Source organism: Silene latifolia, chromosome Y (assembly GCF_048544455.1).
Source record: "Silene latifolia isolate original U9 population chromosome Y, ASM4854445v1, whole genome shotgun sequence".
Lineage (NCBI taxonomy): Eukaryota > Viridiplantae > Streptophyta > Magnoliopsida > Caryophyllales > Caryophyllaceae > Silene > Silene latifolia.
Genome location: NC_133538.1, coordinates 83,531,892 through 83,595,443, shown reverse-complemented (window position 1 = coordinate 83,595,443; position 63,552 = coordinate 83,531,892). Strand labels below are relative to the sequence as shown.

Here is a 63,552-nt window from a genome sequence, read left to right as displayed (position 1 = left end):
ACAATATTGCCTTATTCTATTATTATGAGATAAATAAACTTCCTTATTCTAAACTTAGGAAATAAACTAATAAGCTGAAATATTAAACTTGCTTATTCTAAATAATAATATTCTAGTAATAATAAAATTAGCTAAACTCGAGTTATTACGTTTCCATGAGCTGCAATGTCCCAATTTTAGCTTGGCAAGCTACTCCGTCTACTACCTCATTTAAGCTTTTTATTTTTGGATCATATATAAGTTGACAAGAACATGGGACAATAATGGATACAAATACCAAAGCAAATGGAAGTGCATGCAACTGGAATGCTGCATCTGCATGCCTGCAAATGCTCATCTATTGTTACTAGATTGCGTCTGCTGGTTTCTGATAGTTAGAGCTTAGAAGACAGTTGCTCAGCTGTGAATTAGCTTATTTTCGCACTTTCGATTAAATACTCATTTTACTCTTTGATTCTGGATCATGATAGAATAAATTAAAATGGTTTTACTAAGTCGTTGCACTTTTTTTTTTTTCTAATGTACGGTCTTTTGATGCAATACTCGACACAATTTTCATCTTGGATTCTTGGATCATTCGGAAGCAGACTATTTATTTTGCTAACACAAGGGTAAGACTGCATATATCTGACTCCCCTTAGCCAGCAATTTGCGGGATCATTGAGGTATTTGGAAAATGTTCCAGGCACTTGAAACAATTTGATAAAACTAAATTATAACTTCAACTTGCCCACCAATTTAAAATGAAGAAGGTATATCTATAATGGTACCTAAAAAATGTACCAAAAGGGTACTTAGCAATATGTGTAGGGAAAGAACAACTCAAGAGATATGTCATCCCAACACATTACTTAAGTCATCAATCATTTCAGATTTTACTGAATGAAGCTGAGGAAGAATTTGGGTTCCAACAAGGTGTTCTTAAACTTCCTTGCGAAATCGCGATTTTCGACAAGATTTTGAAGGTAGTTGGACAAAAGAATGATGAATTCTTGCATTTTCACAATGGTGATGAAACTGATGCTATTAGTTCTGATTTAAGTGAATGTTGCTCTCCTGATGTTACTGATCAGCTTCTTCAGCCTTACCCTCAGTTGTGCAGATAGTTTTTTTTTTTTTTGCGTTGCCATATGTATTTTCGATTTTCGTCATTACAAATTATTTTTGACTTTTGTCACTACAAATTTTGATATGAGACGGTCTCACGTCAATTAGTCTAAGCGGTTGTACCAATGCCGTTGATACAAATATGTTTTCAAAGGTTGGCCGTAACTCTTAAATAACTAATACGAGTATTTGTGTACAACAGTCTTCCAAGTTTATTGTAAAACGAGTTTTCATAATAACTAGTGTTTTTTGTAAATAATTCCTTATGTATACAATTTTTTACAAATAATCCCCCTTATATGTCTATTTTTTGGAATAACCACCTTGATTCCTTCCTCATTCAAAAATATACCACCTAAATCGGATTACCTGACGATTTTCATAAAAGCTGAACTAATTACAACATGACGACTTCAACTTAACAAAACTACCTAAACTACCCTTACTAATTATACTCTGCCAACCCTTACATATTAAAAAACATTGAATCTCTACAACCCCAAATCAATGATGTGGAGGCCAGAAAAGAGATCCGACCACCACCAGCACCACGACTCCTGACGACCAGCAATCCCGTCAACCTGACAAAGTCCTTTTTCTGCCCCTTCATACCAGCAACGATTAACAGCCACTGCAATCAAACTCATCTCCGCTGCCTAGTGCACGAACTACAGCAACCTAAAAATGGCAACCTCTCAAACTCGAAATGAACCCGAGTCCAGACTACCAAACTCCAACAATTCGACCTGCATTAATCACCATTGTAACCAACAAGACGCGGCATCGAAACACAATTCAAACCTTCGATGATCAGCCTCACTCCCACCTGCTCCTCTCTTGATTCTCGCCAAACTCACTGTTACAGATGCAGGAGATATCCCTGATAAGAGAACCTCGAGTTTCTGAACTAACTAACAGAAATGGAAGATTAACAGAGAGAGAAATGAGAGAAAGATTGAAGGTTTTTATTAAGAATTCTGGTAAAAATGATGATTTACAATTGTAATAACTTGGCTTATATACAAATGCCAGCCAATTCTTAGCTAATTGACAGCTAATGACAGCTTATTTCTAACAACCTTCTAACAACCTTTTATCTATTTTGGCGCCAAGATCTTATTTCAGTTATTCTGTTACAACCTGTAACATATCTTCCTCCTTTTAAAGAGTCTTGTCCTCAAGTCTCAGTTAAGCTTTGAGTAAAATCTGGATATTGCTGCTCAAAAGCTTCTGCAAACTCCCAGGTAGCATCATGAATAGGAAACCCTTCCCAATGAACCAAATACTGTACAACAGCCTGGTTTTGTCTTTTTACTACTCTCTTCTCCAAAACTGCAGCAGGTTGCAGAACATTATCAGTTGAAAATCCTTGCATCCATTCAGGAATATGTGTTGCATTTGGTAAAACTCCCCTAAACTTCTTTAACTGAGATACATGGAATACTTTATGAATCTTCACACTGTCTGGCAAGGCCAATTTATAGGCAACCTTCCCCACAGTATCTTCCACTTGGAAAGGCTCATAGTATTTAGGTACCAGCTTTTTATTTCTCCTCTGCTGTACTGAGCTTTGTCTATATGGCTGTAGTTTAAGCCAACCCAATCACCAATTTTGAACACTCTTTCTGACCTTCTCTTGTCAGCCTGCACTTTCATCCTCTGCTGAGCCTTAGATAGCTGATGTTTAAGCATAGTTAGCATTGCTTCCCTGCGTTGCATGGTTCTATCTACAGCCTCCACTGAAGACTCACCAGGTAAATAGGGTAGATGTAGAGGTGGTGGCTGGTTGTACACAGCTTCATATGGAGTCATCTGGGTAGCAGAATGGTAAGTGGTATTGTACCACCATTCAGCCAACGGCAGCCACATAAGCCAATCCTTAGGCTTTTCCCCACACATACACCTCAAATAGGATTCAATGCATCTATTAACCACTTCTGTCTGTCCATCTGTCTGAGGATGGTAAGCAGATGACAGTAATAGCTCAGATCCTTGAATCTGAAAGAAAGCTTGCCAGAAATACCTTGTAAAGACTGCATCTCTGTCACTTACTATGCTCCTTGGCCATCCATGAAGCTTGAAAACATTATCCAGATAAGCTTGTGTTACTTCTAATGCTATAAATGGATGAGTTAAAGCTATGAAATGGGCGTATTTGCTCATTCTATCCACCACCACAAAGATGACTTCTCTGCCCTGAGATTTAGGCAAACCAGTAATAAAATCCATCGAGATATCCATCCAAACTTCAGAAGAGATTGGTAAATGCTGTAGTAATCCTGGGTATGCAGACGGATCATATTTATTTGCCTGACAAATGGCACAATTTCTGATAAAGTGACTTATATCCTTAGTTATCCCTTTCCAAATAAACAAAGTTTTAACCCTTCTTGTAGTGGCATCTCTTCTTGAATGCCCACTCTGTGGTGCACTATGGAGCCACTGCAATATTTTCGCTCTTACTGTTTCATCAGGTCCCACCACAATCCGTCCTTTCTTCAAAATTAATCCATTAGATAACTGATAGCCTGGTACAGATGCAGGATCAGTTTTAAGTTGCTCTAAGACATTATGCCAAAATGTATCCACTTCATAACTTTTCAGAATTAATTCAGAGATATTAGTCTGAGCATCAGACAAGGCCAAGCTGATCAACTCACTACCAGGTAACCTTGACAAGGCATCAGCAGCTAGGTTTTCTCTACCAGCTCTGTATTGGATTTCATAGTCAAATCCCATAAGTTTTGATAACCAGAATTGTTGGAAAGGAGTTGAAATCTTCTGTTGCAAAAGCCATTTCAAGCTCTTCTGATCAGTTTTAATTACAAATTTCTGACCCGTCAAATATTGCTCCCATTTTTGTACAGCAAACACAATGGCTAGCAATTCTTTCTCATATACAGATAATTTCTGCCACTTAGAACTGAGTGTCTTGCTAATGAAAGATAATGGATGTCCCTCTTGCATTAACATAGCTCCAATCCCATTATTAGAAGCATCAGTCTCCACTATAAAGATTTTATTAAAATCTGGAAGAGCCAACACCGGTGCACTACTTAGTGCACTTTTAAGCTTCTGAAAAGCATTAAGAGCTTCCATTCCCCATTTGAACTCTCCCTTCCTTAACAATTATGTAAGAGGCTGACTAAGAGTGGCATATCCTTTAACAAATTTTCTATAATACCCTGCTAACTCCAAAAAACTCCTCAATTCTTTTACATTCTGAGGCTCTGGCCAAGTTGCCACTGCTGCTACCTTAGTGGGGTCTGTCTCCACTCCACTTCCACTAATAAAATGCCCCAAGTATTCTACCTTCTGAATAGCAAACGCACATTTGGTTCTCTTAGCATACAACTTATGCAGTCTCATCAACTCAAATACTGCTTTCAAGTGTTGCCAATGCTCTACCAAAGAAGGGTTATAGATGAGTATATCATCAAAAAAGACCAATACACATTTTCTCAATAAGGGCTTGAAGATACTATTCATCCAATTCTGAAATGAGGTCGGAGCATTTGTGAGGCCAAAAGGCATAACCAGAAATTCATAGTGGCCCACATGAGTTTTAAAGGCTGTTTTAAAAACATCTCCTTCATACACTCTCAGTTGGTGATAATCTACCCTCAAATCTAATTTTGTAAATACTGTTGAGCCTACTAATTCATCAATAAGCTCATCTACCACTGGAATAGGAAATTTATCCTTCACAGTCCTTTTATTCAATTCCCTGTAATCAATACACAGGCGCCACGACCCATCCTTCTTTCCCACTAGAACCACTGGTGATGCAAAAGGGCTGCAACTGGGTTGAATTGTGCCCTGATCCAGCATCTCTTGTACCAACTTCTCAATAGTATCATTTTGTTTTAGTGGATACCTGTATGGTCTAATATTAACTGGCTGAGCGTCTGCTAACAATGGAATTCTATGGTCATAAACTCCTCTTTGAATAGGTAAGGTGGTGGGTTCTTCAAAAATATCACTGAAGCCTTTAAGCAGTTGTTGGAGTTCCTGTGGGCAGTCATTCTCACTTCTAACTTCTCCAGAGCGACATAGAATGTTAGACTCCTCACCCTTGATGTTTAGGTGTAAGAAACATAACTGTGCAGCACCATGTAACATCTTAAAAGATGGTCTACCTGCCACTGTTTTAACCTTCTGAGGTGTTAGACCTCTCAACACATGTTTCCTCTTGTTATACGTGAACTCCATCTTCAACTGATTAAAATTCCAACTCACTGTGCTCAAAGATTTGAGCCATTGAATTCCTAACACCATATCACACCCTCCCAATGGAATGATTAATACATCAGTGTCAAAATGGATGTTCTGTAACTGCCAAGAAAATTTCTTGCTCATAAGTTGGCAAGGAAACTGACTTCCATCTGCCACCATTACAGCCCGTGGTTCAATTGTTTCTAACTTGCAGCCTAATTTCAAAGCCATCTCTTGGTCCAAGAAATTATGGGTACTGCCAGAATCTATGAGTATGTGAACATGTTTTTTTCCCACATATCCAGTTACTCTCATAGTTTGAAACCTAGTACTTCCAAACAATGCATTCACAGAAATGCAAGGTTCTGAATTAGACATAGCATAACCTACTTCTCCTCTACTTCCTCTTCTAAGGTCATCTCTAACATTTCCTCCTCTTCTTTGCCTACAATTTCTATGGCAAACAATTGAGTTCCCTTAAACCTGCAGTTGTGCTCTCTAGAAAAGGGTTCATTACAGAAATAACATTCTCCTTTCTTCTGTTTTTCGATCCTTTCTGCTGCACTTATGAACCTAGTAGGTCTTTGGGTGCCTGTAGCAGCCTGAGTTAGGGGATTAGTAGTACCAGGCGTAGGCAGAATGCCTTTAGCAGAAAATTTAGGTGTAAAAGCAGGAAATGTTTTAGGGACAGAATTTGGGGGTTGGTGAGTAATCCTTGAGGAAGTCCTTGTAGCAGCCAAGGTTTCCTCCTGTAACCTGGCATACTCAACCACGGATGCTAAAGATCGAGGTTTAAATGCCCTCACAAATGGTTTCAAGGAGGGTTTAAGACCCCTAATAAAGCTGTCAAGAGAGTATTGTTCAGGCAATAAAGGATTTCTTTGCAACATTAGGCCTTTTAAATTTTCAAAAGCATCAAGATAATCATCAAATGAACCAGTTTGATGCAACTTATTAAACTTTTCAACCACATTACCAGCAATTTCTTCCTTAAATCGTGCACACAAATCAATAATGAAATCATCCCAATCCACATGAGGTCTAACAACAATATAGCTATTAAACCAAGACTCGACCCTACCAATCATATACATGCTAGCAAAATCCACTCGTTGATTTTCAGGGATTTTACACAAATTGAAGTATTTTAGGCACTTTTTCATCCAAAATCTAGGGTTGTTACCATCAAAAGAGGGGAATTCAAGTTTGGGGGTAAATTTTAAGTTATTGCGATTACCTAATTAATATTGTTCCTCAACAGTTGCAGAATCCTTAGAAGTATTCCCCTTTTCTTGCTCTTTAGCCTTCAACAGTGCCATGATTTCCCCCAAAACTGTAGATTGTTGCTCCAATTGCTGTTCCAAGGTTGAAATTCTTCCTTCCATGGCGTCCTTTAATTGTTGAACTGTGAGTTTACGAGTTACAAGTGCCAGTGTAATGAAGTTCTTCGCTTTTTGTGATGTTTTAGAAATGGCGGAGGCAAATGAGAGGATCAAAAAGAGGCTGATACCAATGTTACAGATGCAGGAGATATCCCTGATAAGAGAACCTCGAGTTTCTGAACTAACAAACAGAAATGGAAGATTAACAGAGAGAGAAATGAGAGAAAGATTGAAGGTTTCACTACTACAGATACAGCCTATAACAACGGGTAAAAACCGTTGTAAAATAAAAAAGCGGACGTTGTTAAAGCGGCCGTTGTAGAAGGTATTTACAACGGTTTGCTTATTTAGTGAAACCGTTGTCTAAAGTATTCACCACGGTTAAAAGCCATTGTTGTTGGGTGTTCTCCGTTATGGAAAGTGTTTCAAAATTTTGGAGGGAATAATATAACAACGGTTGTCGTATGTATAACCGTTGTTGTAACTTTCCCTCCAAAATTGTGAAGTCTTTTGACAACGGGTTTATGGTACATACCCGTTGTTGAAATTTTTTGTAACAACGGTTCTATGTTTAATACCCGTTGTTGTAATTTTACCTCCAAAATTGTGAAGACTTTTAACAACGGTTCTTTGTTTAATACCCGTTGTTGAATATTATGCGCGGGTATTTGTGAATGTCATTCACAACGGTGTTATTTTTATTAACCGTTGTGAAAGGTATTCACAACGGTATTTTTTAGTAACCGTTTTTATTACAAACTCCTAATGTTTTGAAAAAATAAATTTGTTTCATGCCATTCAAAAACCTCGCATATGTCAAATGACACCATATACCAAAGACCAAAGATAAATCACAATTTGGGTTCATCTTAACTCAATAGATTCAATTCAACCACAAAAGAAAATTGCATCATATATATATATACTTACAAGGAGTTGAATTTACATGAACTAATCATTCCCTAACTTCAACAAAAAATTTACTAATAAGTTGATCTAAACTCGGAGTATCATGCATTTCTAAATATATTCTAAGACGTAGTTGCCCACATGTCTCTTACCTCGTCTATATCTACACTTGAGTACTTGCTCAATCATAGACGGGTTGATTGCATACTCGGAAAAAACAAAGAGAAGACATTATGGTATATATAGCAACAAGCAAGACAACATTAGCAACATCATGGTATATATAGCAGCAAGCAAGACAACATTAGCTCTAATTTAAAAAAAAAAAGTAATAAACACATGTTTAAATTATTACTAACCTTGTCTGGAATAACGAGATATCTTCGCCTAATAATCTCCAACATGAACCGACAAGCGTAGTATCCACATTGTATGCTATCTGGCTGGCGAGGGCCTATTATTACATAAAAAAACAGGACGAGAGAAGGCTCACATCGAGAATCTTGAACTTTAGGTATTGTATTAGTATTAAACACAGATTTTGCACTTAATGTTATTGTATTTGAGCACGTACCCATGTTATCGTAATAAAATCGGGGCCAACATCGAATCTTCCGTGGGTTGATCTGCTCGTTTGCTCTTTTCTTCTTAAAGGCCCTTTTTTTAAAAAATAAAAAAGGAGGCGTAAAACTAATTTTTTAGGGGCAAAAATATGAAAGAACTTTTTTCTATAAATAAAAAATGAAAATGTTATTATAAATAAATCAGTATTATAAACTTACATATTAATCAAGTGCTTAAAAGTCTCGCTTGGTTGATGATGTAAAGAGTCCAACCAGAAAACTTTATTCCTTGTCGGCATGATGGCTGCTAGCACCCAATGAGTCCTACATCAAGAGACATCATCATTATTAACAAGTACATATATTAGGTATGAAAATGCAATTGTAGGGGAAAACGTAATATTAATTTGTTTATTACCCTTTTTCATTATAAGCGCCAAAAATCAGCTTCTTGGTTGTCGCCAATTCTTTGAGCAATATAATCTACCCGTTGTTCGAACGAGAAATCCGGAATAAATAAAGATAAAACATAGGGGCACAGAATCCGTATAGATCGGATGGAATATTCTTCTGGGATCACTCTCAATTTCAATATCCTACATTATTACGGTATTAATTCCGGTATTTAAAACACTATCTAGTAGTCAGAATATTAGACTATGAAATTATTTATTAAGAAACTTACTTCATCCAAACAAATATGTGTGATATATCAATCTGGTCTAGGCCAGCCTATACGACTAGCAGATCCCATGATATAAGCGCTTGGCGCTCAGCCCCTAGAATATCCTCCTCGAGCGGAATAACTATCACTTGCTCGGTGGCTATGCGATGGCCAGCCTCCTCATGCAGTCTCATCATCGTCACCGTTCTTACTTTTTGCATGTAATCCTTCCCTTTATATTGTGTGGAGTTTAAAGTCCTAACTTTCAGGTCCGGGAAAGAATGAGTCTTTGATTTTGTGCTACTACCACCAGCCTACACATGTAGTAGATAATTAAAAATAATAAAAAATCCAAAGGTAACATATCCTAGTTGGAGTAATAAAAATAAAAGCGTACTTAATTAAATACCTCGTCAACCTGCTCTTTCAATGATGAGGTAGTAGTAGCAGGTAAGACTGGTGGGGACTTAGGCTTATTAGTCTTTTTTGTCCCCTACACAAAATTACCATGCTTTTTATAAATAGAGAAAAAATATAAATAAAGGGAGCGAGGTTAATTTTTAAAAAAATGGAGAAGTTAATTAAATACCTCATCAAGTTGTTGTGAAGTCGAGGTCGTTGGCATGTCTGTGGACTTAGGCTTATCCGCCAAAGCCGCCTTTTTTGTTCCCTACAAAAAAAAAATAACATATAAATTTAACATATAAAAACATTCAACAATTAAAAATGTAACATATATATAAAGGTATTTCTTCTAACCCCAATTTGCTTTCATTTGCTCGGGCGGCGGAGATATCTTCGCCAAGTAGATGTGAGTATCAAGCCATTGGATGAAACTTCCAAGCGCATCTCCCAGAATGGTAATGTCGTCACGAATGGGACAGCGGTTGAAAGTTTTCATGGCTGGATTGACTGTAGTTATCTCTACTATTCTATGATTCGGCAAAAGTTTTTCGCCATGAACTACGTTTCATTTGCGCAGATTTGTTTTCTACGAGACCCGGCCAACACGCACATGTGGCTTTTCGATTCTATTAGGGTCAGCAAGAATAATTGGCCTCTTGTTTACGGCCTGAAGAATATACACATACATTATTATATCTTTGCAAAAACGCTTCAAAATTCAAAAGATTTTGCAAAAACGCTTTCTGTCTCAGGCCGATTTTTGCACAAACTTCAACATTCATATAAATTTAACTAATTAAACACTTCATGCATACCTTATCGAAAACAGGAACCGACTTGAAGGGGATGTATCTTCGTTTTCCATCAGCCGTCTTCTCAAGTTGCATCTCCTTTTCGGACCCATTATTTACCTAATAAAATTAACCAATTCAATGGCACCATGTCGAAGTTGGCAAAGTGAACACACCCCCGATCTTACCCAAAAAAAAAAAAAACAAAAGAAAAATAAGGAAGTATTAGGTACCTGATCGGCTTTAGTTGTTACAACTTTAGAAGCATTATTAGGTACCCGATCTTCTGAATCTCGTTGACCGATACTTCCTTCTCATGTATTGCCAAGGTAGTAGCGGCCTCTTCACCAATCTGTTGTACCTTATTATTACCCCTTTAGAAATGACATCCTCCATCATCTTCACTTCTTCTTCGGAAAGCTTACCTCCAAAGATTCAGCTTTATTAGTACGGATGCCATTAATCAAGTCGCTTGCCAAGAATGTAATGTGTCAGCAATTTTTATACCAACAATAACATGTGAATTGAACTTAAATGAAAATAATAGAATAAATGTTACCATGTCAGCGTTCTCAGACTTAGTCTTCCTTTTCTTCTTTATCGGCGCAGTTTTCCCATAATATTTCGTTACTCAACCTGTAACGGGACGCCCTCAAACGACCTGGATGTTCGGCTCGGCCGATCGCTCTAGCAAGAACGTCATTACGACCACTAGGAGTGAATTTCCCTTCTTCTACCTCTTTCAATACGTTGTCCTATAATATATTAAATAAACTTCAAATTATATTTGTGACTAAAATAATAAAGTTAGTAATGAACTCGTCTTAAAAAAATAATGCTTACTATGTTGGCCAAAACTTCCTCATCATATTTGTCACGCGACGACCGGGATCCTTTAGGCGTGTGCCCTTGTTTATAAGTTACATGCCGATCCACCTCTTTCACTCCCTTTGCCACCTACACATTAACATGGTAACATTTATACACGTAAATGTGTATCAATGCAAGTCCAAGTGTGATTAAAAAAATAAAGTCCCACTTGTGGGAATAATGCATGCTACTTACGAGGTCCTCTTCTATCTTTTCAGAACCGCCTCGAGAACCATAGAATTTCCCCTTCTTGCATGAAATGTTAGCACGATTTCTTCCGCTAACGGCCTTCAAATAATTATATAAAAGCGCAAGTAGATGAGATAATAAAAAGATTATATAAAGGACTCATTAATTAAAAAAATGATAGGTAAATCGTTAAAAGGCGAGGATATTTAACCTGAAACTTCTCGTAGTTCTCATCTTTTGAAAAGATCCCATTCTTCCCGCTTGATGGTGGGACACTTGTTTTCCGGTGGGCTCTTACGCATCTCCCCGTTGCCTTGTCCACATACAACCAATCCCTAGCAACGCCACACTTCCACCGCCTTTTGTGGACATCCGCCGCCTTATGCATTAAATACTCATCATGGCTTTTATCGGGTATAATAAAGCCTTCCTTTACACGAGCCAAGTATAACTCCGCCAATTTTGGATTCAAAGTTCTAACATCATCTAAATGGATAGGCACAAACTGTCTTGTGCAAGCACCAATCCAACTGGAGAAAAGACCCGCATTTGGACCAAAAGAGGGAAACTCATCTCACTCCATGTTATTTCGAACGGTTTGTTTAGCGGCTATAGCCGCAAGGACTTTCTTGTACTTCGTAGCACCCCTCTCACCAGGCTTATTATCACCAGGCTCATTATTCTTTTGACTTCTTTTACGTTTTTCACCCATGATAATCCTAAAACCCAAATATGAATGATATAGTAAATGAACAACTTAACAACGTACATGCAGAGTATTATCTAAAACCCTAAACCCTAATAGGAATGAAAATTTAAAACAACAGATTGAGCTTCTAAAATCCTAAACCCTGATAAGAGGAGTAAAGTAGATGATGCGGGATGATAAAGATAACAAAGAAGACGAAAAACAAACAGATGCATGAAAAAGAAACAAGATGATCGTCTTAAAACCCTAATGACGAAACACAAAATTAAAGTGAACATACCTGTTGATGATGATGATAAAGAGAACGAGCAGGATGATAAGGGAAGGCAACGGAATCGGGCTTCGGCTTTAAATCGGGCGACGGTCGGCGACGAGAATGTAAAAAGCGAGAAAGAGAGAAGAATTAACTCAGGATACCAACGGTTGAACTAATAATAATGTTGTGTGTGTTTGTGTATGGCATCTTTGTATGGGTTTCTATATTAGTTTTTTATTAAGACAAACTATTTGACGGGTGCTCAAAGAAGAACCGTTGTTATATGTTAATAACAACGGGTCAATAAAAGTAAACCGTTGTCAAAAGTTTATTACAACGGTTAAAATATACCCGTTGTAATATATTTTCACCAAATTTGCGCCAAAATGAAATATGTCAAAAAAAATAATTGACAACGGGTAGAGGTACTACACCCGTTGTTGAAAGTATTAACAACGGGTATTTTAAATATAACCGTTGTTATTGTTGAACCTCTTTTTTTTTTAAAATTACTGTAATTCCATTACAGTCCAAACCTGTAACAATACATACTGCAACATTATTCAGCAATTTCAACACCAGCATCCACATCTAATAATAAGATCAAGAAAATAAGACAACTTACACCAGCATGCATGCATACTGTGTCCTGATGAACTATCTCAAGATCGGGGACGTTTCTTGGATGTCATAGTTTCTTCGTTAACCCAAATACCTTCACCATGGTCATCACGCATATAGATGCTTTCAGTGTCCTCATGATCAGTGTCAACATCGTCGAAATAAGATACGAGTGGTAGACCGATCCATTCCCTCAAAAACGACATCCCGATCATCATCACCATTATCGGATGGACTACTCCTTCTTTTCCTTATAGACAATACAATGAGACCACTTCTTATCCATAGGATCGGTGACATAGAACACTTGTTTAGCTTGGGATGCCATTATGAAAGGATCATCCTTATTATTGCCAACCTTACCCAGATTGACCAACGTAAATCCCATCTTATCCTTTCGGACACAATGGATGTTGTTATCAACCCAGTTACATCGAAACAAAGGCATTGTGAAATCAATGTAATCTAGTACCAATATTTCTTGAATAATACCATAATAAAGGCATTTTCCCCAAATAGGCTTTTTATCTTTTGAAGTAGCAAAGTGCATTGCCTCAAATTCAGAACTCACACCACTATTTTGCATTGTGCTCACCTCATCTTGCTCGCGGGTGTAAAAAGTATATCCATTAATGGCAAAACTGTTGTAAAAGGTGACCCGACATTTGGACCTAAACCAAGACGTAGTAACCTAGGAGAGATGTCATCACCAGTTTGATCAGATAATCGTAAGACAATATTCCTAAACCACTCTGGAAACGTCTTCGTATGCTCGTTCGCAATCCACTTCTCGGTCTTGTTTTGGTGATCGTATTTGAGCTCATCTTTGTGTTGTTGAATATAAGGTTGCACCTCATCTTCGTTGTTTAGCACATACATGTGTGCTAAATGCAACATTTCACGTGTCACAATTTTTTCAACCCGCCCCTAATACCTTTTCCGGTCATCCAGTCACTATGACGATTCTTAGGAACGCCAATCAACTCCTCGGGGGAGAGATGAGCGTAACAATATGAAAGAGCTTCGTCTAAAATAGCGCGTTCAAAAATACAACCTTCCGGACGATACCGATTAGATGTATAGTCCTTGTAGACTTTCATCAATCTTTCGAAAGGATACTGGTATCTCAAGTACACGGGCCCAAGGTACAAAATCTCCCTAACCAAGTAAATGATCAGATGAATCATGATAGTGAAGAAAGAGGGTGGAAAATACATTTCCAACTGACAAAGAGAGGTTACAACGAGGTCCTGCAATGAATCCGCGTCATCGGGATCGATGACTTTCTCGCATATGGACTGGAAGAAGAGAGAATCTAGTTATAGCATATCTTACCTTTTCGGGTAAAATGGAACGAATAGCCACAGGTAGTAATTGTTGCATCAAAGTGTGACAATCATGTGACTTTAACCCGGTGAGTTTTAGGTCTTGCATCGACACTAGGCTTTTGATGTTCGACGAATAACCATGTGACACTTTAATTCCATTCAAGCATGCACAGAACTCTTTTCTCTCATTCCGTGAAAGGGTAAAAGCTGCTGGCGGTAAAAATGTACGATTACCTCTCTTCTGTGGTGCCAACTCTAGCCTAATACCCATCATTTTCATATCTTCCCTAGTTGCGGCGTTATCCTTTGTTTTACCAGGAACATTCAGAAGGGTATTGATAATATTATCACGGCCATTTTTCTCAATGTGCATGAAATCGAGGCAATGCGACCTCCAGTCGAGGCCAATATGGAAGTTTATCAAAAAATATGGATCTTTTCTTATATCCACGAGTAGACAATTTAGAGCCGCTCTTCTTCCCATAATCTATCTCAATATGCTTTACTTTCGATAAACTTCATGCCTACTCAAAATTCTAGGAGGTTGACGAAGATCTTGTCTTCCATTGAATGCTTTCTGCATCTTGCGATAACAATGGTCATGAGACAAGAACCTCCTATTTCCCATATACACATACTTACGAGAAGACTTCAAGTATTCAGACTCGATATCCTCCCCACACAATGGACAAGCCTCTTTCCCATGAACTGTGTGCCCAGAAAGGTCGCCATAAGCCGGATAGTCGGATATTGTACACAATAACATCGCTCTCAAATTGAAAGTTTCGTTCTTATATGCATCAAATACTTCTATCCCACTATCCCACAACAATCGCAAATCATCTAGAAGAGGTTCCAAATATACATCTATATCATTTCCAGGTTGTTTAGGGCCGGAAATTAACAACGACAACATCAAATACTTTCTTTTCATGCACACATATGGAGGTAAGTTATAAATAGCCAACACTACCGGCCAAGTACTATGTTGGCTACTCATGTTTCCGTGTGGGTTCATTCCATCATGGACAGCGCTAGACGTAAGTTTCTAGGTTCATTGCCGAACTCGGGATACTTAGCGTCGAACGATTTCCATTGCTTACCATCTGCCGGGTGTCTTAGCTTTCCATCATTTATTCTTCCTGTTTTATGCCAAGTTAACATTTTTGCATCATCGGGATTCGCATAAATCCTTATGACTCTTGGTATCAATGGAAAATACCACAACACCTTAGCCGGGATCCCTTCCTTATCCTTATAACGCCACTCCAAACATTTAGGGCAATTGGTTAAGTTTTGATATAATTTTCGATACAATATGCAATCATTTGGACATGCATGTATTTTCTCATATTTCATACCCACTCCTCTTATTAGTTTTTCGCCTCATATGTCTTAACAGGTAGAACATTACCATCAGGAAGCAACTCCTTTATTAAGGCTAAAAAACTAGTGAAACACGTGTCACTCACCCCATTTGCCCCCTTGATATTATACAACTTCACCACACCCGACATTTTTGTGAACTTACAACCAGGATAAAGAGGTGCTTGGACTCACACAACTTCTCATACATGTTGTTAAGGTCATCCCAATTACTAGTGTCATCACCTACATCTTCAAAAGCAATGGACTCATCATCATTCTCTTCATTATCTATAGACCCAACATTCAACTTCTCTACTTCCAACTCTTCCAACTCAAAAAACTCGGCAAACTCAGGATCATCAGTTAGCCTTTCGTGTACCTCAACATCATCTTCTTCAGAGTTATTCTCTTCCTCTAATGATTCCCCATGAAAAATCCAAAGTGTATAGGATCGACTAAATCTCCACTTTTCTAGGTGTATTTTAACGTCCAGAAAAGCCATATAGCTAATATTACCACATCTTTCACAAGGACATGCAATACTAGAAGAACCTTTCAAATTGTTCAAAACGAATTCATAAAATTCAGCTAAACCATCCTTGTAGGTGCGGTCACTCATATTTGCATCAATCATCCAAGTTCGAGTCATTATTCTACATTCGTAATAATAGGCAATTAATTCAGAAAATACAATAATAGGCAAACAAATAAACGAAATTCAGGAAAGCAATTAAGCTAAATTATCAACAAATTAGATAATAACCCAAAAAATCCTATATCTAGTTATAAGCGTTGCTAAGAAACATATATATACCTGATTGATAAACACGATGAGGGAGAGAAGACGTGACAACAGTGACGGAGATGAAGACAGAGAGACGATCAGGGAGGAATGGAGGATGATATAGTAGCAGTATTAGCTTGTGTTTGTGTTTGTAGCGTATAGCAGAATAAAGCAATATGTTGTTCTTAAGATTTTCATAATATTAATAACAACGGTTATTGAGTCTACAACCGTTGTTAAAACGTATTAAAAACGGGTTCTAATATAACCGTTGTGATTACTTTTCACTAATTTGGCGCCAAACCATTAACAACGGTTAAAATTTAACCGTTGTTATTAGTTTTTTCATTAACAACGGTTGTTTAAGTATGACCCGTTGTTAAAACCAATAACAACGGTTAACAACACATAACCGTTGTAATTAAGTTTGGTAAAATTCGCGGAATAAATTCTACAACGTGTTTTGATGATTTTCGTGAATAAGCGTTGTTAAAGGGCCGTTGTGGTTGCCTGTATTTGTAGTAGTGTTTTTATTAAGAATTCTGGTAAAAATGATGATGATTTACAATTGTAAGAACTTGACTTATATACAAATGCCAGCCAATTCTTAGCTAATTGACAGCTAATGACAGCTTATTTCTAACAACCTTCTAACAACCTTTTATCTATTTTTGGCGCCAAGATCTTATTTCAGTTATTCTGTTACAACCTGTAACACTCACGAGCTCCCCCATGGCTCACCCCGTAACCCAATTCGTTATAGCAACTCAGTCGCACACTCTCGCACCACCGGACTCAAAGCAGCAATCAACACCTTCAAGAGACCGGACATACTAATATACAATCTAATATACAATCTTTCGGACAAAAAAATGATTTATGCGGTCCGAAATCGAATGCATAATGAGTTGGATTTATGCTTGTTCGTAAACCTCTGTCTTAATGATGAGGATGGAGAATGCGAGACTGTACAATTGATGATTTGGGGCTGTAGAGATTCATCAATTGATTTGGGGGTTTTAGTAAGTAAGGGTTTGGGTGAGTTAATTAATAAGGGTAGTTTAGGTACTTTGGATAAGTTAAAGTTGTAATGTCGTAATTAATTCGAGTTTTATAAAAGTGGTCGCATAATTCAATTTAGGTGGTAAATTTTGGATTTGTAAAAAACGGTACATATAAGGGGTTATTTACAAAAAACACTTTGTAAAAAATTATACTTCCTCCATTCAACTCCAAACTACCAATTTGGTTTTTGCATACTATTCACAAATGAATCTTCAATTGCAATTTTCTCTCAATATATAAGTGAAAATATATTCTTGTGGGATCTTATTTGATTCGTCTTTACGAGTACATTAAAAATATGTAACTTTTATAATTTTTTGATATACGTATTTAATGATATTTCTGCGCAAAAACACGTTGTGAAACGAAAAAAGTGTCTTATGGTAGTTTGGAGTTGAATGGAGGAAGTATATATAAGAGGGTTATTTAAAAAAAAAACACTAACCTAAACAATACAATCGACATACAAATAAGACACTTGACCTTACTTAACCTGTTTCGCTAGAAAAATACCAAAACAAATACCTCAAAATTCCGCTCGTATTTTGTCAAATTAGGTTTTTCCGAAGAACCCTAATTGGTGCAATTCGACTTTAATTTGGAGCAATTTAGCTGGTTTAATTAGGGGCTTTTGGTATAAAGGTAAATGCGACAACTTCTGGTGAATAATATTGTTGTTCTATCTCACCTACAGTGTGCATATTGTTGTTGATTTCATCTGGGGCACCGACATTTTGCTGATTTTTAATTAAGTTGGTATGATTATTAGTGATCTTGCGGTTTTGTTTGCTGTTTGTGTGTTGATGTTAAGTTCCATGCTTTGCGATTGATTATGTTTGTTTAATGTGTAATTTTGGTTAGTATTTAGCTTGATTTCGATTCGAGAAATGTTTAATTGATGCCAAAGGTAGTAAATTTTGGAGTTTTGATAAGTGATTGATTGTTTTTTTTTTTTTTTGGTTAAAATGTTATCTTGTGTTTGGTGGGAATTTAAATTACCCGCCAATTTTAGTCGATGCGGGATGTTAAAAATGGAAGCTTTGTTTCTGAGGTGGGTGTTATTAATACAGGGTTGTTCGAAAAAAGGTGAAAAGATGTAAATTGGATGATTTGAAATTTTATCTTGCATCAAAAGAGTTGCCGCCACATTAGCTTTCAATTTACATTGCTCGCGAATATTATTATTTTTTTTTTTTCGTAGACATAGAATCTCGTGTCCCCCAAAGGTGTGATCAAGGCCTCAAGGGGATTGCACAGTTGCACTTGCTTGCAAGTTCGATTTTTGACGAGGAACTGCCATTTACACTACCTGTTCCACTCTATGTCAGTATAATTGATAGTTGCAGGCATTGGATTTCTTCGCATTGACTGCTAGGGAAACGGTTTTTGAGTGCCTTCGAGTTGTAGCCCTTGTAGATATGGGTGCGAATATGTTGAACAGAGTTGCAGTTCGGTATGGTGAGGAATCTGGTTATCTAATTCCTTTCTTTGTGGATATTTTCCGTGAGGAGGTATCTCGGGTTCTAATCTAATCATTGTCTTGAACAGTTGAACTGCCATTAACCGGAAGTGTCTCATTTTGTTTTCTTTTTTACTTTTACTTATTTGAACTGATCCTTACTTTAAATAGAAAATAGGAACACTGAACGTCTTTCTGCTAGATGCAGGCAGCAGGCTGCAGGTTCCATTAACGTTATATTAATTTATTGTTTTTGACTTGCAATTATGGTATTAAGAGATTTAATCTCTACCTTAAAAGGAGGTTACGGTAACTCTGAAAACCTTGATAACTCGGTTGCGGTCTTATGTCTGAACGATACTGAATATCATGCTTGCAATTGCTGACATTATTTCTCTAGTTTGTTTTGATTATATGAAGTGGTTTTGTAGCTGCACTTTACGTGATACCTTAAAGGTGTATTTTTTTAATGATAACGTGTCATGTCCAGACTGTCAAGTCTGTGTTATCATGTAACAGTTCTATTTATGCCCTTTATTCCCCGAGGAAATAACCGAGACTACATGAAATAATTTCCATTTGTGTTACTGTAGCTTCTTTACAGGTTGGCACAGATGTTTTTCTTCACATTGAAGCTAATATAAGTGATATAAGGTGTTGTCATGAACTCCTAATTGAAGCTCATATGACTAATGCATTTACAGGTTTGGGGCAATCTGCCTGTTCAAAATGAATAATTAGGCACACATGTCAGGACAGTTCTCTGGGCAAGTACCTAACCAGGCTGCTAATCAGCTGCCTGGACTGCTGGAGCAGAATGGGAATTCTTTCCACACACAAGTGCAGAACTTTAATGGCCAGAATAATCCATCTGTGATGGACACAGAAGTTCTTAGAATAAGGCGCTTTATGAGAGACAAAATGTGAGGTTTTTTTTTATCTTCAATATTGTTACACTCGCAAACTGTGACGCCCATATACAAAATGATGTTTCTAGTGAGGTGGATAAATACGCTCTCAAAGGTGGATAATTACGTCAAAGTGTCATGCATTTTAAAAACAGAAGTCCCATGTTTCTAGTCACTAGTTATGTTCTTTGATGAGTATGGCATGTCAAATCCAAATGTTTTTGTTCTTGTTTCCATACCCCTACCCATTGTGGGGGGGGGGGGGGGGGGAGGGTTGTAATGTTACTAGGAGAATGATTTTTCCTCGTACATGTTCTATCAATGGACCGAGTCTTTTGGTTGTGGCGGTGTATGGCTTGTTCAGATGAACTATCAATGGTATCTAAAGGTGTAAAAATATCAAGTGTGAAAGTAATTTGTGTGTGCATCATTTGTTGGGATTTCCGCATATAATATGAGATTTGGAGAGGCAAGTCGGTTTGTCCTGTTTCAGTTTCTTGTTACAAGCAATGGGTTAATTTTTAGGTGTATCCCTTCTTTTGTTTTTCTTCGCAAACAGTATCATTTTGTTGCACACTTTAGTTTGGATGATAGGACTCAAATGCTTTCTATAATCTCTCTTATTGAATGCAAATTACTTGGCGACTAGCTTATTTCATTGAAAATCTATTTTTAAAACGATCATATCACGTATGTGTCTCTGTACTGCTTCAATCATTAAGCTACTTGCTTGATTGCTTATTACTATGGTTTGTGCTATGCGGCTGTTGCTACATGTTATCGTGATTGCAAAATGCAAACAAGTTGTCTTAGTTGTTAAACATTCACCATTCATGGAGATGGTCCTTTGAATCATTGGTTATTATTTTATACTCCATATTTAGTTTGATCATTCCCGTATGATAATGAAATGTAATCTTGCTGTATCCAGCTATGAGACTCTAATGCTGAGACAATCACAGCCCAATGAGGCTTTTTCTAAGAGATGTCAAGATATAACAAAACGTTTGGAAGAGGGGCTTTTTAAGTCAGCTACAACAAAGGTATATTTTTTTATTCCTTCCATCTTTTGTTCTGGTCCTGGGATAGTGGGATGCCTTGTGGTGTTTTCTACTTTTCTTCTGATTAGGTTTTCCTTTCACCTGTGATGCTCGGACTCGGATACGAGGATCCGAGGTCCGATCCTTGAAATCTCAAAAACAAGGACTCGGATACGAGGATCCTAATTTGAATTTGGACTCGGCTAATGTTTTATTTTTTTGAAAATAAATTGATTATTAGTTAAAAAAGTCAAAGAAAAGAAAGGAAAAGTAGTTTTTTCATGTTTAACATGAATGAAGACATTATTAGAGCATTAAAATTCATGTCAAGATCACTCTTGATACAGGGCTGTTGTACAAAACATAGGTTAAAAACAACACTCTCACACCGATTTCTCATAGAAGGATCCGTCAAGGATCCATGTCCGGATCCTGTCCACTGGATCCTCAGGGTCAGGTGAAGAGTCCGAGCATCACAGCCTTTCACTTAATGCGGTCTTTTTTCTAGAGCAGGTTATATTTACGAAGAAAGCCCGTTTGTTGTATTTTTTTCTTCCATTGTGGTGTCAGTTTTTGAGGATCAATCTTCTTATTAATCTCGTACGTTTCTCGTTCACATTGGTTATTAGGAGGAATACATGAACATGAATACTCTTGAGACCCGCTTGCAAGTGTTGGTTAAACGACCTACACCAATTAATCATGCGCCTCAGCATTCACAATTTATAAATGCTACCATTCCTGGTGCTACAATGATGCCAACTCCTGGTATGCCACAAAATGGAAATCCCAATGTTAATGTCTCATCGGCTGTTGCTCCAACTATGATGACAGCTGGCACCGATGGTAGCATGTCATCCTCAATTCCAACCACTGGAAACCTAATGTCAACTGTAAATGGATCATTTTCTGGTATGCGTGGTGGTTCTTTCTGTGCAGGTGAAGGTATTTATATGTTTCTTTATTTTAGGTCTGTTTTGTTACTGCAATGAGATATTTCGGACTTTTTCAGACAATTGTTTTTGCAGGATCTTTATCAAATGGTTACCAGCAATCAACATCAAGCTTTTCCATGAATTCGGGTGGAAACAACATGATGATTGGGCAGAGACCTATGAGCCAAATGATGCCGACTCCAGGATACAGTGGCAGCAATAACCAAACGTTAATTAATGTGGAGAACTCTAACAAGGGTATGTTTTCAGGTGCTGATTCTCCTGTGGTATCACAACAGATGCCCCAAAGACAAGCTAGTGGTCAGAACAGCCGCATGTTACAGAATCTTGGCAGTGGAATGAGATCTTTATTGCAGCATCGGTTCCAAAACGGTACTTTGAACAGTGGATTTGGAAATAGTGTTCAAATGGTGAACGGTTCTGGGTTGTCTGATACCTATTTGACCGCACCATCATTTGATGCCTCTTTTAGACCTTTGCTACAACCACAAGATGCACTTCAGCGGCCTGCTGTACAAGGTTCTTCTTATTTCTCTTCCTACACACACTTGTATGAGTCGGTTGGTTGCATACAAATATACAATCTACCTATTTGTAGATGTATTCAGTACTCCTCTTATTATAATCGAATTGATGACTTGTTTGTGTGTATACAATCATCTTACACAAGGATTACTGTGCATTTCCTCTTTGATGTTCTTGAGGACTGTTGCTTTCATCAACATCCATTGGATGTAACTTGTTTGCCTTGCAGGTGATTCTTCGGGACCTGGAAGTTTCTACAATACCGGGGCTTCAGTTGAGTCATTGATTAATAATCAGAATGTAAATCAAGTAAGATCGTCGTCTACGCCTAGATCCAGTCCCCTTGTAAGCGTTCAAATGAATTCGCAGCCTTTACAGTCAGTTTCATTTATGATGATGCCTCACTCGGCTGAACAAGACGAAAAAGTAAATTTTCAGTCAACGCTGACACTGGTAGGAAACGACACGCAGTGTTCTACTACTCAGTATCAACAACATGTTCATCAGATACCACATCAGCAACAGTCTACTACATATGGTCAACAAAGGCAGCCAACTGAGATGACTCAGACTTCTGTAAAAAGTGAGACATTTCAGTCGCAATTTGTATCTGACTATGGTAATCATGTGAAGTCTGAAAATGGAATGGAGCACCAAAATGAGATTTTCCAGCCACAAGGTTCTTCAGGAAACCTTCCAAGGAATTCTCAATTCCCTTCTCTTCCTTCTGCTTCTCAGGACATGCACTCAACACTCATGCAAGTTCATCAGCCAATGATGACTGACGAACATACAAACGAGTTCAGTACCCAGCCTCATGAAGCTCAGTCAGAAGCATTACTTAATAGTCATTGGCATTCTATCAATGACAGAACATCATTGGCTGGAAATTTATCCCATGAACATGTTCAAGAGGAGTTCCGCTATCTAATTGTTGGGAATGATGAAACTCCCTGCATTAATTTGTCTTCTGAAGTCTCTAGTAATGGCCAAATTGTTGCTCCTGGAAGCATTGTAGATCAACCCAGGTTAGGTTGTGATGATAGTTCTTTAAACGAACATCGTGACAGAAATTATCGAAACCAACTAAAGTGGCTTTTGTTCTTACGTCATGCACGTTGGTGCAAAGCTCCGGCAGGAAAATGCGCGGAATCTCGTTGCATTATGGCACAACAGCTGTTAGAGCATTTGGATAGCTGTAAGGCAGTTACATGCTTATATCCTCGGTGTGCTCACACAAGGAGAATTCTTGCTCATCAAACAAATTGCAGGGAAATCAATTGTCCTGTTTGTGTACCTTTCAAAAAGTTTATATATGCGCAGAAAAAGTTGCGTACTTGCCAGGATTCGAATGGGTTGCAGCGTTCAATAAGTAAACCAAGCAAATCATCTGAAACCGTAGAACCCCAACCAAAAGTGACTGTACAGCCCTCTGAAAAAGTTGTTGAATCTCCAAAGAATCAGCTTTTTGTTAAACGACTGAAGTCAGAGCTACCTTCTCAATCTTTTACGCCTGAGTATGGAAGTATGTTTGCCCCGGTTAATGGTATTAGCTCATCTCATGCTCCCCACAGTGTGCAGTCAAATGAATATGAGAAAAATGATGACTTTTTGCATAATAAGTATGAGTATCCAGATTTGAAGGCAGACAATTCCAGTGGCTCACTCCATAATCAAAATGGTACTGAAATTAAAAACACAACTGCTGACATTGGTTCCAGCCACCGGTTTCATAGTGGATCTGCCTTAAATGATACCAGTTCGTTGCCTAAGGAAGAAACTGTCAAACTTGAAAAAGATAATGGCCAGTTCAAGCCAGAAGAGGTGGTTCAGCCTTCTGAACAAGGAGCTGGAACAAAGTCCGGAAAGCCAAAGATTAAGGGTGTATCTTTAATTGAATTATTCACTCCAGAGCAAGTTCGGGAGCACATTACTGGCCTTAGACAGTGGGTTGGGCAGGTCTGTCACTCCCTTGGGTTTATTTATTTCACTTGTTTACGTGGCCGATCTATTCTGGTTGATTTTCACGTTTTCAGTGATATCTGATTACTTGTTAATTTTGATAGTCATTGTTACATCATCTTGCTGCTGAATCTTTCTAGGACAAGTTTGGCTATGATATTCACCCTCCTTGAATAGTTGGACTTTTTGCTGACTGTTTTTCATACTACTATTTTTGAATCATTTGGTGGCTGTAGTTCTTGGAACAATTTTATTTATGGGTCATCTGGAAACAATTTCCATTTTCACTAGAGACAAATTACTACGCTTTGGTTCCGCTATATGCTTGCATAAATTGTACTCATTTTTTTATTGTGAAGTTGCTGCTAGTTGATGCAAATGAAGATCCAATATTTATTATAGGTCATTCAGAAATGTGTCTGTAATTTAAAAACACAGTGGTAAGGTTGCATACATAGCTTATTACTATGTCGTGACTGTGCTCGAGGCACCACGATATTGTTGTTGGTGGTCATCCAAAAACAACCTCACTATGTTAAGATTTTACCTTTTACGTGGTCATCAAAGGGCGCCTTTTAGCAGTGAAAAAGGTTCCTTATTGATGGAGCGACTTTGATCTCCTTTACGGATCCTTATATGTAGCTTGAATTTTGAGAATATGAAGGTTTATATTGTTAGATACTCCTATTCAGCTCCAAGTGCCACAAATTCAAAATTTGCTCACGAAAAAGGTGGGACCGGTGCACTTGGATTTGAATGGAAGGAGTGTGAGCCAGGTGAAGGTATGGGATTTGGGAAAGCTAATGTAGCGTGAAGCGTTATTCTTGTACATTAATGGCACTGTCACTTGGACATTGCACACCTGAAAAGAAAATCTGGCATAGTCATCTGATCAGAGTTGACATAAAAGGCTCAGAGTAATTAGTTACTTATATCTACCTTTTTCTGCTCGTGTCATCTCGTACAGAGCAAGGCAAAGGTAGAGAAAAACCAAGCAATGGAACAAGCAATGAGTGAAAATTCCTGTCAGTTATGTGCAGTTGAGAAGCTTTCCTTTGAACCACCATCTATTTATTGTACTCCTTGTGGTGCTCGAATTAAACGAAATGCTCCTTATTATACCGCGGGAGCTGGTGATACACGACATTACTTCTGTATTTCGTGCTATAATGAGGCTCGTGGCGATACAATAGTTGTTGATGGAACTGCAATGTCCAAGGGAAGGATGGAGAAGAAAAAAAATGATGACGAGACAGAAGAATGGGTATGTTATTCTTGAATCTTGACTCATTTAGATTCATTTGAGTTCTTAGATTTATTTGTATATCAGTATTGAATGTTTAGCATGCTCTCCTTTTTTATTTTCTATGTTCATTTTTTCTTTATTATTCTAACTCTGTCTTTGAGTGACGCGTTATTCATTCTTATGCTATTTGTTGCAGTGGGTGCAATGCGATAGATGTGAAGCTTGGCAACATCAGATATGTGCCTTATTTAATGGAAGGCGAAATGATGGTGGTCAAGCTGAATATACATGCCCAAATTGCTATATACTAGAGGTTGAACGGGGGGAGCGCACACCATTACCACAGAGTGCTGTTCTTGGGGCAAAGGATTTGCCAACAACTGTTCTTAGTGATCACATAGAGAAACGACTATTTAAGCGATTGAGACATGAGAGACTAGAAAGGGCAAGAAGCCAAGGGAAAAGTTATGATGAGGTACTCTTTATTGGCACATTACTGATGTATGATTATTTGTTAATTTGTTTTATCTTTTGCGGAGGGGATGGTATGCTACCACATTCCTGATTAGTACATTTGATTTGTTTTGACTTCTGAGATTAACCTATTAGAAAATTCATCAGAAGTGTAATAGTTCTGTGTGTTTATTAGGTTGGCTTAGTATATTTTCCGATATTGTAATTTGGAGTCTAGTGCTCCACTCTTTCTGAATTTAAGCATTTTTCTTTTAATTTAGACTTTAGTGCTCCACTCACACTGGAATTTTAACATTTGTTTCTCTTTATAGACAAGATAACTCACGATTGCTCGAGAGCTTAATTTTCTTGCTCTTCTCTTGTAAATAGTATCACCCCCTCGTGTCTTTTGCTGCATGGCGTCACTTTCTTTGGTGTCTTTTAATCGATAGCATCTATTACTTAGTAACTTATTTTCTTTGATCTTCTTTTAGCAATCATGCCATTCTTTCTCGATGACTCATCTATATGAGATTGATTATTAAATATATTTCACGACATAAAATGTTCCTTTTTGTGAATGAGATATGCTATAGAGAATGGTTAAGAAGTGCTAGGACCTTCTTCCCAGGCTATAGTGGCCTAGACATTTCTTTCCTAATTTGTTGCAGAGCTATACCTTTTGCAGTTTATAGAATGCTGGATGAAAAATGTTATTGAAAAGAATGTATGTTTAGCTATTGCAGTCGTGTCATCAATAGCCCTGTGATTTAAGAATGATTGATGTTTTTTTTGTTTGTTTCATCTGGTAGTTTTCTCTGATTCTGCATGTGAAATTGTCATTGTCAGGTTCTGGGAGCAGATGATATAGTTGTTAGGGTTGTGTCATCTGTTGATAAGAAGTTGGAAGTGAAGCCACGTTTTCTTGAGATTTTTCGCGATGAGAATTATCCTATGGAGTTCCCTTACAAATCTAAGGCTTGATTCTATGCTTTTATTCTTTTTCTGTAGCTTTTATCATACCTTGCAAAGTCCTGTGGTGTATCAGAGTGTGATTAGAATCTGCTTTTTTAGGTTGTTTTGCTATTTCAGAAGATTGAAGGAGTTGAAGTGTGTCTATATGGCATGTATGTTCAAGAGTTTGGCTCAGAATGTCTTCCTCCAAATCAACGCCGTGTTTATTTGTCGTACCTCGATTCAGTGAAATATTTTAGGCCTGATGTAAGAGCAGTGACTGGAGAGGCTCTTCGTACATTTGTTTATCATGAAATTTTGGTGAGTCTTGTATCTTTGATGTTTGTATCCATTGTGCATTTTAGTTTCAGTTCTAAATCTCATTGATGAAGTATGATTGCTAATTCATTTCACATGCTCATTAAATCATTTCACCATCGAAGATTGGGTACCTTGATTACTGCAAGAAGCGGGGTTTTGCAAGTTGTTACATATGGGCTTGCCCTCCTTTAAAGGGTGAAGATTACATTCTCTATTGCCATCCTGAGATCCAGAAGACGCCCAAATCTGATAAATTGAGGGAGTGGTATGGTGATTTTTCCAATAATGTATAGTATTTGTTACCCCTAGTTCATGTGGATATTATTTTATACTTTAGTATGACCCAACCAATAGTTTTCGTTTCCTTTTTAGGCATGTGCTGTATAGCGCATAATGAATACGAAGGCTTATTCAACCACTTGCTTCTACTTACATAAAAAACCAATCCAAAGGCAACCGTAAACAAGCAGTGGGAGACACAGAATATTTAGTTACTACTCCGTAACATTTAGTGCCATATCTTGGTTGAACACTTGCTTCCTAAATTAAATTATATGGATGATTCTTGCTCAGGTATTTGGCGATGCTTAGAAAAGCTATAAGGGAAAATATCGTGGTCGACCTTACTAATCTACATGATAATTTCTTCATGAAAACTGGCGAATCCAAGGCAAAGGTTACTGCAGCCAGGCTACCATATTTTGATGGTGATTATTGGCCTGGTGCTGCCGAGGATATCATCAATCAGATTAATCAGGAAGAAGAGGGTAGGAAACTGAACAAGAAAGGAACGATAAAAAAGACAATAACGAAGAGGGTTCTTAAAGCATCTGGACAGTTGGATCTCTCCAGTAATGCGTCCAAGGATATTATCCTTATGCATAAAGTAATGTTCATTACACTATTAACGCCTATCTACATATGCATAGTTGCTACTTGCTTTTGTCTTGGTTCTACTCCTGGCTATTATCATCTTACAACATTAATCTCTTTCTCCTTTTAATTGTTGATATTTACCAAGAGCTCGTCTCTTCGTGGACATCTTGTAGTTATCAAGAACTCACATGTTGGGTGAGGGTGGTGATTAAGCTGATTTTTATTTATCATTGCACTGTGGCAATATACTATGCCCAAGTTTATTGTTCGTATTGCAATAATACACTATGTAAAATAGTCATGGTTGATTTATAGAGTATTTTCATATTACTATTTTTTGAAAGTTGTGTATTGTATTTTGTGAGAAAATATTTGTCTAAGTTGAGAACATTTGGCTGCCAAAGTCAGATTGGGACACTATATTTGGGTTAAAGCGAGTAATTGGCAATCAGCCTATGTTGCTGCATATTGTTAATTAAAATTCTCCCCCCTTTACTTAGGAATTGATCCATTTTCATTTTCTGTCTAATTGATGGAATTTGCCCTTTTCTAAATTTGGCAAATATTTGGATTTTACCCAACTAAAGTAATACATATATCTAATGGCCCACCTAATGAACCCTCGTTATTCCTTTCTTACCGTAAGTCCGTAACCATTTATCTACTTCGCATGCTCTCTTACATCTGCATGTGTCAAAGCAAATGGGGTAGTTCCAAAGAGTAGGAGGATGTAATACTTTACTTGTTTTTATTTGTCCTGCAGCTGGGTGAAACAATTGCCCCGATGAAAGAAGATTTCATTATGGTCCATCTGCAGCATGCGTGCACGCATTGTTGTGTGCTCATGGTATCTGGAAATCGCTGGGTCTGTGAGCTATGTAAAAGTTTTGAACTTTGTGACAGGTAACTTTTTCGTTTAGCATGGCTTTTGTTTATGTTTTTCTGTTTATGTATCACTGACAAGAGGATTTTTGACGGCCCAAATTGAGGAGGTCTTGGAAGGGTGGTTTGCTTACTTTTTTTGGGCACATCATCCTCCACTTTTTTTTTTTTTTCTATCCTTTTTGATTTGGTATTCTGACTGTATTTATCTGCAACGTTTTTTTGGTGACCGTAGTTAAAGGGGAGGTCTTGGAGGGGTTGTATCATAGTAGCTATTCAACTAGTTTTTTGGGGCATATTATCTTTCGGTTGTTTTAGCCTTTCTATTCCCTTTATCCCGTATATAGTTCCAATTTGACCTTGCTTGCCAACCTACGTCAAGTTAGAGTGTTAGACTAATAGTTTCTCCAAAAATGTGTGGAGATATTATGTCCAATTTTAGTTATCAAAGGAAATATTTAATTACTATCATTTTTGGAAACTCGTATCTATTGTATTTTGAAAAAAAATCTTTAAAGTTGATATGGGTTGGCGACCAAAGTCAAATGAGGACAATATAAAATTATTCTTTTGTTGAACCAGTTCTACCTGTATTGTCCAAGAGCAACATTATACATTGTTTCTAATGCTTGATGTTTGCTTGAATTGATTGTTATGGTAAAATATAATGTTCTACTGCAGGTGCTATGATGAAGAACTGAAGCGTGATCTCCGAGAAAGACATCCCATCAATCAAAAGGATAAACATGGACTCAAGAAGGTAAGTTAATAGTCTGTGATTCATCCTGTTTTGAAGATGTCTTGTACATTCTTTGGGTTTTTGCTGTTTTATAAAAACAATTATAGGCGTTAATTCCAAAATTTATTTGGGATGAGCGGATCAGCTAACATAATCATCATTTGATGCCGCAAAGGCAAAGACCACAACATACCTGATAGATAGTCATTAAACATTATACATAGAAAGCTAAGACAATCATGAGAATTAGGTCGCAATATGCCGCAAAGACAGGAGATTTTTTTAAGAATAAAAAAGTTGAAAAAATAATAACAATACTCCGTGTAACTCTTTGGGATTGCCAATTTGCCACAATTTTAATTTTTTTTTTTTTTTTGGTTCAAAGGAGCACACTATGTCGCGGGTAAGAATCGAACCCCCAACTTCATGATTGGGGTAAGAGAGCTCTTACCACTTGAGCTAACTCTTGTTCTTACCACAATTTTACTTCTGGCCTACCCTTAGAAGTTAGAACTGCCCAGTTCTATTTTGCGCATGTTTTTGTAGTAAAATGACACTACCTTATTGGTGAGACCCACCGCACCACTCACATACTTTAATATTTGTGTCAAAAGTAAATGAGGCATTTCCAACGAATTAGAGAGTGCGATAATAAATAAACAAACAAATGCCAATACTAAGCACTAAGAAAAATAAAATAGAATCAAACCTAAAGCGGTAAAGGCGATTCAGAGTTAATAAGAGTTATGGTTCATTAAAACGACTTTTTTCCAAAAAATAATAATAACAGACTTGCTTAACGCTGGCCAACAAATTCTTAAACAAATCCTTTTTTTAATAGATTTTCATGTTTGTTGTCTTGCTAATATACGAGTGCTTTTATTCATAGATTGAAATTACAGACGTGTCAGAAGACACCAAGGACAAAGATGAGATTCTTGAGAGTGAATTTTTCGATACACGACAGGCGTTCTTGAGTCTCTGCCAAGGAAATCATTATCAATATGATACTCTACGGCGCGCTAAGCATTCATCCATGATGGTGCTATACCATCTTCATAATCCGACTGCTCCTGCATTTGTTATAACATGCTGTATTTGTCGCCTCGATATTGAGACAGGCCAAGGCTGGAGGTGTGAAACATGTCCGGATTATGATGTATGCAATGCTTGTTACCAGAATGGAGTTATTGATCATCCTCATAAGTTGACTAATCATCCTACCATCGCTGATCGTGACGCTCAGAATAAGGAGGCTAGGCAACAACGTGTTGTACAGGTACCAGTATTTGTTTTTACTTTCATCTCTTATTCCTACTGAAGTTTATCGATGCGTAGTAGAGAACTATTCTATATAAGTTCTCGATGCAGTTACCTACTCGCTCCGACCACCTTTAATCTTGATGACTCCTTCAGCACAAGAATTAAGGAAGATTCAATAAGATATAGTGAAAAATGCAACTTTAGGACAGTTAGCATGTGGGGTGACAAATCACATCCGAGCAAATTACATAAAAAAATGAAAAGTTTAAATATGGTCAACCTAAAACGGGGAAAGTAGGAAGTTTAGAGGTGATCATATCGAATAAATTTAGACCGTTTTGTTGTCTTCTCCTTTCTCGTCTTCTTACTGTCTAAGCCGTCTTGCCACTTTTTTTGTACAAAATACTTGTATTCATCAGACAAATCTGTTACTATATTCCTTTATTTATAGACTGGTTTGTTTGGAATACTTGTGTCTCAATATGCAAATATTAGTATTTGTTGTAGTAAAGTTCTTTCGTGATACAAACTATTGGATGAGAATTAGGCCACTGTGTTACATTTTTTTGGCTTACATTATACGCAAATTGGATTTTGGTTCAGCCCCTTATCTGTTATACATAAATTGATCACCCTCATTAGTTTTAGGATTTGTAGCTTTGATGACCATAATTTTTGCCGAGTTTGTTTTATGGCATCATGTTGTGTTCATTTAACCACTATTTACCTTGCGGGAAGTGAGCCTCTATGGAGGCACCAGGTTAATGATGATTAAAGTCTCTTCTTTTAGTAAAAGTTGCAAAAAATGGTTCGTTTTTTAGAACAGTTCCTCAATGGACCCTGCTTCCCTATAGTTTACTATGTTTGATTTTATGCTAATGAGGAGTGTTTTGTTTGGCAGCTTCGGAAAATGCTTGAACTACTTGTGCATGCATCACAATGCCGGTCTCCAACATGCCAGTATCCTAATTGTCGGAAAGTCAAGGGGCTTTTCCGTCACGGGATACAGTGCAGAACTCGGGCTTCTGGGGGATGTGGTCTATGTAAAAAGATGTGGTATCTTCTTCAGCTTCATGCGCGAGCATGTAAAGAATCAGAATGTCATGTACCTCGATGCAGGTTTGTTCCTCAAAAGTCTTTGTTTTTTTGTGTATAAAAGGAGCCGGCAATTTTAGTGCATGAGTACCGCTATTTTATGTCTTTAGTTTAGTTCTTGCCGATATAATGCGTGTACCTCAAACCAGTAGTTTTAGAGAAAATTCATTCTTAACTGTTCATCTATGTATTTTTTCGAGTATGCTGATCATAATCCGCTCATGTTGGAATGTTTTCTATATTCAGAGATTTAAAAGAACATGTGAGACGGTTGCAGCAACAGTCAGATTCTCGTCGACGAGCAGCTGTTATGGAGATGATGAGACAGAGAGCCAAGGAAGTTGCTGACTATTCTTAGCTGATCCCATGTACATAGTTAGCAGACACTTGGAGATCGACATAGTTGGTGATGTTGGTAATTTTTTAGACTCGACTTACCTGTCTGGTTGAAAATCAGGGTATCCTGAGAATGGCAAGAGAAGGGACAGTGGATTACACATTTGTACAAAGTTGACTTGCAGAAGGATATCCTGCTTCTCAATCCCTCAACCTCGGAGAAACTGGTGAATAATGTCAATATGTATCATGCTTGCCAATATTGACACCGGAGCTCGAGTGTTGATTCGATATTTGTGTAGGGCTCAAATGTACTATAGGTTGTCTTCATAAGTTCCTTGATCTTTTTTGTGTAGTAGAGTCGGAGGCGTCAATGCTTTTCCTTCATGTGTTGTTTTAGTATCCTTCTTTCATTTGGGGAAACGAAGTCGTCTCTGACTGTTCCCATTTCTGCTTCCATGTATTATACGGAGTATAACTTATCCTTGAAAGTTTATTGTAAAAAACATGATAATGTAATCTTATTATCCTTGTAGATTATGTTCAGTGATCAGATTACATAATCGATTTAACTTAAATCGGTAGATTGATGCGGACACTTGTCTTGCTTGTGACGTCTCACAAGTCACAACTGCCTTTTCTTTTCAATGTTATTTCAATTGGGTGCGGGTCGTTACAAGTAAAATTTGTGCTTTTCTTTAGTTTGTAACTGTTCAAGACCGTGATTGTTTTTTTAGCATTAGCTGCATTTATATAAATGTTCTTTTGTACTTAATTTCAGTTAAGTTTAATTCCGTTCAATTCACATTAAAATCTTCAAACAAGTTATGTTCAGATAGTTTTAACTCAAAAGAACGGGACTTAATTCAGCGATGATGGTCATGACGCAACGGATATTGTGGTCATTGTTAGAATTAACAATTATTAATACAATGATAAATGGTCATTGTTAACTGTGAAAACCAAATAGAGAAGAAACAGAGTTTGAAGAAGTTGTATTATTCGATATTATTCAACGTGTATCACAACTCGTATATATATTGTTACAATGTTAGACTATATCTTTGACCTTCCTTAATTCTATCCTATATAATAGGTAACTAAATAATATTCTACAATCAAATATACATCAAGATAATTCACAGTATCTTTGCATATTCCGCATATCCCAGAACCATATTCTAACACTCCCCCTCAAGTTGGAGCACTTGGTAAAACGAGTCCCAACTTGAATTGCATATGATCATACGATTCTCCTCCTAGCGCCTTTGTAAACAAATTTGCGCTTTGTTCCTTGCTCCTAATATGAAACGTATTGATCGTGTTTGAAACCAAATGTTGTCGCACGAAATGACAATCTATCTCTATATGCTTAGTTCGGTCATGAAAAACCGGATTCTTAGCTATATGAAGTGCTGCTTGATTGTCACAGTATAAACCCATTGGTTCTGTATGAAAAACGCCAAGGGATGCGAGAAAAGCCTTCAACCATATGAGCTCACTTGTCACCGCTCCCATAGCCCTATACTCGGCTTCTGCTGTCGATTTGGCCACCGTTACCTACTTCTTTGCTCTCCATGAAATCGGTGATTCCCCTATCGACACATAATATCCGCTTAATAACCTTCTTGTTATCGGACAACTCGCATAGTCGGAGTCACAATACCCCCTTAGTTGATAATCCGAATTCCTTCTCAACGTTATGCCTTTACTCGGATTTCTTTTGATGCAGCGAACCACTCTCAAGGCCACTTCTCAATGCTCTTTCCTTGGCTCGTGTACGAATTGCGACAGTATATGTACCGAATAAACAAGGTCCGGTCTCGTTATTGTCAAGTACACTAATTTCCCAACTAGACGACGATACTTCATCACATCCTTCAATATATATCCCTTTGCGAGAGCCAAATTATGTCGAGGTTGGATTGGTGTATAGACGGTCTTAGCTCCTGTCATTCCGCTTTCTTCAATAATATTCATGGCATATTTTCTTTGGTTGAGAAATAACCCATTCGGTCCATGAGCCACTTCTATTCCCAAAAAATATTTAAGTCGTCCTAAATCTTTAATCCCGAACTTCTCGTCCAAAAAGGATTTGAAAGCTGCACAAGCCTTAATGTTATTGCTGACCACGACCATATCATCCACGTACACAAGTACCCCAATGAATATTCCGTCTCGATTAAATGTGAACAACGAATAGTCCGCCAAAGATTGCACGAATCCATAATTCTTCATTGATACGGTCAACTTTGCGAACCAATTTCGAGAAGCTTGTTTCAACCCATAGAGTGATTTCATTAACTTACACACTTTATTTTTTTCTTTTCTTTCGAACCCTTGTGGAATCCTTATATAAACTTCTTCTTCGTGGTCGCCATTTAAGAAGGCGTTGTTCACATCCAATTGCTCTATAATCCATCCCTTCTTCACGGCTACTGCGAACAAACACCGTACACTCGTCATCTTGGCCACCGTTGCATAAGTCTCATGAAAATCAACACCTTCTACTTCTGTAAATCCTTGTGCTACAAGCCTCGCCTTGTATCGTTCAATGACTCCATTTGCGTGATACTTGATTTTGTATATCCACTTACATCCGGTCGGTTTCTTGCCTTCCGGTAAAGTGACTATCTTCCAAGTACTGTTCTTCTTCAAGGCGTCAATTTCCTTCCTCATTGCTTCTCGCTGTTAGGGATAAAAATTACATCTTTTATTACTTATGACGTGGCAAGCATTGATTGGAGGATAGCAACTACAAAGGACCAATGACGTGGCGTATCATGAGCCATAAGATGAAAGTTAAACAAACACAGTTGAAATAATACTTTGTCAAAGCCCACGTGAGAGAATCAACAAACACTCCCTATTCTTATGGGGTTGACCAAGGGATTAGGAGCATAAGTAGGAAAGAAGTTTGTGGACTCTTGAGCTGAATCCAACATCTATATAAGGCAAGGGATGAGCAACGCAAAAGGGCATCCAACATTCAAGCACTTTCAACACTTTACTGCTCAACACTCCGTCTATACTTAGCAATATTCCGCTAGAAAAATAATTCTTGTATTTCCTTACTCACAAATTCTATCTCGATTATAGTGCCAAATTGGTGGGATTCCGACTCCCCCCGCGGTTGTTCCCATATCGGGTTTTCCGCGTCACCAAAAATTTCTCGTGTCACTCTCTTATTTTGTTGTTTATTTGTACGTTAAATTCGTTGCATTCATTCCGTCGTTGGCCATAGATTAATCACTATCACTCACTAAATTAAATCAATAGTCGGTAAATTTTTACCAAAATAATTTGGCGCCCACCGTGGGGCATAGTGATCATTTTCTATAGCCAAATCTCGCAAAACCGAACCAGCCGTCACAATGTCTGGAACCAGCCAGAATCCTTCCAGCAGCCAGAGCATGTCAGCCATGTCTTCAGGAGCAGGACTCTCCCCTGCTTCTGCAGGATCAGCAATCGCTTCTCCAGCATCCAGCTAGATGGTTCCCGTCAGCATGTCACCCAGAACCATGCCTCTGCCTCTGCAGCCGACGCAGATACCCAAGGCAGCAGGCGCACCCAACCAACCCAGATTCAGCAGGGAAAGCAGCCCCAGCAGAGGTGAAGCTGCATCCAGAGCCCCAATCCAGGAGGGATCAGGTGCAGAAGTTCTCAGAAGCAGAGGACCTCCAGTGCTTGACCCGATGCAGGTGATGATTCAGGGGATGGATACTCTACCTCAGGCCGTTCAGGATCTGAGGAAGGACAACCAGAACCTGATTGCACAGATCGTGACAACAGTCCAGACCAAGCCAACACCAGCACCAGAGGCTCCTACCAGAACCAGCGGTGGAGGATCGAGTCGATCAATTCCGTCAGAATTAGTCACCAGACTGGACCTTGCAAGAGTAGCACCCAGCGAACCAATTGAGCCTAGAGGATTGGGATGCCTATCATTTGATAACCCGTCCAGCCTGCAGCAGACATCATGTAATGCTTTGTTTAGCACCCGTCAGATCCGACCTTCCGCCTTTACAGTACCCCGCACACCGACGTCGGGATGGCAACCGACTGTCATCAACGCAGCACTCCATCCTGCAGCCGGTTCACAAGTGGAGCTCGGATCGGAGGATCGCAGCAGAGACACCAGGATGGCACTGGATCCATAATCGTCAACACACCAAGTAACCATTTATCCAAAGACAGGCCAATTTTTCGGAGTGCCCTGGCTCGGAGGTACACTGCGTTGGTTCCTTCCCGCCTGTTTCTAACCCTCTTGCAGAGCAGTAACTCGCTGGAGCAAAGCAGCATACCGTGAGCCGAGGGAGCGATGTACGGGATACCAGGCGTAGCCCGTCCGTTGGAGAAAGCAGTCCGAGACAGCTACGCAGACTCACCTTTCGTGGACGACATAGCCCTAGTCGGTGTTCCTAAGGGATGTGTGCCGCCAGCCATGACGCTCTACGACGGAACCACGGACCCACTCGATCATATCAACCACTACAAGCAGAAAATGATGGTGATAACCGCAACTGGATCCTTAAAGGAAGCTTGTATGTGTAAAGGATTCGGGTCAACCTTATCTGGAGTAGCTCTACAGTGGTTCGTCGGCCTGCCCAACAAGAGTATAGCTAACTTCGCCGACCTAGTTAATGCATTCAACCAGTTAGATTCACAAACACAGAAAGCCCGAGAAGGCCGGTGACCTCTACCTAGGATAGTGCAAGGGTTTGAGGAGTCTACACGTGATTACTTGAACAGATTCAACAAAGAAAAAGTGGCAATTCCGAGGTGCGATATAACAACCGCTATACAAGCCTTCCGCCGAGGACTGCACCAGGATTCAGAGCTATACAAGGACCTGACCATGCATCCATGCACTACGTTTGAGGAGGTACAATCAAAGGCGATTGCTGTCATAAGATTGGAGGAAGACTCTGCACCAATCAGAAGCATCTATGATTCAGACCCAGTATCCAGGAAAGCTCTAGTAGAAAAGAGGAGCGAAAGACCAGGACCCTACAGCAGAAGCGAGAATAAGGTGTCTGGAAGCACAGAAGGGAAGGACGACATAGACCTACCCCCAAGAGAAGATTCAAATATTTGGGTGGACAAAGGATATGAGAAAAGCATTTAAAGAATTGAAACATTATCTCAGCACTCCGCCACTCATGTCGAAACCAGAGCCAGGGGAGCCACTATTCCTGTATATGTCATCCATGTATAAAGCAAAGAATCGCATTGCTAGTACGAGCACAGGAGGGGTCACAACATCCAGTACACTACGTCATTAAGTCTCTGCTTCCTGCAGGGACCAGACCCAGACAGAGCAGGACATTCTGAATCTGGAGGAAGACAAAGAAGAACAAGTCTGGGAGCTACATGTGGACTAAGCCTCCAACGCAAGAGGAGCAGGAGTAGGATTGGTCCTCAAATCAGCCCAGGGAGATCTCATAGTCCAGGCTACACGATGTGAATTCAAGGCCACAAGCAACGAAGCAGAATATGAGGCCTTGATCCTGGGTCTGAAGCTAGCTCTGAATCTGAAAATCAAACACCTCCAGGATGATGGCGTACCTAGATATAGCAAAGGAGTTAACCCTCAGATTTGTCAAGTTCAACATCAAACAAATCCCCAGAGACCAGAACGCAGAAGAAGATGTGCTAGCCACCTTGGGGGCAACCTTCAAAGCAGGAGCCATCTCCACAATACCAATTGTCAACGTGCTGGAGCCAGCGATACTAAAACCTAAGCAGGAAGCAGGAGTGTTGTGCAGCAAAGAAGTGAAGAAGATACTCCAGATCGGAGGAAACCGTGCACTGGACTGGCTACGAGAATGACACCGCCAACAGATAAAAAGGAGGAAATCCCTCGTTGGACCCTACTTCAGATGCCTGGATCGGGAAGAGTCTCAGGCTGTTTTGCATGCTCTCCACAGTGGAGAATGTGGTAACCATGCAGGGGGCAGGAGCCTGTCCAATAAAGTACTGAGGTAGAAATACTTTTAGCCCACAGTGCGCAAAGATGCTGTAGAATTTGCAAAAAGGTGCGACGCCTGTCAGAGGCACGCACATGTCAGCCACCAGCATGGTCAACAACTGGGTACTCAGCCTACCAGATACAGCTCAGCCAGGTTCTAGATTTTGCTTTGAACATTTTCTAGCTCTGAATATTTTTATGGTTCTGAAAACTTTTTGCATCTATTCTGAATTTAACATTTTCTGGTTCTGAAAATTTTCTGCGTATATTCTGAGTTCAACATTTTCTGGTTCTGAAAATTTTCTGCGTATATTCTGAGTTCAACATTTTCTGGTTCTGAAAAGACCCTACATGTATTCTGACCCTGATATTTCCTGATTCTGAAAGTTTTTCAAGTTATAAAACCACTTTAAATGTTTCAAATAGAGAAATTCCTTTTTATAAACCTTTTCAAATAAATGGCCAAGTGAATAAAACGCAAACTAATCTGGCAGAGTCTGTATTCACTACAGAAGGCGTGTGTCCGTGGCTAAGCACGTACAACCGGGACAACCAGCCTCCCGCGATGCATTAGCACCCACGCAAGCCTGGCTTCTCTGAACGAGTGGGCATACTAGACCCCTTAGCCAGCATCCAAACAGCGATGGCCAAACAACCGACGTGCATGCACAAATCAAAAGTACGCCAGAAATGGCAAGATACAAAGCAAATGATTAAACACCTGCGACACTCGCAACACACGTTCAAACATAACCATTCTCAAGACACATCGATAAACATTGCATTTCCGACATATAAGTTCATAACGTGTCTACATTGGTTAGATCGCTAGATCATGCATTAGAAGGTCATCGCATACACCTAGGTTGTATTACTAACATTTCTCAGGTACCAGCTGCATATAAACTGCGTAAGCAAGTTTTGACAGAGGTTCTCAGCACCAGAAGCACATATGCCGACCAGACGCAGAACAGTAGAGTAAGGAGGAGGCTGGACCTAGCATCCATGAGCTGGATCCATCATTCACCAGCAGCGTGGGATCCATATGCAGAATTAGACCCAGAAACAGGAACAAACTCAGAGGCAGTAGTTCGAATACCAGGAGCAACATAAGTCACTTCTTCCTCGGCATCTGGCGCGTCAACAGGAGCACCTCCCCCTCCGCACTGCAGACAAAGACTTCCAGGTTCGGACCCACAGAAATTCTGCAGCCAGCTTTCTCTCTTCTGCTTCTAAATTCCAGCACCTGCACCTTGAAGGCTAGAGAAGCTTCAGTATCCAGAGCTCGTGAGAGGCGAATCTCAGCATCAGAAGTGCGACCCTCAGCATCATAGAAACTTAAATCTCTCGAGAATCTGAACTTGCCAAAAGCTCCAGGGAAACTCAGCAGCATGAGAACGAGATGCCGGAGTATATCCAGAAGCAGAACCATTTCCAGAAGCAGAAACAAACCCAAATGGTGGAGCAGACCAACAGATTGGAGGCATGGTTGCAAGTGAAGTAATCTCCATAAAAGTAGACTCTGGCCGAAGCAGTAACAACCCTATTTCTGGCACTAGATCGAGATGCAGAACCAGAATCTGCCTTTCTCTTCTCAGCAGACCTAGGAGCAGGAAACAGCATCCGACCAAGCAGACTCAGGTCTCGTGTAGATCTCGACCAGCCAAAATCTCCTGGGAATCTGAGTCCTACTTTGGAGGGACCCCCAGGAGCAGGGGACCCAGAGACAGGAGACTCAGAAGCAGGGTTGGACTCAGGAGCAGGGTAGGATTCAGAAGCAGGGGCTGCGTAGAAGCAGAGGTAAAGCCACGAGGTGGAACATATCCAGGAATAAAAGGCTTCGTAGCAAGCGGAGTGACCTCAATGGGAACTTGCTCCTTGGTTGAACCAGAGGCAGATCTCTTTTTTGCACGAATACCGGAAGCAGAGGCAAGGTCAGCTTTTCTCTTTTCGGCTGGCTTGGAGGCATCTTCAGCACGTCTCTTCTCCCTCAGAGCCAGAACCGCGGCAAGTGTAGCCTTAGGCTTAGCAGATCCTGAAAGAAGGTGAGAAGTCAAGAAACAAGAAAGAATAAAAAAGACAACAAGTCAAACAAAGAGCAGCAGATCGCAAATAAAGCAGAAGTAGAGCTACATATCAGACGACATAACATCCAGAACCAGAAAGACTAATTTCCCTCCTCATCTTGATGCTGAGAAGGAAAATTGGGGGCAATTGTTAGGGATAAAAATTACATCTTTTATTACTTATGACGTGGCAAGCATTGATTGGAGGATAGCAACTACAAAGGACCAATGACGTGGCGTATCATGAGCCATAAGATGAAAGTTAAACAAACACAGTTGAAATAATACTTTGTCAAAGCCCACGTGAGAGAATCAACAAACACTCCCTATTCTTATGGGGTTGACCAAGGGATTAGGAGCATAAGTAGGAAAGAAGTTTGTGGACTCTTGAGCTGAATCCAACATCTATATAAGGCAAGGGATAAGCAACGCAAAAGGGCATCCAACATTCAAGCACTTTCAACACTTTACTGCTCAACACTCCGTCTATACTTAGCAATATTCCGCTAGAAAAATAATTCTTGTATTTTCTTACTCACAAATTCTATCTCGATTATAGTGCCAAATTGGTGGGATTCCGACTCCCCCCGCGGTTGTTCCCATATCGGGTTTTCCGCGTCACCAAAAATTTCTCATGTCACTCTCTTATTTTGTTGTTTATTTGTACGTTAAATTCGTTGCATTCATTCCGTCGTTGGCCATAGATTAATCACTATCACTCACTAAATTACATCAATAGTCGGTAAATTTTTACCAAAACACTCGCCATTGCTCATTCTTAGCTGCCTCGTGATAGTAACCCGGTTCTCTATGCCCATCGATCTTTGCTAGAAAACCCTTGTGAGACTCGGAAAAACAATTAGTAATAACATAATTAACTAATGGATAACGCGTACCTGATAACGAGGATGCCCTTTGTGCGTGATGAGCATTCGACTTGGGTGTAATTACTCTCGTGGATTTACAATAATAGTCCTTTTTCCATGATGGTTCGAACTTTTCTCTAGCTCCACGACCTATGCTTTCCTCCACTCTCGGGTTTGCTGCTGTTCCCTCATCAGCATCACCACTCGTGGCTCCTTCATTTCCCTTATCACTGCTATTTGACGGGTTGTCATCATTGAAATTGTCAACAATTTCTTCCTCATTACCACGCACTACATCACCATCCATATCCCTCGTCACGCCTGCATTTGTATCACCCTTATCCGTTTCATTGCTCCCCCTCAAAACACGGGTTTCTTCATCCAGCTCCTCATAATCATAATTGTCCATGACCTGCTGATCATGCCTTAACTCGTTTCTGTCCCCGTGTTGTGTACTCATTTCGTTTTCGAAAATCAAATAAGGATATACATTTTCATAGAAAATAATATCTCGTGACACAAATACTCATTTTTCTTTTAAATCGTATATCTTCCATCCTTTTTTACTATGTGGATAACCGATGAAAATGCATCGTTTTCCCCATTCCCCAAATTTGTCTCGTGTTCTATCTTTATTGTGTGCATAACATAAACAACCTAGCACTTTAATGTTGTCAAAATTGGGTCTCTTTCGATACAAAATTTCAAATGGAGTCTTGCCATTTAGCAAAGGTGTAGGTGTCCGATTTATTAAATAAGCTGTCGTCAATATACATTCACCTCAAAAACATAAAGGCAGCCCCCCTTGGAAATGGAATGCCCGCGCCTATTCTAATATGTGATGGTGTTTTCTCTCCACTCGACCATTTTGTTGGGGCGTGTCAACATTGCTAGTTTGAAATAAAATGTCATTTTCCTCATAATAACGTTGCATCGGTCCGGACAATAACTCCGTTCCATTGTCACTTTGAATTCTTTTAACACAAGTCTCAAATTGGGTCATTACCATTTGACAAAAAAATTTCATTAAATCACCTGCCTCGCTTTTGTCTTTCATAAGGTATACCCAAACTCCCCGACTGTGGTCATCGACTATAGTCAAAAAATAATGAGCTCGTGTCAAACTAGCCACTCTATATTGCCCCCAACTATCACAGTGAATAAGGCCAAATAAAACATCACACCGCTTATTATTTAATTGAAAAGGTGTACGGATTTGTTTTGCCCTACAACAAGAATCACAAACTGTATCCGAAGTCCAATTCAAATTGCAACCAACCAAATTAGAAAAACGAGAAAATATATTCTTGGACGGGTGCCCAAGCCTCTTGTGCCACAAACGCTCCTCCTTCGTAACCGTCGTTTTAGCCACCAACTCCACCTTCTTTGGCTTGTAGTAATACACCCCATATCGATGCTCACCCCGTGCAATCATCATCCTCGTAGTCGGGTCCTGCATTTCATAATAGTCCGAATAAAATGTTATTACACAATTATTTTTGCTAATTAATTGTTGGACGGAAATGAGATCACAAGTGAGTGTTGGCACAAATAAAACATCTTTCAAAATAAAATCTTCACTCAATTTAACTTCTCCATGAACCCGGGCTTCTACTCGCCTACCGTCAGGTAGACTCACCATGGAAAAGTCCTCAACCCAGGCGTTTTTCAACAATTCTCGTCTCCCTGTCATGTGGTGAGAAGCTCCACTGTCTATCATGCATTCAATATCAACAGTTCATTTCATACCTTTCAATTTATCATTGCCATCTGGTCTCCCGTTTAGCAAAGTCCGTAGCCTTTCGATTTCTTGACTGGTAAATGGCAGGTTTTGCTGCGCTGGGTCCGTGCTCTTGGTCCCTGAAGTATTCCCTACCGCATTTGCCTGATAATGACCTTGAGCACGTCCTCTTCCTCTTCCTCGGCCCCCTGCTCCACGGCCGCTGCTTCCTCCTCTTCTACCACGCTCTCTTTCACGGGCCTTTACTTCCTCGTACCCGTGTTTATCGTAACAATTCTCCTTGATGTGGTAGTATTTTCCACAATGAGTGCACTGTGGTGGGTGGGTCTTCTTCATCGACTTCAGCCTTATAGTTTCCACTTCTTCCCCTTCCTCCATAGATTTTTGTCGCCATGGCAGCTTCAATTCGGTCCTCTTTGACTTTGGTCATCGAGGCATGTCTTTTTTCCCTTAATATAAGGGCATAAGCACGAGTTAGAGTTGCAATCGGATCCTCCATCAATAGGTTGGTTCGTATGTTTCCGTATAATTTCGAATCCAACCCCATTAGAAATTGATGAACCTTCTCTTCTTCTCGCTCCTTGGCTATTGAAACGGCTGCTCCACAAGTAAAACCCTTTATTTTGTTAAAATTCGCTAATTCATCCCAGATCGTCTTGAGCCGCGTGTAGTACTCGACCACCGAATCCTTTCCCTACTTACACTCATTGAGTTCATTTTTTAATTGATAAACTCGGGGTGCATTGTCGGCCGAGTATCTTGCACGCAATTCCTCCCAAATATCTTCTACTGGCTGTGAGAATGTAATGCTCGGGTGCAACTTTGGATCAATCACGTTCCGCAGCCACGCCCTTAGCATTGCATTACACTGCCTCCATGCAACCAATTCCACACTTTCCTCCTCATCGTCACCCTCTGGTTTGTTAACTTTGCCTTCAATGAAGGCTAATTTATTTTTTGCATCAAGTCCGTTTTTGACAGCATCTGCCCACAGATCGTAACTATTTCCATTGAAAACGATCTGCGTGACATTAAGATTCGGATTATCCGGAGGGTGAAGGTAAAGGGGCGATGTTACAGGAATGGTCTTTGGACCACTCATGCTGCTCTTGAGTTTTCCTTCATCACCAGGCATGGTGAAATCGGCGGATTTTGAATTTTCGTTTTGAAATTTGTGATTGGATCGCTTTCTCGCTCTGATACCATGTGAAAACCAAATACAGAGGAAAAGGAGTTTGAAGAAGGTTGTATTATTCGATATTATTCAACGTGTATCACAACTCATGTATATATATTGTTACAAAGTTAGACTATATCTTTGACCTTCCTTAATTCTATCCTATATAATAAGTAACTAAATAATATTCTACAATCAAATATACATCAAGATAATTCACAGTATGTTTGCATATTCCGCATACCCCGGAACCATATTCTAACATTAACATAATTAACAATAACTAATACAATGCTAAACAATTCCGAGATAAGACATTTTTTTTTTTGGTATTGACCGGGAGTATTCCTACCGACAGTTGGGGCAATCTCCTTCGGGATAGACATATTTAAAAGATACTAGTTGGTTGCACCGTGCGCGTTGCACACGGTCCCCCAAGATATTTTAATTGTTTACGTTTCATGTGCATGTTAGCGTATCCTGATTTGTTTTGGCTTTGTATATATTTTTTTCGCGATTTCAACAAATCTTTTTTTTGGCGTTATATTGTTGTGATTGTTGAATCGATTGCAAGTAAGATGACAAGCATACGTAAAGATCTAGTATCTATCTTTGTTGGGGGTATTAATGTCGTACTATAACCTCCTTTTTGCTTAGATGGCTAATTCGCTCTATGCTTGCAATTTGATTATTGTTTATATCCTGTTTTGGGGCAACTATATTCATTAGGAATGTGGTTATCCTTAGCTATTCAAACTATAATAGTATTTATAGAATAAATCGTATATGACTCGCCCTCTCCCTTATACTCTTCTGTCTCTCTTCCTCGTATCCTCAACCACCCCCTCTCTTTTCTCCTCATATAACTTGTCCTTCTCCCCTTACTCCTTCGTACTCTTCCTCTCCCTCCTCCTTCTTTTCCTCCACCTTTCTCAATCTCTCTCCCCCTCTCCCCCGTTACCCTTTTTCTCTTCCCTTTTTTTCTCTCCAACGTTGCTACATCCTAAATCACCCCCTTTTCATCATCGTGGTCCTCCTCTTCCCCTTTCCCCTTCCTCCTCCCTTGTACCTTAGATGTCTCATATCCTCATCTTTTATATCTTTTATCCCCCCTCATCATCCAGTTTTAGTCAAATAATTTCTTCTCCCTTTTTTCCTCGTACTACTCCTCCATGTCTTCCCAGATCTCCTCCTTGCCCTTCCTCTTTTTCTTTTCTCTTATCGTCTGCATCCTTCTATATTTTTCCCTCTCCAATCCTTCTCTTTTTTCCCCTTATTCTTTAGCTGAACCTCCATCCCTTTTCCCTTCCCCGCATCCGCATTCTTCGTCTTCTTCTTCATCCCATACTACTTGTCCTCCTCTCGTGATCTCTTCATCCTTATCTTCCCCCCATTCCTCTCTCCCTCCCCCTCGTTGTCCTCTTTACCTATCTCTTATCGCTTTAACGTTGCCGCTTCCTCATCCTCCTTGTCTCATTTCCTATTCATTCTCCACTTCCATTTCCCTATCCCCATTCCCTGTCTCCACGCCTCATCTCATGTCTCCTCCATCAGTTCCCCTATGAATCTTCCAAGAAAACGACATCGTGATATAGATTGTCTTAAGTAATGTATACATTTACGAAAAGGAAGTTTGAAAGTTTAATAAATTATAATTTTTTTTGTCGATTTTTTTTTAATTTTTCATTATAAGAACTTCTCTTCTTATTACTACAACTCCTCCTCCCCTTTATCCTCATACTACTCGTCATTTTCCTATTACCCCTTCCTACTCCTCATCACCCCTCCCCCCCCCCTCTCTCTCTCTCTCTCTCTCTCTCTTTCCAACATCCTTGCATCCTCAACTACTTGATTAATTATAGCCTTATAGAACATGATGTTAGAAAAGCGACTAAGATGGTTTAGCCATGTGAGAAGGAGACTCATGGAGCATCTGTTAGGAGGCTCGAGACATGGGAAACACAAAAGGTTGGTAGGAATAGAGGGGCACCAAAACATACATGGTTGTAAGTGATAGAACATGATATGAGTCTAAGGCTTCGCGCACGGTCCCCCAAGATATTTTAATCGTTGACATTTCATGTACATGTTAGCGTATCTTTATTTGGTTCGGTTGTCTGTGCATGTTGAGTGCCGGTCACAATGATAGTCTTGTTATATTATTTTGATGGTTGAATTGATTGGAAACAAAATTACAATCATTGTAAACAATTCGTATTTAACTTTGCAGAGAGCCTAAATATCCGAATAACACTACGCCTTTTGCTTAGATGGTTAATTATTAAAGAACACAATAACATGGAATACATAAGACATTAGTATTATGTTGTAGCTTATTAAGTAACGTAAACACATATACAATACTCTGTTCAACTACACATAGAGATTCTTAAACACGATTTTTTCATAAAGTTATAAACATTTTCACTCAAAACGGAAGACACACCGCCCACATAGCTTGTTTTTTGAAGGTATATGGTGCATTTTGTTTTACGCTTGCATTTCTAGGTAATTATCTTGTTTTCGGTTGATGTTTATATAGTCGTTCCTCGTCTTGTTATTCCCCCCCGTCCTAGTCCTGGTGTCATATCCTCTTCTCTTATGTTACTCCCTTATCCTCCCCGCTTCTTCTACTAATGGATTGTCTTTTTCCCTTGCCGTTATTCTTCCGCCTCCATATCCTCTATTCCTTGTCGTTATTCTCCCCTCTCCCCCTCCCTCTCATTTCTCCTCAACCCACTCCTTTATTTCCTCTCATCCTCTTCCCCTTTCTCGTCGGCTTACTCCTCCTTCATATTTCTCCCTTATCCTTTTCTTCTTATTAGCAACAGTTTGTAAGTTAATTATTACACTTCATTTCGATCTCCTCACCTTTGACTTCTTAATTCATTATCACTTTCATCATTCCCTTTCCCCTTCTTCTTCGCCTCCTAGGCCTCCTCCTCTTTCCCTTTCATTTTCGTCTCCCTTCTTCTTCTTCTTCTTCTTCTTCTTCTTCTTCCACCTTCTCCGCATCTCCCTCCTCCTTTCTCTCTCCGCATCTTTCCTTATTTTCGTCCTCCACACCTTTTTCTTCTCCTATTTTTACTCTTCCATTTTCTTCTCCAATACGGCCTCCTTTTCTTACCAAATCCTCCTCATCATCACCATCATCATCATTCCCATTTTCTGTTGACGCTAATGTGGGACATTTTTTCACCCCTAAAATTCGTCAAATTATACCATTAAAGAGAAAGTGATGAAATAGAAGTGAATAACTGATCATGAAATTTGATTGGAAATCATGCTTTAAGGCTTGAAAAAAAATGGGGTTTCATGAGGTTAGGTGAATCATTGTTTGCCATTTTGGAATTCTCATGTTTTGACTATTTAGGGCAGGTGGCTTAATAAATGAGATTGGTTTCTATATAGAAATATGGAGTAATAAATTGCTTTTTACTCTTGATTTTCTGTTAGGTAGATGTCACATCATTTTATTAAATTGATAAGTTGGGTTAAAAAATGACTTATTCTCTTACCCTTCCCCTACACACACTCCTCCTTCCTTACCCTTACTCGTCCCTCATGCCTCCTCTTCATTTCCATTACTCGTCCCTTATGCCTAAAAAAACGTATTTGATAATACAACGAATAAATAATAGACAAATAGCGAGTATCAACACCTACAGGATGGTCATAAATTTCTCAATAATTTAAACCGGATCGAAGATCACTATCACTTTGACTTGTAAACACAAAGAAAAAAAAAGTATAAAACTTTAAGAGCTAAGCTATCCATGCTTGTGAAATACTCTAACAACATTCTTTTGTTAGATGTGACTCACTTCTTTGAGCCACTTCATTTATGTTCAGTGGTTTACAAACTGTCAAGAAGCTCAAAATCCTAGCTAAGAGTTTGAGAAGGCGAAAGAAAAGTAAATCATTTACATGAGATTGCATTGGAAATTGCTATTTGTAAACGAGGATTAATAACCCTATTCTTTTCAATTGAGATTATTATCACTTAAACAACAATACAAGAGCCTTAATCCAAAATTATATTGGGAACTACACCAAAAATGATGGATATAAAAAATATAAGTTAGTAACTTAATATGTCACATATCTAATATCATATCTAATTATCTCACATTACAAGGCAATGGTTTTGGACAACATTCATCAACCTCTACTTGCAAGGACCACTACAATTATTTGCATATTTCCTCTTTTGTTGGACTTCGTAGATACTCTACTAAAATTGCAGTCATACCGCGATGACTGAATCATACTAACCGCAATTGAGTTACCTTCTTCTGACTTGCCTCCCTTTTGAGTTGAATCATCTGGCACACTGCAACGGGCAACGATATAGTACCTTACAATTTGCCGCTCAGAGCGCCTGGAAAATCGAGGTGGCATGCTCTGGTGTATCTTCCATATTTTCATGGAAGTTTCAAAGCTTAGCCACATTAACAACTGCATTAGAGGAATGGACAGTCGCTCCAAGTAAGACATCAGTGAGAAAGCATGTAACTCCTGGGAATAAAATGTTCGCTTTATTGCTTTATTTATCTTACTGTCCACGAAGTAGTTCAAAGAAGTACCTGGAATGACAGAATTCATATAGTTTTCAGCTATGAACCACTTAAGTTGTATTTTCATGGAAGTTTCAAAGCTTAGCCACATTAACAGCTGCATTAGAGGAATGGACAGCTAGGTAGCACGGACACTCCTCCTAATCAGCCTTCCCGTGTCGGACACCCGTGTCGGACACGACACTCGTCGGACACACGTCAAAACGTGTCGGACACTTGTAAAGCCGTGTCTAACTTTCATCTTTTATTTGGGCACGTGTCCGTCACGTGTCCATGGTATTTTGAGCCGTGTCCATGGTATTTGGACACACCTTCAAACGGAATCAAGTTGAATTTAAGGTAAACGGCGTGAATTGTTATATGGTTGAATTTGGTGGGGAAATAAGTTGAATTGGGGACAAATGATGTTCTTTGGACTAGTAATGAGATGTCGAAATAGATTGATTATAAGTTGATTTTTGGTTTTGGAAATGAGAATGAGTTATAATTAACGCAAGTTTTACCTTCACTTATTTAAATTTAATATTCAATACTTTTTCAAAAATAAAATCACACTTATATAACTATAAAATACATATTTTATTAAATTTAAATGACGTGTCCCGTGTCCTAAATTTCAAGGGATGCCGTGTCACGTGTCCGTGTCGTGTCAGTGTCCGTGTCCGTGTCCGTTTTGGTGCTACCTAGATGGACAGTCGCTCCAAGTAAGTCAGCAGTGAGAAAGCATGTAACTCTCGGGAATAAAATGTTCGCTTTATTGCTTTACTAGTTGGAAAGCCCGTGCGATGCACAGGGCTCCCAATAGGATTATCTTTAACAATATGCATGTTGAATGTTCAAGAATTTGTTGAACAACATATTGTAAACGTTGGTTTACATTGTCATGGTTTGGTAGCAAAAGTCAACTAAACTGGTTAATAAAAAAAAGTCGAACTATGTAAAAAATTCGAACGCACAAAACTTTGGGTTGGTTTAGTTGATTACTGGTGGATCTTCAGTCCCTATAACGTAAAAGTTACTGTCTTTGTTATTAATTATATCAGTTGTATAACATCCAAAGAGACAGTTGTATTATTCAATTATGTAGTTACCTATTTTTATTGTTGTAGACACCATCTGTTTTTAGTTAACATAAAACGGTATTGCCAAAAATGTGGTTTAGTTCCTCCAAAATAAACATGTGATAACAAAATCTAACCTTTATGTGATTCGCAAATTAGATTAACCTACAACATCTACCCATATATTCGACTCTGTAAGCATAAGACGGTGTAAAAGCTGAATGGTGGTACACAAAACAACATGTATCCCAATCATATATGTAGCATGTTTGGAGAATTTGTTATATCTTTAACCAATAAAATTTGTTTTCATTTACAATTAAGACTGGTAATTCCCTATAAACTTCATGCAAAATATATAATATGACACCTAATTGGTAAATGTGTGAAAATTTCTTTGTAAACAATATCTTTCGCATGGCACAGGTATACTTGTTTCCTATCATCAATGTAGAGCATTCATCCCTTGATGATGTTGTTTTTGACGTTGTTACTTAAAGCTAACCATGACTAAAATCCGAGTTCCAACATATAAATTTCAACATGATTAAGTAACTGCCCCTTGCCTCTATTTATCGTCATGGCGAAGTATGACATCAATGGCTATTGTCTCCGCTTAAACACGAAATAAATTTTGTATCTGAGAACCCATCACTATCCCCGTGTACATGTATGAAGATATGAGTCATTAAAGTTGCATGTCTAGTACATAGATGTATCTTTATATCTTAGAGAATAACCAAATACTCCAATAACTAAATATTACATTTGTCTCAATAAAATGTTTACATATGCTTCATATAAATACACAAAGACCAAGGTACAAAGTGAGGGGAATTAATTTTAATATTTTTTTAAAGAAAGTAGAGAGTATAAAACATACCCAAAATAGAAATGTAAACTATTGACTGAAACACTCAAAAAAGGATAATGTAAACTATTGACCAGGGAGGGAGTAAATGTTTAATTTTTAGAGTTTAAGAATGGATAGTAGGCATTACTTGTAAATCCGATTAGATCTAGATTAATTTTATTAAAAAATTTGATTATAGGATTAATTAACTGGCAATATGAGTTATATTAACTTCATTGTGTATGCACTTTATTGTGAAATTTCCAAGAGAAGTGGTGATTGACCCCCCATAACTTTATACAATTGTGAAATTAACCCCCATAACTTTCAATTGGAGTGATTAGGCCCCATAACTTACATCATAAGTGAAAGTAAAACCCCTTTATCAAAATCTCACGAGAAATTCAATTTATCATATCTTAAAAGTAAAAATGCTTAGCTTCTTATGAAAATTACGAAATAAAATTTCCAAAATTAGTAAAAAAAAAATAGCATAAATTAGATAAAATAAAATTAAAAATATTTTACGAAAAGCAAACAATTTATTATTTTTATATAAAGTACATATTTTTCAAATTTTTGTAAAAAAAATTCAATTGCAAAATATTTTGTTAAGTAGTTGTGTTAAAATCAGAGGTCGAAATAAAAGAATTTCATGACAAAAAAATATAAAAAAATATAATAAAAGGGTAAAAAAGTATTCAAATTTTTCTATTTTTCAACAATTAAAAAAAGTTTACACATAAAGTTGTTAATTGTTTTTTTCCTAAAAAAATCATACCGATTTACATACGTATGTAAAAAATGGTTTAGTATGTAATACGTATGATTTTAGTATGTTATATGTATACTTGTTGGTATAGTTGTTGGTATATAATGATATTTTGGTGAGATTTTTGATTAATTTTTTTAAACTTTTATTTCGTATTTTTCATAAGAACATAACCATTTTTACTATTGTAATATGATAAATTCAATTTCTCGTGAGATGTAATAAAGGTTTAATTTTGCTTATTATGCAAGTTATGGGGCTTAATCACTCCAATTGAAAGTTGCGAGGGTTAATTTCACAATTGCACAAAGTTATGGGGGTCTAGTTCATTTTCAACTTAATATAGAATGAGAAGATAAAGTTAACATTATTTATAAATTTATACTCACTAAACTCACTCTCTCTCTCTCTCTCTCTCTCTCTCTCTATATATATATATATATATATATATATGTATATATGTATGTATGCGATTTAATAAATTTAATCTAGTTAGATTAGGATAGAATTAAATTAAATTTGTTTTGTTCTTAAGAAATCTACTTTTATTCAGTTATATTTTTTTTAGAAATCTTACTATTATTAGGATACATTTAATAACATTTTAGTCATTTTTAACTTAAGATAGAATGAGAATTTGTTACTTACAATTACTTAATTTATACTCACTAAACTCTATATATATGCGTGTGATTTAATAAATTTGATCTACTTATATAAGGATATAAAATTAAATAAAATTTGTTTTGTTTTTAAGAAATCTAGTCTTATTAGGATTATTTATGAAAATATATTCTTAAGTTGATAAAAAAGTACTACTATGTTGTCATTGTTGAAAAACAAAATTCGTGATTGGTATAGATGACAACCGATGAATTATTGATTGGTGCATTTAGCATAAAAGTTTCGTCATCAATTAATATAACATGAAGTGACTTAGTTATAGTATGTCGCTGGCTTTTTCATTGTTACAAGCACAACCGGTTTTTAATTAAATAAAAAAACGCTTTCTCTATAAACATGGTGGAGCTCACCAATATAAACCCTTAATAACAGAGTTATATCTTTATGAGTTTTGCAAATTATTTTAGAACTACGTAAAACTGAATTAAATACAAGGTACATATATACTCCAAAATCACGAGGAACGGAATAAATAAGTAATTGGTTCAAAATAAATGTTAGCTTTCTACATAAGAATAAAAATGATTGTTAACTCTACAATAAGAAAAAGCAAATTAATTTGATAAAAAAGGAAAATCTATCACAAGTGCCCAACTATATCGCATTTGTCTTGGATGTAGCGAATATAAATAAAGTTTTAGACTCAAACTGAATTTTAAATCGTGCCAACCATGGGTGTTATATATGAGGAAAATAATATCAGAATTATTTGAGAAAGTTATAGAATAGACGAGTATATATGACATTTAAATGGAACGAAAGCGGTTATGGTTTTGAAATTTGTACTTGAGACAAGTAGGGGCATGTAATTTTTCTATTAAATACGGGTATGAGAAGGCCTACATTCGTCATGTCTTATCCCCCATTTGGCATCCTTACTTTTAGGTGTCGCTTTTGTTTTCATTATGCGAGATTTGGTCGGGTATTTTAGTTGGTGTAGACTTTGGGAGTAAGATTCATTATCTTTTAGGAATTTCACACTAAATGTATTTCATCCTCTTCGCAATGATCTTCCGTATTGCTTCCACACAATTGTTAATGCGGAAGTTTGATCATAATTTTCGACATATTAATGGTCAAAGTTATAAAAGTTTGACCTCTAAGAAGCAAGGCGGAAGAGTTTAAGAAGGAGAGAGAGTATACATGATGAATTTTTAAAATATAACTCATAATAGTATGCTCTACCAAGTGTGGTATGTCGGTTACGTTGTAGCGGAACATTAACTCCGTAAGAGAATTTTCTAACGGGACCTGTCTTATTATCAATCGCCCTGGAAAATTCATAGTAGAAGGGAAGATATTTACGGGTTCCAAAGTCGGCAAAAGGTACTAAACCCGAGGATAGTAATGACTTCCTCAGATACAAAGATTTTTTTCGTTTTTAAGCAGAGGCAATATACGTTGAGGCCATGCTACATAGATGTGACAAATAGATCAGGTCGTGTCGGGTTGAGGTGTCACATTTAAACGGATCACGAACTCTTTAACCCAAACCCAACCCAATTAAATCTCGTGTCGTGATCGTGTCGATCCAGTTATATTAATAGGTCATCAAACCTCAACCCTAACCCGTTAATTTCGTGTCGTGTTTTCGTGTCATGTCATATTTGAAAAGTGTAAGTATATTTATGTGAGGATCTAGAAAATTTGGGATTAATTTAATAAATAGGTTATTCGTGTCGGGTTCGTGTCTAGAGTGCTCAACCCAAACTTAGCCCAATTAAATCTCGTGTCGTGTCCTTGTCGACAAACTTACATAAATGGGTCGTTAAATATCAACCCAAACCCGTTAATGTATTATTACAAAGAGAGGGGAATTGATTTTATATTTTCAAAAGATAAAGTAGAGAGTATAAAACATACCCAAAACAGAAACGTAAACTATTGACTGAAACACTAAAAAAGGAATAGTGTAAACTATTGACCAGGGAGGGAGTAAATGTTTATTTTTTTAGAGTTTAGGATAGATAGTAGGTATTACTTGTAAATCCGATTAGATCTATATTAGTTTTATTAAAAAAAATTGATTATAGGATTAGTTAACTGGCAGTATGATTTATATTAACTTCATTGTGTATGCACTTCATTGTGAAATTTTCAAGAGCAAATTTCGTCTTGCCGAGTCCAACTCAAATACCTAGTCAAAGTCGCGCATAATGAAAGTAAAAAATGACTCATTTAAAAGCAAGGATGTCATATGGAGAAGGGGCATGAACGATGGTGGAAACCATAACTGCCTCAAGAGTTATGAAGATGTAAATGTTAGCTTTATGTATGTCTTAACGCCCATAGTTGACACGATGTACAATTTAATACCGGCCTAATAAATCGTCATTTACCTTCACTCCAACCAAAACAAATGCACTGATATAATTGAACACTTTTAATAGAGTTTGCTTTCTAATAAAAGTGATTTTCTTATTGTAGTGCTAACTATTCTTATATTTATGATAAATGTTATTTATTATGGACCAGTAGTCTTAACATAAAACAACGTAGAGTAGTCAAATAAACGTTTTAGAAACTCAAAATTCAAAGGTGTTTTCAATATTGTTAATCATACAAATCCTCTCCATATATTATTTTCTCCTACAAAAGAAATCCACTGGAAAAACACTATGCCAATATCGCAAATACTCGTGGAATATAAAGTACTAAACTGCCTCCTATAACACTTTAGTTCATTTTCAACTTAAGATAGAAAAAGAAGTTAAAGTTACCATTACTTATAACTTTATACTCACTAAACACTATATATATGCGTGCGATTTAATAAATTTAATCTACTTATATAAGGATAAAATTAAATGAAATTTGTTTTCTACTTATGTTAGGATAAAATTATGGAAAAATTACAAATAACCACCTTGTATTTGTGTATTTTTACAAATAACCACCATGTATTTCTGTTTTTACAAATAACCACCATACTTTCATGTATACTCCCCAATCACCACCGTATATTTGACCCGAGACTCGTTTTTCATATTTTCCGACTCTTTAATTAACGATTTACACGGAATACCAATATTGCCCTTGTTTAATTACATTGACACAACATTTTTTTCCCAATTCATCACCCAAATAACACAATATCTTCCACAATCCAATTAAAGAGCCTAAAATCCCCAAAATCATATAATAAATTTCCCCAATTTCATTAACCTTTCTAAGTATTTGTCTAATGCAGACACCAATGTTCGAAATAACAAGGTGATGCTTCACATGGTCTTTCCAGTTGAGGAACCCTATATTTCCCCACTACTCCTTCATCCTCCCTTTTACCTCGTCTTATTTTCTCATTACATCCATCAATTTCCTTCTTTATCCAAACAAATCTTAAGTTAAAAATATAGTGTGATTGTTTTTTTCAATAACTTGCTGAAGCTAGCACACATATCATATCAGGGAAACCCTTGTATTTGATCTTGAGTATTACAGCTTGGTCAGGGACATTATTCTATTGGGCAAATCAATATATATATATATAAAAGAGGTTTTTTTCAGGCAATTCTAGAGACTCCAACTTTATAAAACTACCTAATTAATTTTTATTTAAGTTAGTCAACTTTATAAAACTACCTAATTAATTTTTATTTAAGTTAGTTATCCCCAATATCCTAATTAAGTACCAATTAAAATAATAAGAGATAATATCGAAGATCATTAAACCAAAGTAAAGTTTATCCCAAACACTTACATATATATGCATATATATTATATACTCATTGTATCTTTATTATTGTTTTCCAAATTCCCTAGGGTTGGAGGTACTTCTTTTACTAATTAAAACACTTGCACATCATAACAATTCGTCTTAATTACTACTTAATTGTGCGAATTTAAAAGGTGTCATTAATTCAAACACACGTACGTACATCTTGCAGTTATACTGGAGTACAAATTCAACGCATAGGAACCCCGAATGCTTCCCGGAACCCGAGAAATTCGGTCATAGATATGAGCGGAAATTTAACATGAGGCCCTCTATATGTTGTATCCAAGTTCAAGATGCATTTGCATGAAAGAAAACACAAATATAAAGAAATGGAGGTTCAAAGACAACCATCATTATTTAGTCGAGGGCTTTGCATTAGGAGCATGTTTTAGTGAAGACCTCAATGTCAACCTTTCAGCAAATGCTCATTATTTTACGATTAAAAGATAAATAATACTCCTTATATGAACAAACTATTCTTATTGGCATAAATATTGTGTTATACTTTCTCGGATTTATTCATTTGTTTCTCTTTAATAATAAAACGTATTACTATATTCTTTAACTACCAAAAATATATGTATGATTATGTATACCCTATTTAAAATATGGTTTTAAAATATGGTATGATGTTGTATTAGGTAATGTTTGTATAAAATATATCTCTGAATTTTGTAAAAACCTCATAAACCGAAGTATTATATTAGCAACATGCAAAGTTATTAATTTCCTTAGTAGTGAATTAAACGTTTGGTTATTCTTTTAGCAATCAAGAGAAGGAACGGAAAATAACAATGGTTATGGTTGATTGGTCTCGGCTTCCTACTGATTTATTGAGGCAAATTGTTGAGAATTATATGACGAGAGTGGAAGAAAGAAACAAAAATAATAATAAGCAAATTAAATGTGCGTGGGAGAAGGATAAGACAATGACATGAGACAATACAAATACGATAGTTGCTGCTTAATAAGAGACAACCAATAAATAAACTAAAAACTAACTAAAAAGATAAAAGATAAAAATTAAATAAAAATAACAATAAGAGACAACCAATAAATAAACTAAAAATTAAAAGATAAAAACTAAAAGATAATGAGAGGGGTTTTTCACAAAAATTAATGAAAAACTGTCTCTCTTAGAAATTTATGGAAAAGTATAATGGGTACAATGTGTACAACAATGCGAGCTTTGGGTATTAGTTAGGTGATTTATCTCTTTTTAATATTATATAAAGTATAATATATCTAATCTCAATCTCAAGGAGTATAATTTCCGCAAGTTTAAAAACTTCTACGAATATATGAGTACACGAGGATAAAATTTTAGTACAACTCCTAATAATACTCAATATAACATCCCTCCAATTTTTTATTATCTTCCCTCTTTCTCTTTTCAAACAAGTTTGATTATCTTTCGTCTTTTATTTTTTGGTAAGTTTCATTCATTTTCTATTACAATACTTTATTTTTTCTTTTTTCCCTCTCTTATTTTTTGTGCCAAAAAAAAGGAGGAAGATAATAAGAAATTGGATAAAGAACAATATTGATCTTACAAAGTACATTATACATAATTTTGAAGTCATTAGTTACTTACGACAATATAATTACATTTTTCACAAATTCACTTTCAAAAAACCAATTTTTAGTAACCGTGCAACGCACGGGCACTAAATCTAGTTCATTATATGAATTTGGGATTTACGGTTCTTCAATTGAATAAGGGAAAATGTAGTGTTATTTGGGTGATAGAATTGGGGAAAATGTTGGGTTAGTGTAATTAAATAAGGGCAATATTGGTATTCCGCGTAAATCGTTAATTAAATAGTCGGAAAATATGAAAAACGAGTTTCGGGTCAAATATACGGTGGTGATTGGGGAGTATACATGAAAGTGTGGGGGTTATTTGTAAAAATAGAAATACGTGGTGGTTATTTGTAAAAATACGCAAATACATGGTGGTTATTTGTAATTTTTCCTAAAATTAAATAAAATTTGCTTTGTTCTTAAGAAATTTACTTTTATAAGGATAATTTTTTTTTGTTTTTTTTATAAATCTACTTTTATTAGGATACATTGAATGACATTTTAGTTCATTTTCAACTTAAGATAAAATGATAAGTTGTTACTCACAATTACATATAAATTTATAATCACTAAAATTTACATATATGTGTGTGATTTAATAAATTCAATCTACTTATATTAGGATATAAAATTAAATAAAATTTGATTTTTTATAAAATCCATCTTACTAGGATAATTTTATAAATTTAATATTTTTTTTTAGAAATCTACTCTTATTAGAATAATTTATTAAAGGTTTTACTAATGGTTGTCTTCTTAATGCAGTAATAGAGCGTTAATAAATCGTTATATGTACGATTTAGAGATCCCTATCTAATGATCGAGACTAAGTGGTTTTACCTTCAAAGAAAAATAATATGTATCCAATAGTGGTTTTTTTTTTTAGAAGAAACATGTACTTCTTGGTATGTAATATCTTTCACATTGAAAAATAATGTAAGCATGATGAACATACTACGTCTACATAATTAAATTATGTATCTCACATCGAAAGAATAGTATACGGTAGGGTGATTCTATAAATATAAATATGAGGCATTCTTGAAACTTAGGTATTAACCCAAATTTTTTTACTTTTTAACATGTTATATCTCCCACATTGAAAAATAATGTAGGTGTGATGAATATATTATGTATAAATAATAGAACTGTCCCATATATATACATTTTCTATATAAAATGATGTTATAAAGTACAAAACTGTCTCCTATAACACTTTAATTCATTTTCAACTTAAGATAGAAAAAGAAGTTAAAGTTACCATTACTTATAACTTTATACTCACTAAACTCTATATATATGAGTGCGATTTAATAAATTTAATCTACTTATATAAGGATAAAATTAAATGAAATTTGTTTTCTACTTATATTAGGATAAAATTAAATAAAATTTGCTTTGTTCTTAAGAAATTTACTTTTATAAGGATAATTTTTTTTTGTTTTTTTTTTTATAAATCTACTTTTATTAGGATACATTGAATGACATTTTAGTTCATTTTCAACTTAAGATAAAATGATAAGTTGTTACTCACAATTACATATAAATTTATAATCACTAAAATCTACATATATGTGTGTGATTTAATAATGATGGGGCATATTCTGCACCCGCTGACCGAGTCAACATATCGAGCAAGGTCAAAGCCAAAAGACAGCAAGTCAACGTATTAGATGACTTAACCGCGCGCTGTCGGCTGTCACTGGGTCTCGGCTAGGCAACTAACCAGCCGGGAGGCATATCCGCGTACTCACATCCAGTCCCCTCGGCATGGAGTCAACCAGGCCAGCCGGCCTGCCATGGGTCCCTCGACCGAGGGTAGAACAGTCTTTCCACCTGCTAGCCACTTGGCCACTACATGACAAAAGGTGAAAGTCTATAAATACTCCACTTCTCTCATTGAGAAAAGGATCCGAAAACTATCCCAAAACTCACTATTAATCTGGTATAAACTCCCTTATCTCTCTACAATATACTTTGCCAAGTAACACACAACTTAATCTCTTTAAGTTTCATCGACTTGAGCGTCGGAGTGAGTACGCTCGGTACCAAGCCGAGCCCTCGGTTTGTTCAATCTTAAGTTAAAAGAGCGAAAGGAAGAGAAAAGAAAAGACATCATTCAACAAAGTTCAAGTGGTCATAATCCCGCTCAGGAATCACACCCGAACAATTGGCGCGTCTGTCTGTGGGACCATACTAAAAGCTGGTCACCTACCTTACAAAAAAAAAAAAACAAACAACCAAAAACCATTCAAAGAGCTAAGAGGATGTCAAAACAACAAGAGATAATTGTGAGTGACGAAACCGCATTCTACCAGGATGACGCGTTCCCTAATTCTCGAGATCGGGCGGTCCCCACCGGCCGAGTCATTGAGCGGTGAAGTACGGGATGCCAAGAGAGCGAAACACCGCCGCCGACCGGCCAAGTCACTTTGTCATGGGACATGTGGTCGATGCAACCAAATTGAAGCTATTCCCGATGGGCGGTACGCGATTACCCCGTCATGACGGGGCGGCGGCGCCTCCACAGTGACCAGGATCCACAAAGTGACTCGAACAACTCGACCGGAGTAATACTGGAGCCGGGCATGCAAGGACGTCGGCGGAGCCCGTGGTGCCGATGGGGACCAAAGTCCATCCCCACTCGCGGGAGGACAGCGTCGCCGCGGCAACAACGAGGCCACCCCCGGAGGAATGAAAGAAGTCCGACTCACCAAAGTCGGATAACAAGAAGCCCTTCCCACCACATGGAGAGAAGCCGGACTAGGGTTGCGAGGAGCCGATCGCCGCGTGTCATTCGGCACGTGGTCAGACAGCCCCTCAGTGCCTATGTCCTCGAAGTCCCGGTCCGACTAAAACAAGCGGCCGCCCTATCATACAAAGGGGATAGCGACCCAACCGACCATGCCGAGGCTTTCGAGTCATACATGTCGGTATGGGAGCAACCCGATGAGGTGTGGTGCCGAGTCTTTCCAACGACCCTCCACGGCCTCAGAGTTGGTACAAGGGGCTACCTAATGGCTCGGATATCTTTGCTATGCCGACCGAGAGACAACTTCATAGCCCAAAGACGCCCGCAACAAGAGAAGGGCCGTGGAAACCTCGGATCTCCTAACTATCCGACAAGGGGAGGACGAGTCCCTCCGAAGCTATGTGAAGAGGTTCGACGCTAAGGTTCAAGCAGATTCGTGAGTCGAACACCGAACGCGGCGCCTTCGACCGATGAAAGGCTCGCCGAAAGGCGAGTTCAAAAATGAGCTCATCAAGTGCGAGGACCTCAACCTAGACTCGCCGAAAGATGGCCGACCGAGCCGTAAAGGTGGAGGACTACCACAAGACTGGGTAGGCCACGCGAAGGCCGGGCACCCAGAGAGGAGGAGCCGCCGGGACAACGTAGATGAAGGACGCCGTGACATGAATAGGTCACGGCCGAAAGATTTAATAGGAAATGAACTCGGCGGGCGCCGGGGAGTTCGGGACCATACACCGAGAAGCGGTATACGGTCTCACCCCCCGGTCAAATCACCGGGCCGAGGTCTTTGCCCTAAGTAAGAATGAAGGGCGAGTGGGCCAGGCCTCCAAGGCGAGGGGGACGACGACACAGCCGATTTTGCGACTACCACGCCCAAACCGGCCATAAGACCGACAATCGCTCGCAGCATTTGAGGAACGCCATCGAGGAGCTAATCCGAAAGGGGCCCTCAAAGAAGTATGTAGCTGGAGGCCCGGAAACAAGCTCCGACGGGCGAATAGAAAATCAGTATTCCAGCGCATGGGAGTGATCCAGGTTGTCATCGGAGGAAACGAGAACGGTGGGTCAGCTAATGGGCACAAACGTCACCTAAATGAGTGGTACCAACCCATCAACTTTGTGCCCAAAACAGCGATCCCCGCTTCCACCGTCCCCGATATAACCATCGGAAAGAAGGACTATGAAGGAGTCATCGCCCCGCACAGCGACCCGCTCGTAGTCCACCTAGACATAGCCAACCACTTGATCAAAAGGTGCCTGATTGACACAGGCGCCTACACAAACATCATGTTCAGGGAGTGCTTTCTCAATCTCGGTCTGAAGATTGAAGACTTGAGCCCCTACACCAACCCGCTATACTGACTTCTCCGGCGCTACTGGTACCCCCGGGGTCAATCGGGATTGTCGGTGATGTTTGCCAAGCCGATGCGGCCAAGAATGTTTTATCCGAGTTCGTGGTCATTGATGGTTCGTCTGCCTACAATGTTCTCATAGGCCGAGTCACTTTGAGCGAGGCCGATGCGGTGATGTCCATCCGGCCCCGACATTGATGTATGTCTCGGACGGGGAAGCGCAAAAGCTCGTCTCAAAGGACGAAAGAGACGAAATAGTCAATGTCCAAGTATCCGCCGGGGGGTGCAACATGAAATCCCTCAAAGTGGCGAAAAATCGAGAGAAAGGGAAGAGCCCATCCTTACAAAGCGGGAGGGCGATCCGATGCACACCAACGTCGGCATGGTCGAAGGAGCCGAGACCGAGGAAGTGGAAATTGACCCGGGCGCACCGTAACCGTCGGTGTCGGCTGGAGCCAAAATTCGTAACCGATCTCCTAGACTGCCGAGGAAGAACAAGGATGTCTTCGCATACTCAGCCGACGAGATGCCAGGCGTGAGCCGGGAGGTGATCGTTCACAAGCTGAACGTACTCTCCACCGCTCGCCCTGTCAAACAGAAGATGAGGAACTCCTCGACCGAGAAGGATGAGGCCATCAAAGCCGAGGTAGATAAACTATTAGAGGCGGGCTTTATCATGCCTTGTACTTACCCTGAGTGGCTAGCAAATGTTGTAATGATGAGGAAGTCATCAGGGGCGTGGAGGATGTGTGTTGATTTTACAAATCTTAATATAGCGTGCCCTAAAGATTGATATCCCTTGCCTCGAATAGATAGTTTAATTGACGCCACGGCGCAGCTACACTATCCGAGCTCGCTAGACACCTTCTCGGGTACCATCAAGTATTCATGGCCGAGGAAGACATGCCTAAGTGCGCATTCATCACCATACACGGCACATACATGTATAAAATGATGCCGTTCGGTTTGAAAAACGCTGGCGCAACTTACACTAGGCTGGTGGACAAAGTGTTTCAAGATCAAAAAGGGCGAAACATCGAGGCTTACATCGACGATGCTATTGTAAAGAGCAAGTTTGACAGCGAGCACTTGGCCGACTTGAGCGAGACATTTTGTTCACTAAGGAAGTATAGAATGAAGCTTAACCCAAAAAATGCAACTTCGGTGTCCGGGCCGGCAAGTTCCTCGGCGTGCTTGTCAGCGCCAGGGGAATTGATGCCAATCCAGAGAAAGTCCAAGCGATACTAGACTGCCGGAGCGAGGAATCTAAAAGAGGTTATGATCTTGACGGGAGAATGGCGGCTCTCGCCCACTTCATCTCTCGGTCGGCCGACAAGAGCACCCCATTCTTCAAAGTGTTGAAGGGGAATAAAGACTTTTCTTTGGGGGAGGAACAGTGCGGCTTTCAAGCAATCGAAAGCCCACCTTCTAACTCTCCCGATCCCGTCCAGCCGACGGGGAGACGCTATATTTATACTTAGCGATTACCTCGGTCACGGTCGATCTTGCGTAATTGTCGGGGAAGAAAATAAGCAAAGAACACCCAATCTACTTTATCACCATACATCGCCGCCCGCCGAAAGAAATTACCCATCGATTGAAAAAGCGGCCTTCGCGTCGTCGTTGCCGCAAGGAAGTTAAAACCCTACTTCGACGCACATCCCGTGACGGTCTTAACCGACCAGCCATTGGAGAAAGCCTTAGAAAAATTCGAGAAATTCGGCAGACTTATCAAATGGGCGGTGGAGCTCTCTGGCTTTGGCATTCAGTACAAACCGAGACCTTCGATAAAGGGGCAAGCACTTGCAGACTTCCTGGCCGAGTGCACATATCAAGAAGAATCAAATCTCGGTGTGTGGGAAGTGTATACCGACGGGTCCTCCACGGCGAACAGCTCAGGAGCCGGCATTCTTATCATCAGCCCTAACGGGGACGAGTTTGAGTACGCCTTGAAGTTTACCTTCTCGACCTCAAATAACGAATCCGAATAAGAGGCGGTGATAACTGGAGTCGAGTTAGCTAGAGCTGCCGGGGCGGGGCATGTTGTGGTGAAAACAGATTCACTCTTAGTCACTAATCAAATCAGAGGAGAGTCTGAGGCTCGAGACGACGGGATGGTGAGATACCTGGAAAGGGT

General features: G+C 38.5%; 3 protein-coding genes across 3 annotated transcripts; 1 reads left to right on the top strand and 2 right to left on the bottom strand.

Moving 5' to 3' along the window:
* Positions 1–8,908: 8,908 nt before the first annotated feature.
* Positions 8,909–18,526, bottom strand: LOC141628433 (uncharacterized). Its single transcript, XM_074441579.1, has 4 exons — positions 18,482–18,526; positions 9,430–9,510; positions 9,250–9,333; positions 8,909–9,154 (listed from the first exon to the last, which is right to left on the bottom strand). Exons 1-4 carry the CDS (start codon positions 18,524–18,526, stop codon positions 8,909–8,911), a joined length of 456 nt encoding a protein of 151 aa, XP_074297680.1.
* Positions 17,669–32,827, top strand: LOC141627413 (histone acetyltransferase HAC1-like). The gene is made up of 17 exons (XM_074440692.1): positions 17,669–17,868; positions 19,390–19,608; positions 20,525–20,636; positions 21,263–21,578; positions 21,662–22,108; positions 22,344–24,073; positions 25,044–25,340; positions 25,519–25,797; positions 26,625–26,753; positions 26,850–27,050; positions 27,173–27,315; positions 27,624–27,936; positions 28,690–28,829; positions 29,490–29,568; positions 30,437–30,826; positions 31,712–31,929; positions 32,152–32,827. The coding sequence occupies exons 2-17, from the start codon at positions 19,433–19,435 to the stop codon at positions 32,261–32,263; spliced, it is 5,082 nt and encodes a 1,693-aa protein (XP_074296793.1). The 5' UTR covers positions 17,669–17,868; positions 19,390–19,432; the 3' UTR covers positions 32,264–32,827.
* Positions 32,828–43,579: 10,752 nt separating this feature from the next.
* On the bottom strand, positions 43,580–44,020 carry LOC141628432 (uncharacterized). The gene has a single exon (XM_074441578.1). It carries the CDS (start codon positions 44,018–44,020, stop codon positions 43,580–43,582), a length of 441 nt encoding a protein of 146 aa, XP_074297679.1.
* Positions 44,021–63,552: the final 19,532 nt, after the last annotated feature.

Excerpts from the sequence above, each read along its gene's own strand:
- LOC141628433 (XM_074441579.1), bottom strand. The coding sequence starts at position 18,526 with ATGGCAGTTCCTCGTCAAAAATCGAACTTGCAAGCAAGTGCAACT. Across the intron at positions 9,511-18,481 it reads ACTTGCAAGCAAGTGCAACT|GGAACAAAAAAGGCGGCTTT; the intron begins GTGCAATCCCCT and ends TTTTTTTTGTAG. Across the intron at positions 9,155-9,249 it reads TGAAAGAGCAGGTTGACGAG|GCTGGTGGTAGTAGCACAAA; the intron begins GTATTTAATTAA and ends CTACATGTGTAG.
- LOC141628432 (XM_074441578.1), bottom strand. The coding sequence starts at position 44,020 with ATGCCTGGTGATGAAGGAAAACTCAAGAGCAGCATGAGTGGTCCAAAG.
- LOC141627413 (XM_074440692.1), top strand. The coding sequence starts at position 19,433 with ATGTCAGGACAGTTCTCTGGGCAAGTACCTAACCAGGCTGCTAATCAG. Across the intron at positions 24,074-25,043 it reads TTAGACAGTGGGTTGGGCAG|AGCAAGGCAAAGGTAGAGAA; the intron begins GTCTGTCACTCC and ends CATCTCGTACAG. Across the intron at positions 29,569-30,436 it reads ATAAACATGGACTCAAGAAG|ATTGAAATTACAGACGTGTC; the intron begins GTAAGTTAATAG and ends TTTTATTCATAG.